Raw genomic sequence first — 72,089 nt, 5'->3', positions numbered from 1 at the left:
ATTTTGAAAACTGTTTTATTTTTAACTAAAAAAGGCGCTAGATGTAGCAATTTCTTTTAAAATGAGCCATTATACAGCTCGAAATGAGCCATTATGAGCCATTATCAATTCATTTTCAAATTTATTAAAATTATGATTATATCGTGGATTTGTCTTCCACATTTATAGATTTGCATCTGGCAGTCAAGAAATCTGACAATGAAAGGCTGCATTATATTAACTTTTGCTGCAAAACTTAACTGTTCCTATAATTTGAATTTGCTCAATTATATCCCATATCTTGCAAATATCTCATCCAATTCAAGGCTTAGTCAACATCCCCTTTTAATTTCTACTGCTACGCTTGGTACTCTTGTCTTTGTAATACGAGAAAAATCAATCCCTTTGTATCTTTTCAACATATTGTAAACAGTAACCTTTTCAATGTGATTATATTCACTTTATATACAAAACAGACAGAAAGACAAAGAATGTAATGAACTTAATCCGGTTGATCTCTAATATAGATGTTCTTTGCTTGGGGTTGCAGAGGTAGCTAGCAACCTAGTAAGAGTCTTATATAGATGTTCTTTGTTTGATGTGATATTACAAACAGGAAAAAGCCTATGCCTTTTTCTTAATTGGAATAGTAAGAGACGACCTGGTTACAACCTGCGATTATGACGATTATGATGGGCACCGATAGGCTGAAGTTTAGGGGGGGGGCTTACCTGGTCTAATCGACACTTCCAGTGCTGTATAACTGAAATCTCAAGACAAAATATCATAGGCAGCACGATAGCGCTGCCTAAGTAAGAGAGATGTGGGCGCAATATACGTTTTTTTTAGACCAGGGCACTTCTTATAGAAAGAAATGTCATAGGAACTTCAAAAGAGCTCATGAAGGGCAACTACCTCCCCCTCCTCCACGTCAATCACTTCTCCAAACACATCCAATCAAAATTTTATAGAAATGGTGGTCGTATAAACTTCAAAGATGATTGGTAATCAGAAGTTATAGTGTTCTTTTTAAGAGTGAAAGCGATCAGAAGGCAAATACCCCCCCTCCCACACACACACACACGTCGTATTTTCCGGAAACGCAACTGATAGAAACGCATTAAGATGGCCATTTGTTGTCGTAGAAACTTTGAAAAGGGCTTAGTCGGTTGGTAATTGAAAGGGCTTGTGCCTTCTTTAACAGTTAAAAGTGATTGGAGGGCAACCACCTCCCACGCTCATCATTTTCCCAAACACTTCCAGTCAAAATTTTGATATAGTTATTTTGTTTGACGTACTTTAAAAGTCCAGAAATTATGTCTTTGAGGATGAGAACCCCCTCACAGTCCTCACGGCAAGGGTTGAAAGGTATGCCCCGAGGGCATTTAAGGTTCTTATGGAAACAGTGGTCGTATAAACTTCGGAGGGGGCTCATTGGATTGGAAATCGGAAGTTGAAGAGCCATTTTTAAGAGTCAAATTTCTCGGAGGGTAGCTATACACCCCCGCCCCACGTCATATTTTCTCCAGTGCATCCGATAGAAATTTTCAGATAGCCATTTGTTTAAAAATAGTCCAAAGATGTCATAACACGGTCTTTGGGGTTGACATAACCCCCCAGAGTATAAGGAAGAGGGTTGTAAGTTATGGCCCGGGGGCATGTAAGGTTTTAATGAAGGGTTGGTCTTGTGAACTTTAGAGGAGGGTCATTTGATTGGAAATGTATAGTTCTAGTTCCATTTTAAGAGTCAAGCGTGAGGGAGAAAAAATAGCCCCTTTCTCCCTGGTATCCTATTTTCCCAAACACATTCGATCGAAATTTTGAGACACCCATTTTTTCGCCAATAGTCCAAAAAGAATAGAGCAATGTCTTCAGTAATCAAATATAAGAAATATTTAGGCGGACGTTGAGCTAAATCAAAACAATCGGTGAGCATGTAAACTTTCAAAAAGGTGACAAAGCAATATCTCAAGAACATATATATTATTATATTATATTACTATATTATTATTAAGTTAGGTCTTTAAGAGTAAGTTGTGGGGGATTTTGAACTAGCCAGAAGGCACTGTGTGTATACTTTTAGTACTACAACTACAGTTACTGTAGCTAATGACGCTAAGAGTATTAAGGTAAAACTTCCACGAAATGTTTAGAGGGTGTTCCAATTAAAAGAAAAAACTGTATACATGCAGGTTTTCTAAAAGGTTCTAAAAGGCAATATAATAGACAGCACCACTCTATAATAACTAGAAATATCATTGAAGCCTTTAAAGAAGCTATTTTGATTAGAAATTAAAAGTTCTAGGGTCCTTTCTAAGGGTAAAAAGAGATTGGGGGGCAATTCGCCCGTCTCTCAAGCCGATTTATTTCCCAAACACATCTAATTAAAATTTGAGACAACTGTTTTGTTCAGCATAGTAGAACAGTCCAGCACCTATGTCTTTAGAGATATTGGGCATGTCCAACCTCCACAATTATGATAAATCAAAACAATCTATGAGCATGTGAACTTTCAAAAAGGTGACAAAGCAATATCTCAAGAACAACTTATATTATTAAGTTAGATCTTTAAGAGTAAGTTGTGGGGGATTTTGAACTAGCCAGAAGGCATTATGTGTATACTTTTAGTGCTGCAACTACAATTACTGTAACTAATGACGCTAAGAATATTAAGGTTAAACTTCTAGGAAGTGTTTAGGAGGCGTTCCAAATAAACAAAAAACTGTATACATGCAGGTTTTCAAAAAGGTATATAAGCAATATCATAGGCAGTCCACTCTATTGATAGCTAGAAATATCATTGAAACATTTAAAGAAGCTAATTCGATTCAAAATCAAAAGTTCTAGGATCCTTTCTAAGAGTAAAAAGAGATTGGAGGGCAATCAGCCCGTCTCTCAAGCCGATGAGACAACTGTCTTGTTCAGCATAGTAGAAAGCTCCAGCAACTATGTCTTCGGGGATATTGGGCATGTCAAACCCCCACAATTATGCCAAACTAGGGATTCTCATAGAAAAAAAACCCTGAAAATATATAAATATTAATTTTTTTCATGAAAATGACTTTGTCAATAAAAAACGAACAGAAATTCATCCAAAAAACTTTTTCCACAAAACAAGCTTTTCAAAGAAAAGTAGAGAGCTCCATTAAGCCAAAAATGAGCAGAAAAGAAGTCAAGTAATCATCCAAGCGTAAAACTACCACAAATCACTGTCAATAAATACATGAAACTCAAAGGGAAGAGAAATTAGAATAAATAGCCGAGTCAAACTCAAAACAATCAAAATTAACATTATTGGGGCTGATAACCCCATACCTTCTCAAGACCAGAAAATAATTTGCGCTTAACTGAAAACAAAATATGTTTAAATGTTTTCACTTTTTTGACTTACTTTTTTTTTACTTTTACTTTTTTTTACTTTTTTTTTTACTTTTTTTTACTCTTTCTTTTTTTCATTTTTTTTATTTTAAGGAATAAATATCAGCATAGGTGTATTAAACTGACAATCCATGGTCATTTGTTTTTTTTTTGTTTTTTTTTTTTGTTTTTTTTTTAGTAAAGCCTAAGTTATGTTCTGGTCTTTAGAAGGCATGGGGGTTGTCAGCACAAATAATGTTAATTTCGGCTCGTTTTGAGTCTGACTCGGCTATTCATTATAATTTCTGTTCTTTTTGAGTTTTATTTAAGTTTTGATGGTGGTTTGTGGTAGTTTTACGCTTGGAAGATCATTTGACTTTATTTCTGCCCATTTTTGGCTTAATAAAAGTCTTTACTTTTCTTTGGAAACTTATTTTGAGAAAAGTTTTTTAAATAAATACAAATATATGACACCGTAATTCAGCCAGGGGGGGGGGGCGCCCCCCCCCCTTATGGGCGCCCATGTTATTGATCAATCTTTAACATTAAATATGCAGTTTTTTGTAAAAAAAAATTGCTTCTATTTAACAAATAATTTGTTTTAATAACAAAAGGTTTTCAACCTCGTTAATTTCCTTTAAAATGAGCCATTGAACAACTTTCTACGATGTTCCAGTGTCAAGATATCTGTGGAAAAAATGCCGTTTAGGCAGAAAAACGCTGTTGTAGCTGCCACTTTTATTGATTTTCAAGCTAATATATTCCCTTGCTGTTCAAGCCAAGGGACAGAAAGTCTCCTATATAGGGGTTTCAGACAAGGCGGTTATAATGGGGTACTTTATGTTTTGATATGACTCGTTTTTTAGGATTTATGGGTTATTACATTTCTTAACATTGGACGTGATTGTCTCTTACTAGGTTGCTAGCTACCGCTGCAACCCGGATCCAGCTAAGAAAAAGTCGAGGGCTTTTTCCTGTATGTGATACATGACACAATTTCATTACTTAAATACGGGATAAATATAGCCTCTAAAACATCACCATATCATTTATATGACACATATAACATCCATAGATATGTTGACTGATAAATAAAAAAAATGAATAAAAAAAATATTAAATTTTAAATAAAAGACACAATGGGAGAACTAGATTAAACAGTGTCGGATGACAACTAATCACAAGTAAGCAGCTCAAATAATTGACAAAAAGATTCAAAACAGTTATGGGTCAATACCCATTGCAAAGGTGAGAAAATTTAGCTTGTTTTATCACGGGCATCGGTTTACTTCACAAAAAATATTTGGCACTATCCCAGAGGAGAATGTCAATTTAAACAACAAACTCAGGTAATTATATAGAAAATCAATACACATATCAAGAGCCACCTCGCAGATACCATCAGTACCTGAATTTCATTTTAATCTTAATTATAATCATACTTCGCGTTACAACAGTGTCTCTATTTATATCGAACTAATGGCTGAAGTTGAGCTTTTCAATAAAACCTGCTCTAAGATTCGAAAAGGTTAGAAATTAAACTATAGGAAATCAGCCATCAGAGTAAAAAAAAATCCAAAGTATACAAATAAAAAAAATAAATAAAGAAAATTCGCGAACTATATATAAATTAAATTCACCCTTTAAAAAATCAACTACCATACACTTGAATGTGCCAAATGAATGGCAGTCCCGAGCAACACCTGGAACTGTATTCCATACTCTTGAAGAAGCATCAAGAGGGCCAAAAATAAGACCAAACGCAGGGTGTGGCGACGACTCTTATATTATCACTACATGGCAGGTAACACGGCAAAAGCTTTCAGATACAGAAATAAGAGGCTGAAATATAATTGGAAGAGTTCCATATAACAGTGCAAAAGTAAATGAAGCACATACAAGGACATAAACTGAACGGATATTTAAGAGGAGTTTAACAGCAGATGGATTTGCAAGCTTTACAACTAGTCTGACTTTCTCACGAAGAGACGTTAAACTCCGCCAATTTGACCGGAAAGTTGACATCCAAATGATTGGAAAATAAGAAATATATGATTGAATCAAGGTAGAGAAGAGACGACGTAAGATAGACCCAGGGAGTGTGTGCTTCAGCTTACATAAGATGCCAAGATTCCTGGCAATCTTAAACTTTCAGGCAGTAATGTCGAATTTATAAAACAGATTCTCATGAAGAAGGATTCCAAGGAATCAGATATCTTTCCAAGGATCCCAAGAAATCAGATATCTAAGCTGTCATATCTTAGAAGAGTACTACGTGACGTATGTATCATGCGAATACTCGGAAACGGTGACGAAATTGTTGAAAAAACAAAAACTTAGACATGGAAATATTAGGAGCCAAATAGTTCACATTAAACCATGAAAGAGCTCTCTCAATTAAAGCAAGAAGATTTTTCTCCAGTGAAACTTGATCAAATATGACCGTAGCTAACGTGCTGTCATCAGCGAAGGCAACTAGGCTGTCATCGGAGTTTGATTGGAACATGGGTCCACCAACAGGGCTGGGATGACACAAACTGCAATAAAACTTTGGAACACACATTTTTACTGTATAAAAAAGATCATTGATATAAATAAAAAAAAGTCATAGGCCGAGGATAGATCCTTAGGGGACTCCATTTTCAACCTTAAAGACATTTATAGGGTTCTCGCCAAAAAAAATATTTCTATGTGACATACACGAATAAAACCAAGAGTGAGCTATTCCACGCACTCCAATATGGCCAAGTTTTACTTGAAGAATATCATGTGTTATGGCGTCAAACGCCTTCTTTACGTCCTAAAAAGAGCAGCTGAGATTAAACCAGAGTCTAAGGCTGAGTGAATAAGACTAAGGAGTGAAGCGCATGCATGCTCAGTCGAGTGACTGGTTAGAAACCCAAATTGAAAATTATGAAGAAATTGTTTTACACCGAGGAAGCTTTTGAGTCTTGAAAACATGGCCTTGTCAAAAATCTTGCTGAATACTGACAGGAGAGAGATTGGCTATAGTTTGAAGGTTCGCTCCTTGAGCCACCTTTAAATAGGACTATTGCTCTTGCCCTTTTAAGTGAAGATGGAAAAATACCAAGATGAAAAGAATCTTGAACAAGCTCAGCTAAGGGCGGGACAATTGCTGGTAAAATGAACTTTATAACCTTAGTAGAAATATCATCTGGGCCTGAAGACGAAGTACCTTTTAGGTAGAGACAATCCTACAAATTTCGAACTAAATTACTGGCTCAATCTCCATTGGTTTTAGACAAGCCGGGCTTAAATAGGACTTGTAACCTGGATCAGAAGGTGCTGGAAAAATAGTTGCTACAGTGGTTTGCTCATCAGTAGAGAAATAAAACGCTGGTTGACTTGAATACCAGCTGGCCATTGATTAAAAGACTTTCTGGAAAAGCTCATTTGAGAGGGCCAGGCTTAAGAACTGAATTGATAAGTTTCTAGGTTTTTCTAAAATCTTTTCCACAATCAGAGAACTTCGTAAAATAAAAACCAGACTTATCACGGCGAATAAGTGATTTAAATACGTTCTTGTAACTCTTATATTTATCCAAGTGACCGACTAGAGAAGAAGCTTTTCACTTTTTCAAAGATAATCCTTTCTCCTCCAGCTTTTGAGTAAACCGGGAGTCATCCAAGGGTTTAAAGGCTTCGATTTTTTTGCCGACAGCGCATAGATATAGGGTTACAGGTTTGAAGTATTGCAGACTTCACTGAATCATAAAACAAATCAAAACGCATCTGATCAAGATCTGGTATACATTCAGACGCATCCCACACCTTTAAGACAAACGTAGTTTTCAAATTTGCAGGTTCTTTTCGGAGAAGTGATAAGAAAAACTTGTTTGGACTGCAGTTCTGGTAGACTCAGACTCAGGAAGGGCTATTCTCGAAAAAACAGGAAAGTGATCTGAAATGTCGCTTACCAAGACAGAGCTACTAAGAATTGATAAAGAAGAAAGATCTCTACGAATAAAATATGGAAATTTAATCAGACACATAAAGAGCACGACCTCCCCTTCCTAACTGAGCCTGGTTCAGTCTTTCAGAAAAATAACCAGGCAAGTCAAAAAGCGAATCATTACAACCATCCAAAAAAGGATCAGACAGACTAACCAATTCTGGCTGCAAATCATCCATCAGAATTTTAAGTTGGTCGAAGGAAGAGATTAGCCCTTGAGTATTTAGCTGAAGCACTGAGAGCCTCGCACTTTCCTTAGCACAACCAAGATCTGTTACATAATTACTATTTGAATTAGAAAAAGAAGTAATATCAATCAAATTATCATTAGTCCCAATCGTATTATTTATTAAGCCTTCAACATCAAGCTGATTTGTTTCTAGCGAAGACAATCGGTTTAATGAAACGGTGAAATAGCCTGAACCCTTATAATTAAATATGGATAACGATAATAACCATAAAACTTACTTCCTCCGCGCTCAAACAAGAAAATAATTATAAACAGAAAAAAAATTCTTTAACGAAAACAAACAAACAATGATCACAAAAAAGATAAAAAAAACGAAGTAGAGATGAAAAAAAAAATAAACAGGACGAGGACAAATAAACAAATAGACATATGAACATAGGCAAAATTTCGAAGATAGAAAAATACAAAACACTACACGCATTATGCAAGGCATCTTATCTTTCTTGCAGACAGTTCACTCGGAATCTTTACAAGTATGTTTCCACGGGTTCTTAGACGAATACCCCCCCCCTGGCGAATACCCCCGCGGGAAATACCCCCTGGAAAATACCCCCCCCCCGGAAAATACCCCCGGAAAATCCCCCCCCCCGGAAAATACCCCCCTCCCGTGGAAAATACTCCCCCGCGGAAAATACCCCTCGCGGAAAATACCCCCCGCGGAAAATACCCCCCCAAAAATACCCCCCTCCGGAAAATACCCCCGGAAAATAACCCCCCCCCTAAAAAAAACAAAAAAAACGTGGAAAATAAGGCTTTCCAAATTTGAGAATTTTATTTGAGTTTTATTTTTTTAATTTCTGTAGGGGGATGGAATTTTGGTACTTGTATTATACACGCCACTCACTCAAGTTTACGCTGTGTAAAATTCGAGTTTATGCAGTGTAAAATAAAAAAAAAAATTATATATTTGAAATCAGCATTAAAATATGATTCTTTTGATGTATCTATTGGTATCAAAATTCCGTTCTTTAGAGTTTCGGCTACTATTGAGCCGGGTCGCTCCTTATTTACAGTACGTTACCACGGACTGCTTGATGTTGTAAATATATAGCCCAAATTTGTTTCTAAGGTAACGAAGAAACCAGTTTGTTCTCGACTTTTTACACATCAAACACTACACGCATTATGCAGGGCATCTTATCTTTCTTGCAGACGGTTCACCCGGAAGCTTCACAAGTATGTTTCCACGGGTTCTAGACGAATACCCCCCCCCCCGGTGAATACCCCACCCTGAAAATACCCCCCGAAAATACCCTCCCCCGCGGAAAATACCCCATCGTGGAAAATACCCCCCAGAAAATACCCCCCGTAGAAAATACCCCCCCCCGTGGAAAATACCACCCCCCACGGAAAATACCCCCCACGAAAAATACCCCCGCGGGAAATACCCCCTCCTCCTGGAAAATACCCCCCCCCCCCAAAAAAAAAACAAAAAAACCTGGAAATCTATCTATTGGTATCAAAATTCCGTTCTTTAGAGTTTCGGCTACTATTGAGCCGAGTCGCTCCCTACTTACACTTCATTACCACGAACTGTTTGATGTTGCAAATATATAGCCCAAATTTGTTTCTAAGGTAACGAGGAAACCAGTTTGTTTTCGATTTTTACACATCAAACAGTTCGTGGTAACGAACTGTAAGTAAGGAGCGACCCGGTTCAATAGGAACCGAAACTCTAAAGAATGGAATTTTGATGCCAATAGATACATCAAACGAATCAGATTTTAATGCTGATTTCAAATATATAAGTTTCATTGTTTTAGTTCTACCCATCAAAAGTTACGTGCATGAGAAAATTTTTGTCGGATTTTCGAAAAAAGGGAAAAGACCGCCCCTTAAAATTTTAATGAAAATAACACCATCAGATTGAACGGGCTCATTTGAACGGAAATTAAAAGTTCTAGCGCCCTTTCTAAGTGATCAAAAAAAATTGAAGGACAGCTTGGCCCACTACCACGCCAATTTTTATCCCGAAGTCACCCAATCAAAATTTTCAGGTAGCCATTTTGTTCAGCATAGTCGAAAATTTAATAAATATGTCTTTGAGGATGACTTAAACCCCCACAGTTCCCAGGGGAAGGGCTGCAAGTTATGAACTTTGCCCATTTTTTACATATAGTATTGATCATTGGGAAGTATACAGACGTTTCCAGGAGGGACTAATAGACATTTTAATAAATATGTCTTTGAAGCTGACTTAATCCCCCACAGTCCCCGGGGGAATGGCTGCAAGTTATGAACTTTGCCCATTGTTTACATATGATATTGGTTATTGGGAAGTATACAGACGTTTTCAGGAGGGATTTTTTCTGGTGGGGGGGAGGGGGTTGTAGGAGGGGATTCCCGATGGAGCTATGAAATATCACAGTGAGTGTATTACATCCTGACTGCAGCAATACTAGTGACCAACATTATCTTGCATTTGAAATGGTGGCTTCGTAACAGATGCGAATATCCTAGTGTTGGGACGACATGCTTGACCCAACGAATCGGCTTGTTTAGTCCCAGATTGCATGGATTTCACTTTGGCAGAAACCGTAATGCTTCCGGGTCGGCACTGATGTTTGTTAAAAAAATACTTAAATGAAACATTACATTTACTTTATACTAGGATGTTTGTTTGTGTTTTTTTTTTTTGGGGTGTTTTTTTTAGTTCTTCTTTTATTTTACCACAGTTTCGTGATGCCTCGTTATTCTTATGCAATTTTTTAGTGGTCATGAATCCAGAAATAATTATTTTCTTAATTACACCTATCCCAATACTTACCCCCCGGGTAAAATACCCCCCCCCCCCCTCCCCATGGAAAAGAAGGTTTTTCAACTTTGAGAATTTTATTTGAGTTTTATTTTTTTAATTTCCGTAGGGGGAAGGAGTTTTAGTACTTGTGTGTTATGGGCAACTCACTCAAGTTTACGCTGTTTAAAATTCAAGAACAAAACCGGTTTCTTCGTTAGTTTTTTCAGCTTTGTGTGAGACAAGACAAAGAAAAGTGACAGAATATTTGGGAAATATATAATTTGGGATATATATTTGCATATAAGGGGGAGGGGGTAAAGTAGTTGTATGCTACTTTACCCGGGGGGGGGAGTCGAAAGAAGGAGTTACGTGGGAGGATCTTTCCTTGGGGGAAGGGACATTTCTATAAAGGCGGCGCAGGATTTCCCAGCATTCTTTAAAAAACGATCAGAAATTAAATTTTCAACTGAAAGTAAGGAGTAACAATAAAACTTAAAACGAACAGAAATTATTACGTATATGACGGGGTTCGTCCCCTAGTCAATACCTCGCTCTTCACGCTATTTTTTTTTTTTGTACTTTCAAAAGAGCTCTCTAGTCTAATTAAACAGGCTTTGTGATTCAGATATTTGTGATTCGAACAAAATTTGAAGTTTAGCGTAATATTTGAACTCATAATACACAAGTACCAAAATTCCATCCCCCTACGAAAATTAAAAAAATCAAATAAAATTCTAAAATTTTGAAAGCCTTATTTTCCACGGGGGGTATTTTTTTGGGGGACTCCGCGGCGTCGTCAAAAGCCCGAAGTGTGCTCAATAGCATCCTGAGCTGGAACTATAAAGTGACCCTTCAGCTGTTTTCGGAAGTCACTTGCATATACCAAGAACTGGAAATCAGCATTGCCATGCTGCGAAACAGAAATGTCGTCAGCACCACACATGATATCCCGGCAGAAAAGAACATGGAATTTTAATATCGAGTTTCCCTTTTCATCCCATTCGTGGATCAACTCATTCAACCACTCAAATCTCGATTCACAAAGCACAAAGTTATTCTAAGAGGCCTCAGCGGAATCCTGCCATCTTTTGTTGTAAAAGAGACTATTGACGATGTTAAAAAACTGATCAAGTTATATGCCTCAGATCTAACAAGCTTTCAGTCCAATATAAAGACTGAGCTTTAACTTTGGTGGACAAAGTTGCTGAAAGAGGCTCCTTGTCTTTTTCCAAAGACGGCACCACAGAGCCTGGCTGAGTGTATATCAGGAATATTTCACAACGTCCATATGTTACTCTGCTTTTTCTGTGTCATACCAACTTCTACAGCATGTGTTGAGAGGTCTTTTTCTTCACTGAAAAGGCTAAAAACCTATCTCCACCTCCGAATGGTTGAAGGCTTACTAAATGGCTTAGCACTGTTGAATGTCCATCGACATGTTTCTGTATTAGTGGATGAGATTCTGGAGAAGTTTTCCCTTAGCTCTGCTTGTAGGTTGCTATTTGCAATATAGGGCGAGTCTCTATTTCTTGATATGTGTGCTTTTGGTTTCTGTAGATGTTACGTAATATAATGTGCCTCTTATTTTCTGTTTTGAAGGATGTGTCCCCCTCCCGTGAAACAAATTCCTGTATACGTGCCTGGTTGTTGTTGTAGAAAAAATAAGCTCGAACTTACTCCTCTGAGTCACCAAGCTAATGTGCATAAAATTATCAATTATACACTTAATAAATACCAAATATTGGTACAATTATTTTATTCTTGAAATATCAATCTCTATCAGATAAAAGATTACAAATATCAATTATAAAAGAAAGTCTTTTTTACTGGTAAAATACCCTAGTGAAACAAGAAAAAAACTGCAACCAGTTGAAAAGGTTTTTTTAGTAAAGGAAACTCCCAGTGCCTTAAAAACTTTCTGACACGACTGAAACCCAAAACTAGAAGGTGGGTGTCTTCGAACCTAAAAATCCTGTTTTCCTAATTGTGATATTTCTCTCAATTGTGAAGCGGGACATTCTGAAAGGTTCAACTGTTTCATCGATATTTATAAGCTGAGAAAAGAGCTTGACTTAATATATGAAAGATGATATAATGCTTGACGTGACCTAGTCAGTACATGGCTAGTTCTCAAACAGAAAAACAGTGTTCGCAATTTTCTTACATGGGTGGACACAGGTGATGGGTGATGGAATGCCCCGCAAAACAAAAAACATATAAATTTGTAGCAACAATACATATTCTTTTAATTAGAAGAAAAGTTGAAGCAGAATTTATTAACTTTGAGGTTTTATTTACAGCGAGAATAACCTTCAAATAAATTGGATGGTGAATAGCCTCTTTTGCATAACTGCCAGCAATTTCATTAATCATTATGCGAGAAGGAACCCAAATCATTGTAAGTTGAAAAGCTTGGGAATACATTGTTTTTCAAAACTTTTGTTGTAAAAGTGCAATGATAGGAATGACTCTTCCTTGCCTCATTTTTTGATCAGGAAAACACTTTTAGAGTAAGAGAGGATAACAAATACACCTGAGGCATTGTCCTTCCAGTATCCTGTGCTTTATGGGGAGCAAGAAATTCTGAATGAATATACAGATTTCATCGGATACTTTCCGCACTGATGTATTTCCACAAAAATACCCAAAAAGGGAAGTTGAATAGAACAGTAAGTAAAACGGCCATCTTAACCCAAACCAAACGTCACTAGTGTCACTTCCTTTTTGTGGTTAGTCTTTTCTGGTAGTACCAAAGAGCATGGGTAGCTTAAGAGTGTTAACTGGTGCTATTGTTGAAAAAAAGTACTTTTCCATCTAGCGTTTAAATATCTTCAAGGTAATGATAAGGTAAAACTTTTGTAGTAATAATTTTTTTATTCAATGTTGGAAAAAATTACAATTACAAAGCTTGAAAAACACGTCAAAGACGTAAAACGTTGGATGGCATTGGCGATTTTTTGCCGACATTGGTGCCAGTTTCCGCTCTTAGGAGTTACCCTTATTCTTTTGGTAATACTTTCATTATAATTTTAAACAGGGTAGCAAGGCTTTAGGGTAATGATCAGAGGTGGCACCAAAAAAATTTAATCTCTTACTATCATGACAAAGATCACAGATATTTCCGATGATGTCATCATTAGTGCTTATTTCGAAGTTCTAATATTTTTCTTTTTCAGTATTCAATGCTACGATAACTGTCCACATACTTTCTTGAAGTATTTCGTCTTAACTTTTTCATCATTTCTATTATTTTGTTCAATGATGCTGTCTGTCAATAAATTATCAATGATACTATTAAAGTTCTTTGCTTTTCATTGAATTATCTTTAATTTCCTTGGTGATATTATCTGCCAATGCTCTTTTTATTTTGCTTTTGATTTCACTGTCTATTACCTCATTCTTTTGATGATATCGGTAGAAGAGTAGACCTTTTCCCCCCTTTTCTTTCATTTGAATGCTAATACCAGAAAGATGGCAATAGGATTTATCTATGTGTAATGTGTAACCAGAACCATTTGCAAGAAGATGTCCCTCGTCATCAACTATTAGTTTTATGTTTGTATTATCTTTGCGTGCTATCACCTCTGGAAATATTACTTTCGCATATCCAGCAAAAGTTACATATTAAATTTGAATTGTTTCGGTACTCCAAATAAATTTGATCTCTCACTGTTATGACAAGGCTCTAATACATTTCCAACAGTGTCAGCACCAGTACTTGTTTCATAGTTCGAATATTTGTCTTTGTCATCATTCAATGCTGCAATAACTCTATCATGTGCACACACTTTCTTGAAATATTTCGTCTTCACTTGAAAACAAAATAAGATGTAAGTGTTTATCCTTCTAGTGCTCAATTAATATTGATCAAAAATATACAATAGACTAAGTAGCGTCGATGATCGACGACAAAGAACCATGGAGGTCGCCACATAGGAAAAAAAATCATGTTTACCTATGATTACATAATTATATTCGTCAAATACCCATCAAAACCATAAAAATTCTTGTTCTTGCGTCACCTTTGACCTGTGGAGGGGAAGGGGATGTCTTTAGAAACATTGGAAACCACTTCATATGTCCCTAACTCTAAAAGAAACCGATTCGTCTCTCTCAGACTTTGGTAATAAGCCTATCAACTTTGGTAAAAAAAAAACTTTATTCACTTATTTCAGAATCTAGTACACCACTTGTGAGTAAGGTAGTAGTGTCAGTGTCTGATTGAATCTTGATAGATTCCTTTAACATGGTTACACCTACAAGGTCATCACACATATCATCATTGGTATTGTTCTGTTCAATGTTGGTCTCTGTTCGTAAACTACCAATGATACTATGAATGTTCACTAGTGTTTTGCTTTTCATTGAATTGTCTTTAAATTCCTTGGTGATATTATCAACTTATTCCTTTTTAGTTTGCCAGCGATTTCATTGTCTATTACCACATTATTATTACACTGGTAACAGCTCTAGTACGTGGACAGGATATGGTTTATGATATTGGTAGATGAGAATGCTTTTCTTCTATTTACCTTCCGTTGAATGATAATATCCAAAATATGGTGATATTGGGTTATCAATGGTTAATGTGTTACAACCAGTACTATCAAGAACTTTCCCCTCGTCATCAACTATTATTTTTATGTTTGCATGCTCTTTGAGTGGTTTTCTCTTCCTTGGGCAGATATTATATGCCTGACTTTTGATAAATCCCCTCTTAATATATCTCAAAATCTAAAAAGAATCTGGTTCAACTCTCTCTCTCAGACTTTGGTAAAAACCTTATCTACCTATTTCAGCCTCTAGTACATCACTCGTGAACCTGGTAGTAGTTTCTGTGTCTAAAAATTCCTGTTCTTGTATCTCTAACGCTTGAATAGATATTCTAAATGATGGAGTTGCTATCGTACCCTAAAAATATTGGAAACATAATAAAGTAATTATATGGAATATTTTTATTGAAATAATGTCACGTAAAGACTACATGTTATTAATATCATAATAACAAATCTTAATGTTCACTCTTAGACATCCACAAACGAGGATCCCATGATATAGAATAGTTTTTACCGTGTCTTATGTACTTATCACGCTTAAGTATATCCCTCTGTATCCACTGCGCGAAGAACCTAACCTTGTCTTCGGGATGGCGATAAGTTTCTTCAAATTTAGGACATATAAATTCTTCTAAATTAAAAAATGGAATTTTAGGGTTCCAGTTTTGAATTAAAACTTTATCTATCGGTACATTACCCTTTACGTACAGTGCTTCAACCCCAAAAAATTGCATATTTCTCTGACTTCTTCCTGAACAGTTCTCAGTTCTTTGTCACTTTTATTATATGGTGTAATCACTCGGTTATAGAATCCCAGTCTGTTAATAAGGCGTAATATAGTTTTCCACAAGCTTTTATCATACTCAAACATATTATAGTTCCCTTGCCAATGATAACAGTCAATTTCTTCTCGTTCCATAGACAATAATATAAATGCACATTCAAATAAAATACCACAAGATGATTTTTTCTAACCAATAAATTATGTGTCATACAGTCCTATCATCTTGGAAGCTATTAATGTAGTATTTAAGCAGAGAAGTACTTCATCAAACTTTTATACCTTTGCTCAAGGTTAAAAAGACTTGTTTCGCAATAGTAAAAGTAGCAGTTCATTGATCTCAACAGAATCCAAGTGCTTTAGGGTTAAATCATTGCACAACTAACGTTCAATGCCGGAGAAAGTGATTGTGCAAGAGTTCATTGACTCCAATAGTTACAAAGCTGGTTTTTTCTTATGGCTATGGGGAGGAGTCGTAAAATCATCCGAATTCATTACGGGGAGGAGTCATAAAACCCGTAGAAATCATTGCAGGGAGGAGTCATAAAACTCTCATTTTCTATAGCATGCAAATGAAGCGTGGAAATTGTTACACAACTTTGCTTGTAAAAAAAAAACATGTTTGTTAATATCATCATAAAAAATTGAAAGTTTCGAATTCGTTCCATAAAATGATTCGTCATGTTTTCTCTTGACATGACACGTGTTCCGTTTCCGGGTCATTTACACCTTTTAACATAACTTCAATCACAGGTTCAATATATGTATTGTCATTGGTGTTTGTTAGAAATAAAGTTCATTAGAAATAAAGTTCTTCGTGACATTTTTTTTAACATTGAGATGTTTTTTCTTTGTGACATTTTTTAACTCCGAAAAGTTTTTTTAACTTCGAGACGTTTTGTTTCTACTTCGAGACGTTTTTTGCTTCGAGATATTTTCTTTTACTTTGAGATTTTTTTATTTTTTCGTGACGTTTTTGTTTTAACTTCGAGATGATTTTTTTACTTCAAGACGTGTTTTCTACTTCGAGGTTTTTTTTTTTTATAGACATTTTTTTAACTTCAAGACGTTGTTTTTTCTATGTGACTTTTTGTTCAAAAAATGTCGTGTGACATTTTTTAACTTCGAGACGTCTTGTTTAACTTTGAGATGTTTTTTTTCCTTCGAGATGTCTTTTTTTTACTTTGAGACGTTTAACCTTGAGACTTTTTTTTTACTTCGAGATGTTTTTTAATTTCGAGACGTTTTTTTCTTTGTGACGTTTTATATAAATGGGGGGGGGGGCTATAGAACCCAGTCATTCATTACAATACCGTGTCTATTCATCTCTTGTTCACAACCATAAAAAAAAATTTAAGAGGAGATGGACCCTGTCATACTGAAAATACGTATTATATTAATAATTATGTTAAGGATTGGGTTTCTAAGTAAAAAAAAAAATCCAACTCCCCTCCCCCAAAAAAAATCAAAATGTTCAGAATAAAAAAGAATTAAGATTCGCCTCAAGGGTTAAGCTCGTAAACCACCCAAAGCCAGTTTTTATATTGCTCTTTACCGTCCCCTGAAGATCAAAGTTGAAAAAATTTCCCGGATTGAATTCATAAGGTCAAGAATGGCTATTAGGAAGGGCTGTTTTTTAAGCTAAAGATGATATATGATATTCAAACACATACAATTCAATGGCACAGCAAGTGCATGAAACCTATTGCTTAGAATGTATTTCAAAGAACATAATAATATCATTTACTTTCTGCTCCAGATGGCTAACGCATCGTTCTGCTTTTTCACGTGTAAGATCAGGAAACTTCAGTCCCCGTTTTGCATACAAGCTCAATGGGTATTGTCTATACCTATTTACCTTAGTTTTGCCCTAGGATGGATGATAGACGATTTATCCCTCACTGAGGCTTTGGCTCTCACTGAGTTTATTTGTCTTGGCTTTGGCTCTGCTTTCACGGCTCTCAGCCGTGGTTCTCAAGTTTTTATGTACTTCCACCAAATTCATTTTAACTCGTGAAACAAAAGTCCTCTTGGGAAGAGGGCTTCGCCCCCTCCTCCTTTGGATACGTTCTGGGACAAATCATCAGAAGTAGATTAAGCGTTCCCGTTAGACCAAAAAAAGGAACTATTTTTAGTGTGGATTTCCCCAAGGAAAAATTATCTTGCCCCCCCCCTGGAAGGTACTTAAAGTAATATTCGGTATGTACCTAAGATTTTGTAACTCACTTCAGGATGTGCAAATCACCCCTTTTGCGTAACTCCCTAAGTAATGTTATATGTATGTACATTGTAAATGTTTTGACGTTGGTATTTTTCAAAATCACGTAAATGTATTTGGATAATTGTAGCCAATACTTTAGTAAAGAATTTGAAAAGCAGTGGTGAGTAGTCTAAAATCTGAGCAGTCAATATATTATAATTGTACTTTAAGTTGGCGCACACACCCCTCAGGATAGACGCTGGATAGCTTTTATTTTAAATAGGACTAAAAATAAATTATAGTCATTAAAATTATTATAATAATTAGTACAATATATTAAAATAGTTATTTAGAAAATATAACTATGTTATATTTTCAAGCTATAACAAGTTCTATATTATAAATTATATTAAGTTCTATAGTCCTATATTAAGTTCTATATTATATTAAATAAAAAAAACAAGTTTTTTAAACTGAAAGTAAGGAGCGACATTAACCCTTAAAACGAACAGCAATTATTCTATATATGAAAGGGGCTGTCCCCTCCTCAGCGCCTCGCTCTTTACGCTAAAGTTTTAAAAAATAAAGTTGTGAAACAGAGTCAAACTATAGCGTAAAGAGCGAGGCGTTGAGGAGGGGACAGCTCCTTTCATATACGGAATAATTTCTGTTCGTTTTAAGGTTTAATGTCGCTCCTTACTTTCAGTTTAAAACTTGTTTTTTTATATTTAATTTCTGATCGTTTTTTAATTAATGCAGCTTTTATTTTGGCTCACCGTCATTGAATAAGTAAAAAAAATTTGCATAAAAATTTTATTTTTCTTTTGCTAAATGGCTGTCTGTAAATTTGCTTCTGACGTAATTTACAAATTAACTTACGTAACGAACTTCTATATTCGTACATTTTTCTTCTGGCAAAAAATACAAAGTTGCAAATTTTTGCAGATATGAGCTTGAAAGCTATGTAATAGGGTTTTCTGATACTCTGAAACTGACGGTGTGATTTTCATTAAAATTCTTTCAATTGTAGGGCATGTTTCCCCCCTCTTTAAAAAATCGGGTAAATTTTCCCAGGCTCGTAGCCTTTGATGAGTAATACTAAACTTAATAAAATTTATATATTTAGAATCAGCATTATAAGCCCATTCTTTTGATACATTTATTGACATCAAAATTTCGTTTTTAAAAGTTTCTGTTACTATTGAGCCGTATCGCTTGTTTTTTTTATTGTTTTTTTATTACGTATATGTTATTAAGTATATGAGGGGTTTCTCCCCTTAGTCAATACCACGCTCTTTACGTTAAAAGTTAAAAAATTTTTAATTCACAAACCACAAAGGCCGTTTAATTAGAATAGATAGCTCTTTTGAAAGCACTAAAAAAACTGTAGCGTAAAGAGCGAGGTATTGACTTGGGAGAGAGCCCCCTCATATACCTCATAATTTCTGTTCGTTTTAAGTTCTAATAATGCTTCTTACTTTCAGTTGAAAAAACTTGTTTTTTTTATATTTAATTTCTGATCGTTTTTTAAATAATGCTTGGAAATCCGGCGCCCCCTTCATAGAAATGTCCCTTAACCCAAAGAAACCTCCCCCACTGAAAGATTCTCCCGGGTAACCCCCTCCTCCATCCCCCCCACCAGAAAAAAAATCCTTCCTGAAAATGTCTGTATACTTCCCAATAACCAATACAATATGTAAACAATGGGCAAAGTTCATAACTTGCAGCCCTTCCCTTGGGAACTGTGGGGGATTAAGTTATTCTAAAAGACATATTTATTAGATTTTAGACTATGCTTAACAAGATGGCTGTCTCAAAATTTTAATTTGGTGACTTTGAGCAAAAAATGAGTGTGGGAGGGGGCCTAGTTGCCCTCCATTTTTGGTCACTTAAAAAGGGCACTAGAACTTTTAATTTCCGTTCTAATGAGCCCACCTACGATATTATAGGACCACTGGCTCAATATGATTACCCCTGGAAAAAAACAACAAAAAAAAACCAAATAAACACGCATCCGTGATCTTTCTTCTGGCAAAAAATGGAAAATTCCACATTTTTGTAGATAGGAGCTTGAAACCTCTACAGTAGGGTTCTCTGATACGCTGAATCTGATGGTGTGATTTTCATTAAGGTTCTATAACTTTTAGGGGGTCTTTTCCCTTTTTTTCGAAAATCAGCCAAATTTTCTCAGGCGCGTAACTTTTGATGGGTATAATTAAACTTGATGAAACTTATATTTTTGAAATCAGAATTAAAATTTGATTCTTTTAATGTATCTATTGGTATCAAAATTCCGTTTTTTAGAGTTTCGGTTACCACTGAGCCGGGTCGCTCCTTACTTACAGTTCGTTACCACGAACTGTTTGATTTTCAATTATATAACAAGTTATAAGCCAATAATTTGGATTTTTGGTTTATTAAACACCCCCCTTGGTAGTGAGCCCCCCTTTGTTTTCAAACACCCCCCTTGGTAGTGAGTCTCTTTGGTATGTCTTTATATAAATCGGGTGATCTTGCTTTTGCTAAATTAATTTTAAAAAAAACTTTCCGTAAAAAAAGTTTTTCAATGTAAAGGCAATTTTAAACTTAAGATCAGCAGATACAAATACCTGTTAAAATTCAAACCCAAAACGACTAGAAATTACTATTAAATAATAAATGAAACCCAAATCGAGCAGAAATTAAATAAACAATCATAGCAAAGAAACATACAGTAAGTAATAATATAAATGAATAAATGAATCTTAAAGCAAGTAATGCTTAAATTGAATATGCAAATCAAGCTTAAAACGAAAAAAATATTTTGCTATTGAAGTATAAATGAAACCCAAAACGAACAAAAATTAAATAAACAATCAATGCAAACAAACATACAATAGATACAAATATGAATGAATAAATAAATGTTAAAACGAGTGAAACTTAAATTAAATATGCAAATCAAGCTTTAACAAAAATAACTACAAACAAGAGTTTGGGTATCGCCTCTTTCTCTCACTGAAAAAGTCTAAAGCCTACTGCATCATTGGCGCTTTACTGAAAACTATATATGTCTTGAACAGTCTTGGAAATTATAAACAAAATAAAATTGAATATTAGATATATAATGATATTAATTGTTAAAAGATCCATCAGTTCAAGATTTTTTCACTGTAATTTTTATTTTCATTTTCAATGCTGTAAGAACTGGAAAAGAAAATATTTGTAATATAATTCGTTTTCAGTGAGGCGCCAGTGACGCAGTAGGCTTTAGGTTATTACAGTTAAAGAAGGGGCAGTATCCAAACTCTTGTTTGTAGTTGAACTATATTTGTCTTGAACAATCTTGGAAAGAACTAAATAATTAAACTGAGCATTTGATGTATAATGATATTAATTGCTGAAAGCTCATCAGTTCAAAATTCTACTGTAATTTTAATATTTATTTTCAATATTATGTACGAAAGAAAATATTTCTGATATCATTCGTTTTCGGTAAAGCGCCAATGACGCTTAAAAAAAAGCAGTATATACAGCTATCCTCCCATTTGCGCTGCAAATGTGAGGATATTAGGGGGTCGGATTTAATACTAGGATGTGTGTCATTTGAGTTCCCTCCAAAGTTTATACGGCCATATCTTTCATTAAAACCTTATATGCCCCCCCCCCAGCATAAGTTAAAACCCCTCCCCTGTGCTCTGGAGGGAGGGAGTATGTTGACCCCAAACCAAACTGGCATCTCAAAATTTTGATCGGATACATTTGAAAAAAAAACAATGTGTGTATGTGTGTGGGTGAGGGGGGGGGGAGATGCCCTTCGATCCCTTTTGGCTCATAATGAGGAAACAAAAACTTCAATAACCAATCAAATGAGCCACTTCTGAAGTTAATACGACCTCTCCTTACATAGAAACCTTATATATCTCGGGGCATAACTTAAAACACTTGGTCCCGGGCTCTAGGGGTTTGTGGCAACCTCGAAATTTTTATTATCTGATGTTTTAACCATTTTTAACAAAATGGCTATCTCAAATGTTTATTAAATGGGTTTTGGGAAATAAGAGCGGGGAGGGCTAATTGCGCTTGATCTCTTTTGACCTTATAAAGGTGAAGTAGAACTTTCAATTTTAAATCAAATGAGTCCTCATTGAAGTTTATGCGAGCATCCCTTCTAGAAGAACCATACATGCCTCCAGGGCATAACTTACAACGCCTGCCTTCGGGCCACGGGGTTTGTGTCGACAGCGGAGTTTTTGTTATCCGATGTTTGAACTGTTTTCAAAAAACAGCTATCTCAAAATTTTTATTCGATGGGTTTGGGTTATAAGGGCGTGGGGGGGGGGCTAACTGCCCTCCGATTACTTTTGACTTAAAAAGTGAATTAGAACTTTCAATTTCCGATCAAATGAGCACTCTCTGAAGTTTATACGAGTATCCCTTTCATAAGAATCATACATGCCGCCACGGCATAACTTAAAACGCCTGCCTCCGAGCCCTGGGGGTTTGTGTCGACACCGGAGTTTTTGTTATCAAATGTTTGAACTGTTTCTAAAAATGGTTATCTTAAAATTTTTGACTCTTTTGATAAATTTTTTTTACTCTTAAAAAGGGCACTAGAACTCTGGATTTCCAATTCAATGAGCCCCCTTTCAAGTTTATACGACAACCCCTTCTATAAGTGCCTCTGGGAAAAAAAATTAATGGAGTGTGGGGGGGGGGGGAGGCTAGCTGCCCTCCGATCACTTTTGACTCTTAAAAAGTGAATTACAACTTTCAATCAAATGAGCCGTCCATGAAGTTTATACGAGCATCCCTTCCAAAACAACCATGTATGCCCCCAGGGCATAACTTAACACGCCTACACCTAGGCCCCGGGGGGCTCTGTCGACACCAGAATTTTTGTTATCTGAACTTTGAACTATTTTTAACAAAATGTCTGTCTCAAAATCTTTATCTGATGCCTATAGGCTGTGGAGGGGGGGGCTAGTTTCCCTCTGATCTCTTTTGACTCTTAAAAAGTAAACGAGAACTTTCAATTTCCAATCAAATGAGCCCTCTCCTAAGAAATACGAGTGTCCTTTCCATAAGAACTATATATGCCCCCAGAGCATTACTTACAACTCCTGCCTCTGGTCCTTGGGGGTTACGTCGACACAGGAGTTTTTTTTTATCTGACCTTTGAACTATTTTTAATGAAATGGCTATATAAAAACTTTTAATGGACGGGCTAGGTGAAAAAAGTTGTGTGTATGTAGGGGGGGATAGATACCCTCAGATATCTTTTGAATCTTAAAAAGTGAACTAGAAATTTCAATTTCCAATCAAATGAGCCATCTCTGAAGTTTATACGAGTATCTCTTTCATAAGAACCATATATGTCCCCAGGACAACACTTACAACGCCCACCCCCCAGGCCATGGGGGGGGGTGTGTGTGTTGACACCGGAGTTTTTGTTATCTAGTTTTTGAACAATTTTTAAAAAATGGCTATCTTTAAATTTATAGCAGATGAGTTTGGGAAAAAACGCCGTGGGGGGGGAGCTAATTGCTCTTAAATCTCTTGACGCTTTTAAAGTAAACTAGAACTTTCAATTTCTAATCAAATGAGCCCTCTCTGAAGTTTATACGAGCATCCCTTTCATAAGAACCATATATGCCACCAGGGCATAACTTACAACGCTTGTCACCGGGTCCTGTGGGGTTGTGTCGACACCTGAGTTTTTGTTATCTGACTTTTGAACAATTTTTAACAAAATGGCTGTCTCAAAATTTTATCGGATACATTTCGGGAAAAAGAGGCGTGGGGGGGTGGTAGTTGTCCTCCAATCTCTTTTGACTCTCGAAAACTGAACTAGAACTTTCAATTTCCAATCAAATGAGCCCTCTCTGAAGTTTCTATGAGCATCCCTTCCATAGGAACCATATATTACCCTAGGGCATAAATTACGACGTCTGCCCTCAGAACCTGGGGGGATGTGTCGACCCCAGAGTTTTCGTTATATGGTCTTTGAACTATTATAAAAAAAGCTATCTCAAAGTTCTTATCGGATGGGTTTGAGGGAAAAAGAGTGTTTAGGGGTTGGGGGGGGCTGGGTGCCCTCCGATCTCTTTTGACTCTGAAAAAGTGAACTAGAACTTTTAATTTCCAATCAAATGAGCCCTCTTTGAAGTTTATACTAGCATTCCTTCCATAAGAACCATATATGCCCCCAGGGCATAAATTTCAACACCTGCCTTTTGGCCCTTTGGGGTTGTGTCAACACCGGAGCTTTTGTTATATAATCTTTGAACTATTTTTAACAAAATGTTTATCTCAAAAATTTTATCGGATACACTTAGGAAAAAAGGGCGTGGGGGGGGGGCTAGTTGCCCTCCGACCACTTTTGACTCTTAGAAAAGGCACTATAAATTTCGATTTCCAATCGAATGAGCCCCATTTGAAGTTTATACGACGACCCATTCCATATGAAGTGCCTCTGGGATAAAAAAAATAAATAAATAATAATAAAACATTGGAGCCGTATCGCCTTTACTATAGACAACGCTATAACGCTGCCTCTGATTCGCAGGGTATCCTCTATGGCCCGTCAGAATTATAGACTCCATGAAGATTATATCAGGTGGTTGGAAATATTTGGTATATTGTTATGGATCTCAAGATGATCAGACGGTAGCAGAGTAATCAAATAAGAACGAGTAATCAAATAAGCTTCGAAAAAAAGAACTAAGAACAATGTTAAAAAAGCTTTTGATGAACTGAATCTAATGCCTGATATCTACCTTGAAAATTTTAAGAAGACAAAAAAACTGATCAGTCCATTTCCATGGTTCTAAAAACTGTAGCCGCTCAGAGCACAAGTACTGTTAGTGAGACCAATGAAGTAATAGCACGATTAACGGTAACAGAAATAGATATTGCTCGCACTAAGGATAACTTGAGAAAAAACATTGAAACAGAGGTGTTAACTCGCTTAGCTACGATTGATAAAACGAAATTCTCGGTTGAAAACATCGTTTCGGAAGTCTGTCAGTCTATTATTGTGGAATATACCCCGAAATTTACTGAAACTGAAAAACAAGTGAAATTTATGAAGAATCACCTTGGATCTTTAGATGAGAGAATACTTCGGATTTGGCGGCGTATAGATGATATCGACGAAGACTCGAGATTAGATTTGCTCTTGTTCAATGGCGATAAACATAAACTCGAATTCAGACCTGGAAACTACTAAGTTAAATATCCTCCGAGGAAAGATGGAACTCGCCAGAATAACTGATGCTGACGTAAGCAAAGTGCACCGATTTGCCTTTGAAATTTCTGTCCGGCCTGATAAAATTGCCCCACCCTTTTCTATTTACGGTTAGATTCCAAGTGCCCAACAGCTCAAGGGGTACTATTAGAGATTTAATTTCTCCCCTTCCAATATAACTCTATTTTCTAAGGGAGGATTTGCTCCCCTTCTCTAAATATTTCCCAGTAAAATTTAACCGTTCGCTATTTTTTTGGTCCACAATTTATTGTTTTAGTAATTCTGCATTTTTGCATAGATTGAAGCAACAGGATGCTGTGGAATTATGATCTAGTTAACCAAAATATTCGAAGTTGAGACAACGTCTTCAGGTATTTTCAGTGCAAATGACGTGTACTGCTTAGGTACCTTTTTTTTCTTTTTGAAGAGAAGAGTATATTTTTGTGTTCTTCTAGGATCTTAAAGTCACATATCCATTTGAAATATAGCACATCCATCACATATCCATCTGAGCTTATGATTACAATTAACGAAGGGGTATTGGAGGACTTACTCCAGGAAAATGGTCTAAATTCTCGAAATTCTTATATCTTTCATCTTATTTTTTTGTCAAATTTGGAAGAGAGTATACTCTTTCGTACTCTTAGGATTTAAAAGTCAAATGCCAATTTACAAGATTCTTTATTATCTATAATTTTCATTTGAGGTTATGACCAAAATCAAGGAAGAGGAGGATTTTTTTCAGGAGTAGGGTCCAAAACCTCAAATTTCTTATATATGTCCCATGCCTCTCGTATTTTTCATCTACTCTTTCTGTTTCGTTTAATTTGGAACAAAAGAATATAATTTTTGTACTTCTAGGATTTAAAGTCAAACGTGAATTTATAAGGTACTTTATTATCTATAATTTTCATTTGAGCTTATGACCAAAATTAAGGAAGGGGGTGTCGGAGGGCTTTTTCCAAGAGAAGGGTCCGAAATATCTTAGATTTAAAATATTTCCCATGATTCTTATTTTTTCATCTTATTTTTTTTGTAAATGAAATTTCGAATGAAATAAAAAAAAGGCAAAGCGGATCCATGTCTCCAGGGTATGTCTTAGAACCGAACTTGTTATGGAACGTTTTGATTTCAAAATCATAGAAGCCCACGGTATCAGTCGGTAAATTCCAAGTTTGGATAACCAGCTCGATTTTGAGATGTATTTATAATTGCAACGCTATAGTGCAATTTTGTCAAATTTTCCTTGTAAATAAAAAATAAAAATAAAACATATTTTTAGATTTAAAAGAGAGTAAGGATTTACCGAAAATACTTTAAATTGTTTAAGTTCCAACTTTTCCATCTTCCATCTTTTCCATCTTCAATTCAAATAAATATTTTCCTGGTACGGAGAGAAGGAAAACAAGGTTCTTCTGTTATCTATTTCCTGCTTCAAAATTGGCGCTTCGCTGAAAACTATAGCTCGTATGTGCCTTGAACACTTTTGGAAAGAACTAATGAAATTAAACTGCAAATTTAATATGTAATACTAATGATTGCTGAAAAGTAATCAGTTCAAGATTTTATTTCACTGTACTTTTTATTTTTATCTCCAGTGTTGTAATAAGTACAAACAGAAATATTGCAATATAGATCATTTTCAGTGAAAAGCCAATGACGCAGTAGGCTTTAAAATTTTACAATTAGTGAAGGAGTCAGTAGCCAAACCCTGGTTTGTAGTTATTTTTTTTCGTTTTAAGCCTGATTTGCATATTCAATTTAAGTTTAACTCGTTGTAAGATTTATTTATTCATTTATATTAGTACCTATTGTACGTTCGTTTTCTATGATTGTTTAATTAATTTCTGTTCTTCATGGTTTAGTTTATTCTTTATAAGTAACCTCTGTTCACTTTGAGTTTGAATTATTATAGGTTTTTATTTCAGCTGATCTTATGTTTAACATGGCCTTTACTTTTTTTTGAAAAACTTCTTTCTTGGAAAGTTTATTTCTAATTATAATATATTTATATAATTATACTGCAATTATTACGCATTTAATGATATTATGGCTAGCACAGACAGCTATCTTTCTGAATCTTCTAGTTCTATCCTAAAGCTAAATCCTATATGTGAACAATGGCCACATTGCATAAAGTACAACCTTTTCTCGAAGGGCTGTGGTAGGCTTTACATTTCCATAGGCTTATTCAAGGCCATACCCAGGGGGGATAGGGGTTAGACCCCCCCCCCCCGAAATGTTTTTCTGACTCGTAAAAACGTAACAAAAATGAGTGTAAATTTTTTTTTGAGTTTTTTTCGTGCACCCCCCCACCCAAAAAAATCTTTGAGTAAACCTCCCCACCCGAAAAAATCTTTGAGTACCCCCCCCCCCCGGAAAAAAATCATGGGTACGGCCTCGGGCACATTTATTGGACCTATTGGCTAACCTGTACAAAGTGGCTATTCATAATTTTGCCCAGTGTTAAGGGAGCCCTTTGCCCTCCATGCAATGTTCAATACTCCCTGAAAGGTTCAATTTACTGCCTCTACCCGCTCTTGAAAAGTTGCTGATCCACCTTTTTGACAATCAACATGCATAGTGTGTTTTGATTTTGTTCAACACACTTGGCAAGTGTCTTTAATGTCCATTACACATGGGAAAAAGCCTTTGGCTTTTTATAAGCAGTACGAGTAAAGAACGGAATCCACTGTTATTACTATCAAAAGCACCCTTCAAAGTATTCTTCTATAACGTCATTTATGGCTGTAACCTACGATTATGATGTCATTTATCATCTTACATGCGAAGATGCAGTTTTTCGTCAAAAAATCTATTTTATTTTGAATATTGTGTTTGGTTAATTTAAAAAAAAACAACTAGATATAACAATGTCCTTTAATATAATCCCTTAAACAGCTCTGTATGATGTTCCAGTGCGCGGCAAGAAGCGGAGCAAAAAGCGGACCAAAAGGTCAGATAGTGGTCCCCATGCAGAAAGTGTTTTCATGTGGTTCAAATCAGGGTACTGTAACTTTCATGCATACGGTTTTTGGTCAGGGTGATTCCAAAAGTGTACTTTTTATTTTGATCTTTTTTGGTTTTACAGTAATTAAATTTTGGGTATAAAAGTCAAGGTTCGTCCTATACTAGGTTGTAGCTACCACTGCAACCATGATGTATCATGCATTTTTGAAACCTAATAATTCAGTCATGAAATTAAGCCAACAAAAAGAACGAAAAGTTGAATCCAACTGACTGGTTCTTTTCTGTGAAACTTTGAGCGAATACAAAGAGCGAAAAAGATTTTGTCAAAATATTTAGAAAAACAATCACTCTGTTTCTCTGTGGAAACACTTTAACATTGCGGAGCTACGAAAATACAATACAAAAATTTCTGTCACAACCCTAGTGCCAAAAACGTTCACCTTGTCGCTGATTAGATCCAAATCACTATGCCCGATGTTTATATATGTAGCATCTGACAGGGAATTCTTTGCATTTGACGTGAAAGTAGTTAATCTAAAGACACATAGCAACCTTGAAACAAGGGAACCAGTTCATTTTACTTAAGCAAATCAAATTTAACCATAACTTAATTTCATACAGGGATATTCTTTTTTCGAGAGTGCTTCCCCCTTTTTCAAAACTGAAGCAAATTTTCTCAGGCTCTTAGCTTTTAATGGGTAATATTAAACTTAATGAATTTTATATGTTTGGATATAGAATTAAAAGTCAAATTTGTTTATGTGATAATTGTCATCAAAACTCCTTTTTAGAGTTTCGGTTCATTACCGCAAACTATCTGATTTTGGGTTCCCAGACAGGCTACGGTAGTAGACCTGTTTAAAGTTAGCCTAGGATAAAAAGCCAAAGGCTTTTTTCCATGTGTAATAGACATTACAGACACTCGCCAACTGTTTTGAACAGAATCAAAACAAACTATATGCATGCTGATTGTCAAAAAGGTGGATCAGTAACTTTTCAGGAGCGGATAAGGACATAAGTTGAACCTTTCAGGACATATTGAACAGTGCCAGGAGGGCAAAGGGCTCCCTTAGTACTGGACAAATAAAAAAAAATAATAGCTTTGTGAGTTATTCTGTTATTTTCGTACCAATGTAAATAGAAATGAAAAAAGAGACAAAATTTACCGAATTTACCGACTGATATCGTGGGTTTCGATAATTTTAAAATCAAAACGTTCCATAACTAGTTCTGTTCTAAGACTTACCCTGGAGACATGGATCCGCTTTGCCTTTTTTTTTTTATTTCATTCGAAATTTCATTTGCAAAAAAAAATAAGATGACTTTGGCTAACTAAAAAAAAACCTTTAAACTTATATACAGGAAAATTCTTGTTTAACAAATAAGAATTTTTTTTCTACAAAACAATTGCTGCAAAGCAAATTTATGTTTAAATTTTTTGAATCAATAGCAACAGCCGTGAAAGAAACCATTGAAAATAGACATGACCATAAAGACAACTGAAATAGATCGAGGTAGATGGTGCAATCGACGAACTTTGTGTATCGTAGCATTTTTTTTTTTTTTTTTTATTATGGCTAACATAGACAGCTATCTTTCTGAATCTTCTCCTTCTATCCTAAAGCTAAATCGTATTTGTGAACAATGGCCACATTGCATAAAGTACAACCTTTTCTCGAAGGGCTGTGGTAGGCTTTACATTTCCATAGGCTTAGTCAAGGCCGTACTCAGGGGGAGGGGGTTTAGAACCTCTCCCCCCATCGAAATGTTTGTCTGGCTCGTAAAAACGTAACAAAAATGGTTATAAAATTTTTTTGACATGACCATAAAGACAACTGAAATAGATCTTTGGTCCAATCGACGAATTTTGGGTATCGCAGCATTCATTTTTTTTTTTTTATTATGGCTAACACAGACAGCTATCTTTCTGAATCTTCTCCTTCTATCCTAAAGCTAAATCCTAAAGTATCGCAGCATTTTTTTCGTGTTAGATTTTTTACTTAAGTTTAATAAATATACAAGTATGCGCATGGGCCCACCTACGTCTTGGTACTTTTTCCTAGTGCTTATTAGTCACAAATGTAGAAGCTAAGCTTAAAATCTAAATGAAAATATTACTTGTAGTTTTGTCTCTCTTTTCATTTCTACTTACATTGGGCCGAATATAACAGAATAACTCACAAAGTTATTATTTATTTTTACATAGTTATATTCTCTTTTCAAGGGAATAGCCCCACCTTTTAAAATCTTGATTGGGTCTTATTTTTAATTGTAGGCCAGTAGAAGAAGAAGACTAAAATGGAATCACATATAACCACCCTGTTTCTCTGCGATAATATTACAAAATCATATAGAACCACGAAAATATAATCAACATTTTCTGACACTATCGTAGCACAAAAGTCATTTAACTGGCTGCTAACAAAACTAAACTGACAAGGTTTGATCCAAAATGCGTAGTATAGCAATAGTGTAACAAGCCCATCAATTCCACTCTAGCGTTCTGCTAATATCTTTCTTTGTCTCTAAATTCAATGCACAATTCATCATAATCATCAACTTCATCTTGTTCTCCAAAAAGTGGACGGACGCTGTCCCGTGATTTCCTTTCTAGTCAACTTCCTCCGTGTATCAAAGGTCGGCTAAAGTTATCCAATGAGATGCTCCTCTTATCTGGATCTTTATATAACCTCTGACGGTACTTCCTTGTAATAAATGCTGACAAAAATGTAGCCATGACCAGGACGAATATAACCCCTAATGTTCTCACTACTGGGGCAAAAGAGGGCTTGTATATTCCCACAGTTTCAGTCCCATCTAGAGTGCTGGCTTGTGTGCAACTCAACACGATGAGTATCCCTGAAACAAAAATTGTTTTTTATAGCTTTATTTTATGTGAGCAATTTCACCGCCAATTTGTTTTAAGATAGATCAGTGAAAAACATTATGATGTATAAAAAATATTAAAACTTTACCCGAAAGAGTGCATAAAGAGGGTTACAAACTTGGAGGACAGGGGGCAACTGACTCCCCTATTTTTTTTCAAAATACCTATTTAAATGTTTTCATTAAAAACAAAAAACAAATATTAGTCCCCTACCCCTTGCCCTTATTTTACAAAAAACTTTTTTGTATCTTCATTTTTTTAAAATGTAAAAAGCGATCCCATCTTTGCATCTTCATTTCTAAAAATCCCTTTCTTCTCCCTACATTTTGTGAATTAACGGTCCGGAGGATATTATGATGAGGAATGTAGAAGCTTAAAGCAGGAGGTAGAAACAGAATTAGAAATTGTTAGGCAGTGCCAGGATGAAGAATTGCGGTTAGAAGCGTTGAATTTTTATAGAGTTAAGAATAGGGAATATAATAAATTGCTGAAGAGGAAAAGTCGGGAATGGGATAGTTTAGAAAGGAAAAAAATGATGGAGGATCTTACACTAGGGAATGTTAAAGAATTTTGGAGTAGATTGAGAAAGGAAAGAGCTAATATTTCAGGTCGAACGCCTTCACCAGAGTCGTGGCCTGGTTATTTTGAGAATTTAGAAGGAGACTGTGAAGGGCTAGAAGAGGATAGTCAGTCGTCATGTTCAGGTGAAAATATTTTGCTACCGCCTGAGAATGATTATGAATTAGTAGGGGAAGTAACAGGAGAGGAGGTTAGAGAAGTAGTTAGTAAGATGAAAGGAGGTTCAGCACCAGGTTCGGATGGGATACCAGCCTGGGTGTTTAAGAAATTTGTGTCGGTGTTTTTGTCGATATTAGTTATAGCATTTATTAGTATTGTATCTACAGGTAAGTGGCCAGAATTGTGGAAGACTTCAGTTGTTATACCGCTTTTTAAGAAGGGGGACCCTAGCTGGAATGATAAATATAGGCCCATAGCTCTAGCACCAGTTTTTATTAAAGTGTTAGAACAAATGATAGGAGGCTAGATAGGTGGTTAGATAAAAATAAGATTATAAATGAAGAGCAAGGAGGATTTAGGAAAGATTATAGTACAGCAGATAGGGCATTTGTGCTTAGAGCTTTAGTCGATAAGTATGGAAGAGGGAATAGCCATCTATATGCAGCTTTTTAATACCGAAGAAAAGCTTTTGATAATGTTGAGAGGGTGCTTTTGGTAGAAAATCTGAGAAGTATTGGTTTACCTATAGTATTTTTGTGAGGTTAGTTATTAGCATGTATTGCGGAACTAAGGCGGTAGTAAAGGTAATAGATCAGGGTTTTTCTAGAGTATATAGAAACCGTAAAGGGGTAAAACAAGGTAGTGCTCTTTCCCCCCGTTTGTTTTGTATTTTTATAAATGATTTAGTTCAGTTTTTGGAAAGAAGGTGGGCTCCGACAGTGGGTCTTGGTTCAAAATTATTTTCAGTTTTGCTTTTCGCTGATGATTGCGTACTTGTAGCTAAGTCTGTCCATGAATTACAGATTTTGTTAGATCTTGTTGCAGATTATTTAGATCTGAAGAAGCTCCAACTTAATCTTAAGAAGACAGAAATAGTTATTCTTGGTAAAAGAAAGGATGAAGAATGTAATGGTAAGTTTATGTTTAATGGAGACGAAATAAAGATAGTTGAAAATTCAAAATATTTAGGTTTTGTATTTCAAAATAATGGTATTTGGTGTGGACATATTAAAGAGTCAGTAAAAAGGAGGAAAACGGCTATATCGACGGTTTTTAGGAATGGTACAGTTATGGGTATGAAAAGTCTGGAAATGCATAAGAGAATATTTTTAACGAAGATTATGCCAGTTATTCATTATGGTGGGGAATTATGGGGGATGGACGCGGCAGAACAGCTGGAGACCCTTCAGGTAACTTATTACAAAAGGCTTTTCGGCCTCCATAGGACTACGCATACCCAGTTTTTGAAAGGGGAGCTAGGGCTTTTTTCGCTCCGTAAACATAGGTTGGTTCAGGTAGTTAGATTTTGGATGAAGATAGTGCAGGTACCACGAGGTAAACTTATTAGAGAGGCCTATGAAGAGCTACTTGCTTCAGGGTGTGAGAGGTCATAGCTGTGAAGGGTTAAATCCTTATTAGACAGATTAGGATTGTCATATATATGGAATGATGGTAGAGGTCCCCGCCATTAGTCAGATGGATATAATAGGAATAGTTAAACAAAGATTAGAAGATCAGGAGATACAGACATGGGGGAATGAAATTGAGAGATCCGAGACATTAAGCGTTTATAAGAATGTTAAAAAGGTGTTTGGCCAGGAGATTTACTTTAAATTTAATTTGCCAAGTAAGTATTTGTCATATTGGTTGCAGTTGCGGGCCAACTGTTTGCCTTTAAGATGGAAGAGTAAAGTATTTGAGAGAGGTAAGGGGTTCCCGGCGTCTAGGTACACGTGTCCCATTTGTAATATTGAAGAGGAAAATCTGGACCATTTTCTGTGCCGGTAACAGGGGCTTACTGATTTGAGGGAGGGTATCCTGGCGAAAAGTAACTTGTTACTTTGGGGTATATTGTCTCAGACGGTACTTGGTCTCATGTGTAGATTATATATATTTGTTGATCAGGCACTAAACATAAAAAAGGAACTATTGTGAAGAAGATTTGTTATGGTTTGGAATAAAAATGCTGAAGGGAGTTTTACTTTTGTTTTCCTGCTATATGTGATGTATAGTGTATATGGCCCTGTATAAAGGCTTTTGAATACACGATTATTATTATTATTATTATTATTATTATGTGTATGACATTGCGTGTAATTATGCGAGTAAGTTTTTTAGTATTGTGTATGCGTTTGTGCTGCAATTGTTATGTTATTTTATTTTTATTTGCTATGGGATATGTTTAGTTATTGTTATATATGTTATTATCATGTGTTTTGACTTTATATGCAATTGTGTTTGTTTTTGCCATGGCCCAAAGAGGCTTTTGTTTTGCAATAAATATCTATCTATCTATCTATCTATAGCTCGTGGGGATGAACATGAACACATGAATGAAATTAATACCATTGCTACTAGAAATTAGCAAAGCGACAAGAGGGAAAAATCTTAGAGAAAAAATTACATATAGAAAAGCACAAAATATAAATAAACAAATAAATCAAAACCTGGATCAAAATAAAGGGAAATGCCCCACCCTAGGACTATCCAATGATTATTTAACTTCTGTCATCAGGGCTTTCCTTTCTTCGTCTATTGTAATTTTTTTAATTATTTTTAAAATAAATCGGAGATGCTTTCATAATATTCTTAATAAATAAATATACTAGTGTTTTTACTAGCTGTCAATTTATAATGAAGACTTAAATCAAAAATAATCATTGACAAATGGATGATGAAATCAGTGGCAGAACCAGGGGAGGGGCGAGGGGCGCGCGCCCACCTAACGTAGTCTAAAGTGGTGTTATTTACTTAATTAACGCAAGCTTGCGTTAATTAAACTTGCTCATAACTCAAGTTCATCGGATCAACCTATTTTGCCCCCCCCTAAAAAAAATCCTGGATCCGCCCCTGAATGAATTGCAGTACAGCCTTCACTTCTCGTAATTGCCTCAAATTTAAAAATTTTCAAAATCAAAAAATGATAGTGTCTGTATCCAGATCTGTTTTAAATCTCAGTTCTTTATTTTTGAAAATTTTAAGGGGTTTTATTAATGACCACAAACTGTTCAAATAAGCTATATGACAATAATACAAATTATATTCAGTCTACGAGTGGTAAATAATCCCAAAAATTCGGAATGGAACTATGTTCTCCGAATAATGCATACAACCAATATTCTGCGCCAAATTGACACGTTGTTAATTAATATGAACTCAAAAAGTTAGGTTTCCGTCAATGGTAATTCTTACTGAAATACACAAGGCAAAACTATAAATTTCATGATTAGGGGATACCAATTGAAGGGGGGAATGTCCCAATGGATGTTTTTCTCCTCCTATAGATTTGGAAAAAAACTCTTTTTGATAATTTTATAAAAACAATACCTTTTTGGTATTTTTAATAGTAACACCGGAAAAAAATGCCCTCCCCCTAACCTAGACGTTGTAAAAATAGACCCACACCCTACATTTTTTAATTGCTCTGCATGTTTGTGATTCCCATACAATGGGTCTACCACTAAAGTTTGCTTTATTAATAGGCCTAACCCTTTTTGGATGACCAAATGTCACGAGTTTTGTTTTAGCATAACTTGGAACTAGTTCAGGGGTTTAAACTAACAGTTCCTACTCTTTAGAATTATTGTTTGGAAAAGTCCAGACTGACTGCTTCCTCTTAACTTCTTAACACACCAACACAATATCTTCATGTTATACAGTCTGGCCTTAGCTTCCAGGTCCTTGATAATTGTACCTATGGCCCACGGGTGCCGGCAGGAAATTTTCCAGGGGCGAGGGGGGGGGCAAACGCCAAAATATCAGGGGTGGTCGGGGGACAGGGAATATATTTCAGGAATTTTTTTTCGTAGGAATAAAAACTCTCAAATAAAAAGAGCAATTAAATTGCATGCAAAATGAAACAAAATACGGTAAATCTTAAACGACAAGGATCCCTGGCAACGGGATCAATTTATTTAACTAATAATATATTTAATTATTCTGTATTAAATCTTAAAAGAAAATCAAACTCAAACCAAAATTACAGAAATATTTATTGCTTCCGTAGATTATAACAGATGTAGACTTGTGTTTATGCAATTTCCTACGCCTTAGAATAGTTTACAGAAGGAGTAGAGATACTCAAAAATCATTCTGCCTGCATAGATACCACGTTTTTATTTTATAACTGTCACTTAAATAACAGGAAAATTCTCCCTCCCTCGAACTTAAATCCTTTATATATTCAGACATTAAAAAATAGAATAGAGAAAGAAAAAAAAACTTAAACTTACTATCCAGCTGCCAAATTAACCCTCTTTCTTTTTAGTGTCCTATTCGACTCAATAAAATGAACGGGTTCAAAAAAATTTCGTCTCACAAGAGAATCTTATTAAATAATTTATGATAAAAAAAAAAATCGAATTAAGAAGTGATTTGGATGAATATTCAACAAAACTAAAAATGGAATTCTCATGAGAATTGCTACACTGGCAGAATTGGCTTTTTATTCTGCCTCTAAATATATAAAATTCTTTCAGTTTATTGTTACCCACCCAAAGCCAAAACTCTGAGGCAATTTGCCTGATTTTTGTAAAAAGGGGAACCACCGCCCAAAAAGCAGGCGATCTTAATAAAAATCCCTTTATTAGATACATCATATCAGAGAACCTTACCATAGAGGTTTCAAGCTCCAATTTTCAAAATATTGAATTTCGGATTTCTTTTTTTTTCAGAAGAAACATCATCGATGCATGTTTATTTGTTTTCTTTTTAACGGGGATGATTGTATCAAACCGAAGGCCCAAAATAATTGGGAGGGAGCTCATTCAAACGTGAATTTAAAGCTCTTTTAAGTGACCACACAGATTGGACCAGGGGAAAGTCTTGTTTTCTTGCTATTTTAGGGCACATAATTACGATTTTCTCCCGAAGAGGACTAATTTGCTATCAATTTAAAATACTGAGAAACTAATTGATTTAAAAGTATCAATAACTATATTTTAGGCTTCCCAGTTACAAAAGAAGTAATGCCACATGGTGTGGTGGCAGTACTGAATTCAACCAAGTTGATTCGCTTTATTTGTAATGAAAATAGGCTACGTTTGGTGATCTGTAATTGTGTATCAGCTATAATGAGGGGTTGAGTCATTGTTTAGGTGAGGTTAGGGTAGATTCCTAAAAACGTACACTTTAATGGACAAACTGCTTACTCTTCATGAGACTTCAGATAAATGTTGAAAGAGGTAGGAGGAGTAGGAATTAATTAAATTGTTTCTCTCTTCAGCTAAAATGTTACATTCCTATATCTATCAGCATAGAGGTGGAAAATGCAAGGTAACAAATTTGAAACCTATTCGAACAAATTACTCTTTATATGAAGGGGGCTTTCTTCTCCTTAGCTCTTTACTCTTTACTGCAAATTTTGGCTTTTTTAAAATTTTTAAAGAAATTTTGTAATTGGAAAAGTAAGATTTTTCAAAGCACTAAAAAACTTTTGTTTAATGAGCAAGGTGTTGAGAAGGGGGCAGTTCCCCTTATATACAGAGTAATTTATATTTGTTTTAAGTTTTAAACTTGCTCCTTACTTTAGTTGAAAAACCGATTCTATTTGTTTAGTTACATTTCATAAAACTGTGAAGTTTTATGAATACAATACTTTTGGTAACACAGAAAAAACGGTCAAGATCTCAATTATCTCGGTTTCAATTTTGAGTGGTAATCAAACAGTTCGTGGTAACGAACTGTAAGTAAGGAGCGACACGGCTCAATAGCAACCGAAACTCTCAAAAAAAGATTTTTATACTAATAGATATATCAAAGAATTGGCTTATTATGCTCATTCCAAATATATAAGTTTATGTATAAATATTTAAGTTTGGTTTTACCCATCCAAAGCTACGAGCCTGAGAAAATTTGTCTGATTTTCAAAAAAAGGGAGAAAAACCCCCTTGAATTCTTAGAATTTTAATTAAAATCACACCATCGGATTCAGCATATCGAAGAACGGTTATGAAGCTCATATCAGCAAAAATGTGGAATTTTGTAATTTTTGCCGAAAGAAAGATCACGGATGGGTCTTTGTTTGTTTCTGTGTTTTTTTTTTCCCATGGAAGATCGATCCAGTGGGTCTAAAACATCTATAGAGGGCTAATTCTAACGGAAATGAAAAGTTCTAGTAGACTTTTTTAAGTGTACTAGAAATTTTTTGTATGTCTTGCTTTTCCTTTATCGATTCAATTTTAGTCGTGGAGATATTAAGGGTAATTGTCCGGGGTAATTTTCGCCAGGATTAAATTGCCCAGAGGCTATTTCTAGGGGAAGGGGGATTTTCAGGTGGAGGAGGAGCCAGGTATCCTGGTATTATATAACAATGATTAGAAATTAAATAAAAAAAAATGGATTTTTTCAACTGAAAGTAAGGAGCAACATTAAAACCTAAAACGAACAGAAATCATTATGTGTATCAGGAGAGTTGCCTCCTCCTCAGCAGTTCGCTCTTTACGCTATAGTTTAAATTTTGTCCCAATTCTTTAAAAACAACTCCTGAAACCCAAGGGTTGTTTGATTAGAACGATAAGTAACTTTTTTTAAATGGCCGAAAAACTGTAGCGTGAAGAGCGAGGTGTTGAGAAGGGGGCAACCCCCTAATATACGTAAAAGTTTCTGTTCGTTTTAAGTTCAATGTTGCTCCTTACTTTCAGCTGAAAAACCAGTTGTTTTTATTTATTTAATTAACCTTAGAGACAAACGTTTTTCTAAAGGCAATGGAAAAAAAATGCCAATTAAAGTAAAAGTATATAAAAATGAAAGAAAGAACCGTAATTATTTACAAAAAAACACACAAAGTCATTGCCTATTTACAAAAACTAAGATATAAATTACCAGCAATCAGTTCTGCGGAGCAATGCTGAAGCGTTGGATGGATATCAAATAGTTCGTGGTAACGAACTGTAAGTAAGGAGCGACCCGGCTCAATGGTAACCGAAACTCTAGAAAACGGGTTTTTGATATCAATAGATATATCAAAAGAATCAGATTTCAATGCTGATTTCAAATATATAACTTTCATAAAGTTTAGTGTGACCCATCAAAAGTTACGCGCCTGAGAAAATTTGGCTGATTTTCAAAGAAAGGGGGAAAGACCCCCTAAAAGTTATAGACCCTTAATGAAAATCACACCATCATATTCAGCGTATCAGAGAACCCTACTGTAGAGGTTTCAAGCTCCTATCTACAAAAATGTGGAATTTTACATTTTTTGCCAGAAGAAAGATCACGGATGCGTGTTTATTTGTTTGTTTGTTTGTTTGTTTGTTTTTGTTTTGTTTTTTTCCCCAAGGATGATCGTATCGACCCAGTGGTCCTAGAATATCATGGGAGGGCTCATTGGAACGGAAATTAAAAGTTCTAGTGCCCTTTTTAAGTGACCAAAAAAAATGGAGGGCAACTAGGCCCCCTCCCACGCTTATTTTTTTCCCAAAGTCACCCGATCAAAATTTTGAGATAGCCATTTTGTTCAGCATGGTCTAAAATATGATAAATATGTCTTTTAGGATGACTTAATCCCCGAGGTTCCCAGAGGGAGGGCTAAAAGTTATGAACTTTACCCAATGTTAACATATAGTATTGGTTATTGGGAAGTATACAGAAGTTTTCAGGAGGTTTTTTTCTGGTAGTGGGAGGGATGGGTGGGTCGGTGGTTATGTTGAAGGATCTGTTGATGAAGGAAGTTTTCATGGGGGAAGGGAAATTGCCATGAATGGGGCGCCGGACTTGCCAGCATTATTTATTGGTTATTGGGAAGTATACAACCATTTTAAGGAAGGATTTTGTCTGTAGGGGGGGGGGGCTAGTGGAGGGGGTTACTCTTGGGAATCTTTCAGTAGAGGATTTTTATTGGGGGCAAGAGAAATTTCTATGAAGGGGGCACCGGATTTCCAAGCATTATTTAAAAAACGATCAGAAATTAAATAATAAATAAAAGTTTTTTCAACTGAAATGTTAGAAGGAATACTTAAACTTAAAACGAACAGAAATTATAACGTATGTGAGGGGATTCTACCCCATGTCAATACCTTGCTCTTTACACTACAGTTTTTTTTAGTGCTTTCAAAAGAGCTATCTATTCGGCCTCTGTTATTCAGGGGTTTGTGAATCAAATTTTTTTTTAACTTTTAACGTAAAGAGCGTGGTATTGACTAAGGGGAGAACCCCCTCATATACGTAATAACATATACGTAATAAAAAAAACAATAAAAAAAAACAAGCGATACGGCTCAATAGTAATCGAAACTTTTAAAAACGGAATTTTGATGTCAATAAATGTATCAAAAGAATGTGTTTATAATGCTGATTCTAAATATATAAATTTTAGTAAGTTTAGTATTACTCATCAAAGGCTACGAGCCTGAGAAAATTTACTCGATTTTTTAAAGAGGGGGGAAACATCCCCTACAAGTGAAAGATTTTTAATGAAAATCCCACCGTCAGATTCAGCGTATCAGAAAACCCTATTACATAGGTTTCAAGCTCATATCTGCAAAAATTTTCAAGTTTGTATTTTTTCACAGAAGAAAAATATACAAATATAGAAATTAGTTACATAAGTTAATTTGTAAAGACATCCATTTAGCAAAAGAAAAGTAAAATTTTTATGCAAATAAAAGTTGCATTAACTAAAAAACGATCAGAAATTAAATAAAAAAAACAAGTTTTTTAAACAGAAAGTAAGGAGCGACATTAAAACTTAAAACGAACAGAAATTATTCCGTATATGAAAGGGGCTGTCCCCTCCTCAACGCCTCGCTCTTTACGCTAAAGTTTGACTCTGTCTCAAAACTTTATTTTTTAAAACAATAAAAAACTTTAGCGTAAAGAGCGAAGCGTTGAGGAGGGGACAGCCCCTTTCATATACGGAATAATTTCTGTTCGTTTTAAGTTTTAGTGTCGCTCCTTACTTTCAGTTTAAAAAACTTGTTTTTTTATTTAATCTTTTAACAATATCGACAGTTTTGAACTTGGTTATCAAATACCAAAATATTTAATGCCTTTAGACTCAATTGCTTATAAAAAGTAACGCATTATCTAACTATTTTGCTCAAAGTCAAACATTAAAACTAAAATTAAGAAAATCAAATACAATTTTTTAATTCAATACTTTTAGAATACCAAACGCAAATAAATTTGACACCTTTATGCTTCAAAAGTGTGAAAAATTAAATTTTTTTCAAAGTGACAACTAGATAAATACAATCACCCTTGGAAAGCAATAAATGATAATAAAACACAAAAAAATCTATCCGTTTAGGGGGAAAATATAAAAAATTCCCAGCATTCCGTTAAGGGGAAACATTTCTGATTATAGTGGCTTCATGTATCAGCTCAAGGGCACTTGTGCAATGCAAGCAAAATTGGGCGGTATATTTTTACCGAAATTGCCCCCCCCCTTGAGTTTGTCCGGAACGATGCAGACTTTGTCTTCTGACAACGTGCCTCTGGATATGAAAACCCCCCTTAACTACCTCTCCGATCACTGTTGCTGCAACATTTTGTGGTGGGTGGAGCCCACCTCAAGAATATCAGTATCTAGGTTGATCTAGATATAATCAGACTCCAGGCTTAGGGTCGGTCAGGCTTAGGGTCGGTCCGAACTTCCTTCTAAGATCTCGACCATCACACCTCACCGGACATTCTGTGACGACGTCACAAAGACTGACAGATTAAATCTTCTGGACCAAAGGGAACTTCGAATAGCCACCTGGAATATTCCGACTTAGAATGCACCTACATAAAAGAACCTACTTTCTGAAGAGCTTTACGATAATGAAGTGGCGAATATTGGTCTCACAGAAATCCGTCTTACCGGAAACAGAGAAGAGCAAATAGGCAACAATTACTCGTTGCTCTGGTCAGGAGGTAGCATGAGAAGAAACGGCGTTGGCCTCGTACTAAATAACCTCGCAAAAAAGGCATTACTCTTGCTCGAAGCCGCATCAGACAGATTAATGAAGGCCTGCTTTGGACACAAGCGTGGTAAGAAAATCATTATCGTATCCTATGCCCCAAACCAACGATTCCGGCAACACAGCCAAGGAAGAGGTCTACTTTGCTCTAACCAGATGTCACATGACTGTGTCTCCCAAAATATACCTGTTCTTCTTGGTAATTTCATCGTCACAGTGCATGTTGATATGGGTGTTTGGTGTGGCACAATTGTTCCTGTATCCCCCAACCTCGTTAATGATAATGACCTTCGCCTACTTGAACTATGCCGTTCCCACAACCTTGTCATCGCAAATACCTGCTTTCAACGCAATACTATCCACCAGTACACGTGGTATAGTAATGACGGTTGCACAAAGAAGATGACGGACCATGTAATTCTTTCTAAATGCTGAAGATCATCGTTGAAAAACTGCAGGACTATTGGGAAACTCTATATGCCAGATACTCGCGGAAAACAGATATTGGGAAACTCTATATGCCAGATACTCGCCTGAAGTATAGCACTGAGGTATCAAATCGTTTCGAGTTCCTTAGCATGCTTAGCCGCAGTGAAGGTGCCTGGAAGTATTTTAAATCTCAGACGAGCAAAGAAGCACAGCTAGTGCTTGGCAAGAGACGTTTTCCAAAGAAACCACGGCTAACTAATGAAAAGCTGCAGGCTATAGAGCAGAGATGGAGGGCAAGACTCCTTGGGGATATGACCGAATGGAGTGCATGGACAAACTCATTCTCTGGGACCGAACTCAGTTCGTTACAAGGAAAACTGATGAAATTGAACTAGCAACATAAAGGAAAGACATGGGTATTCTGTTCAGACATTTCTGATATCTAACAGAATATAAAACTCCCATTTTGTGACCTTTCCTATCCAGGGTTGGTTCACTTTTTTCAGATGATGGTTCCTATCTTGAGCTGCGGAAGGACCATTTCTGCTCGTTCCTAAATAGTGACAACCCGTCTGTCCCTCCAAACGATAGTCTCAGCTATTCTAGTAGTCAAAGACCCGAAGCATATATTCCTCAAGAAGAGCCCTTCAGCCCCTCAGAAATCGAAAATGCGGTTAAAAGGCTAAAGAATAACAAAGCTACTAGTATATGTGGCTTAAGCTCCGAACTGCTGAAATATGGAGGCTTCACAATGGTTTTGCTCCTCCACACTCTGTTCTCCATAATCTGGCAAACTGATAGAGTCCCCGAAGATTGGTGGAAGGGTGTCATTATCCGGTTATGGAAGTGGAAAGGCTCTACAAGTGACTGCTCAAATTACTGTGGAATAACTCTGCTGTCAGTCCCCGGAAAAGTTTCCTCAATGGTCCTGCTGGATTGAAGTCGGAATATTATTCGTAGGATTCGACGACCGGAGTAAGGTGCTTTTATGTCTGACCGTTCAACCACCAAACAGATTTTTAAGATTCCACAGATAATACAAAAGGCTACGGAGCTCCGACGTAAAGCTCGTTTTGCCTTCGTTGACTTCCGTTTTATGTTTGACTCAGTAAACCGAGAAGCTCCTCGGCGGATTCTAGAATCGAATTGCCTCCCTGAAAATACTGCAGCCTCACCAAAGCTCTACACCGTGATACAGAGAGCTGTGTTTAAGTCAACGGCCGGCACAGATCGTTTTTCCAAATCACTACAGGAGTGCGTCAAGGATGCGCAGTGACCTCAGAGCTCTTCAATGCCATTATAGACCACGTTATGACAAAGACAACTTCATGTCTCAGCTTTGGGCTCAAGTTTAGAGATCACGTCGTCTTTGATGCTGATTTTAATGATTACCTGGTCATCCTAGTAGACTTCATGGATCAGTTGCTGGAAGCACTTTGGATTTTATGAGAAGAGGCCGCAAATGTGGGACTGCAGATAAACTGGGATAAAACCGAAAATTATGGCTATAGACCCGTCTTCTCCTGCTGTCAATTCTCCAGTTAGTCTAGACAGAACAACTAGCATGGAAGTAGCCCAAAGGATCACCCAGCTGGATTCTATAATTTCCTCAGATGTATTGCTTCTCCCCAAGCTGCAAGCGAAAAACGACGCATCTAAAGCGTCTTCTGCCATGGGTAGGCTGAACCATTACCGTTGGCAAAAACCGAACATCAATTTTTCACCTAAACTGCAGATTTTCAACGCCCTTGTCGGTTTTTAATGCCTTACGTAGCTGAGACTTGGCATGCATCAACCACAACACTAAAGGTCATCGATGTATTCCAGACGAAGAGCCTGAGAAGGATCTACACTCTAAGGTCGCCTGATTTTATGAGTAATAAGAAGCTGCTGCAGCTCACCAAGCAGTCTCGGTTTTCTCCCCAAGCGGCTGAACGTTCCTTAAGATGGTTCGGACACCTACTTCAAATGCCCCTGCACTTACTAAAAGAACGACCTTTGACTTTGACCCTATAGAAGCCGGTTGGAAGCGACCCCGCCGTCGACCGAAGAAATGATGTTACGACAACCTATCCGAGTTTCTGGTGATGGCAACTATCAGACTGAGTGAAGCACAAACGGTCGCACTAAACTGAAAGAGATGGAGGAGGTAGACGTCACTCTCTACGCCGAGCAGCGTCCGGCAGGAGACATAAGTCAAGTAAGTAAGTCAAGTACAAATACTGTATTTCTCCTATAATATTGCATCATGAACCCTATTGCCTGCCTATGTACCCCCTCTTTCCTATCCGACTAAATAAATTCAATGTCATCTAATTTTATTTTTTCTAACCCTGGGAGACGAGTTTCTATAACTCTTAATAAATCTAAAGTAAATTGTCAGAATTTGTCACTCAAACTGTCAATACGATAGTTATCTTTCAACATAATAAAACTTCATTTGGCGATTTTCAGGTTTTGTAAGTCCTTGAAGTTGTTATTGCCTCAAGAAAATCAATGTGCTATATCAGCACTAGTCAGAGACTAATAATTTCTTCTGAAGTCTATAGAACTCGCTTAAGCTGGATTAGAACTAGACAGTAAGAAGTCCTCGGGACAACCAGTTCAAAGTAGGCTTTGTGCAATCCTGGACTCATCTTGGTCACTCCATTTTCCAGACTTGCCGATATCCTCCTATCAATCCTCCTGTCAACAAGAGTTGCCGTCCTGCACAAGCAATGTCGAGGCTATTATTGGTGACTCATTAAGGATTCTTGTCTGAAAATATTTCACTACAATGAGGAGTCAACCTGCAATAAACGACATAGCTAGGAAGAGGTTATTCAGCTTAAATAGCCCATCAAAACAAACAGAACCAAGACAAATTATCTGTTAATCAAAATTCTGTCCAATGATGTGTCTGTCACTAACTAGGCTGTAACAGCAGCGAGGGGCCAAGTGTGTCAATGAGGGGGGGGGCATAAGGCCAAGAATTTAGTCCCGAGGAAGGGTGGGCTTTTGCACACTTTTGTGTAGTTTTTACTTTTTATAGGCATTCTACTGATATAAAAAATGATACATATATACACTTTTAAGTAGCAAATTCGCAGTATTTCAGTACTTCTTTCAGGGTTGTACGGGGAGTTTTATTTTGAGGAGGATAAAAACTTCAAAAATCATTGTAAATAAGGTATCGGTTTGGAAAACTGAAGAAATTTTAGGACATGTTAAAAAAGTCAAAATACATTTTTTTGGGGAGCAGCAGGTAGTGACTCCATCCCCCCCCCTCCCGGGTTGTAAGAGCGATAAAAAAGAGACAAGGTTAATTCCTGAGGTATCAAGTTTCCTGAGGCTAAGTCTCTAGGATTAGGTAACTCACTTTAGAATGTGCAAATCACCCCTTTTGTGTAACTCCCTAAGTAAAGTTATATACCTGTATAGCGTAAACGTTTTAACGTTGGGATTTGTCAAAATCATGTAAATGTACAACTAAAAAGTGGATAAACATGATTTGATGACACGAAAACAGAATTAAAAAAAAACATGAGCAATTTTTATAGAATAATATTCTGCTTAAGTTTGTGCACACACCCCTCAGGAGGACGCTGGATAGGTTTTATTTTAAATAGGACTAACTATAAATTATAGTCATCCAAATTATTATAATAGCTAGTGTAGTTACATATTTTCTAGTTACATTACGAAATATAACTATATTAGTATAATTGTATTAAATTAGCATGAGTATGATTATATTGATATAATGAATACAATATTATTACAGTTAGTGGAATTTGGGTTCTTATGGAAAAAGAATTTATGCTGGAGTTTTTAAAATTCTACAGAAGTATATCCCAGCAACGCTTTGGGGGCCAAAACCTTACCCTTTTCTATTTACGGTTAGATTCTAAGTGTCCAACAGCTCAAGAGGTACCATTTAAAATTTGCAATTTCTCCCCTATCAATATCACTCTGTTGTCTAAGGGGGGATTTGCTCTCCTTCTCTTAATATTTCCCAGTAAAATTTAACGGTTCACTTTTTTTGGTCCAACATTTTTTTTTTTTAGTAATTCTGTATTTTTGCATAGACTGAAGCAACAGGGTGTTGTGAATTAATCGTAACCAAAATGTTCGAAGTTGAGACAAACATGTTCAGGCATTTTCAGTGCAAATGACTTGTACACTGCTTAGGTACCTTTTTTTCTTTTTTGTTTTTTTAACAGAATAATATAATTTCGTGTTTTGTGAAGAGTTCATCTTCGTGTTTTCGTACTTTTAGGATTTGAAGTCAAATATCAATTTACAAGATTCTCTATTGGGCTACCTACTTATAGTTTTCATTTGAGCTTATGGCCAAAATTAAGGAAGGGGGCATGGGAGTAATTTTTCCAGGATTAGAGTCCAGTTTCTGAAATTTTTGATATATACTTCTAATATATTTCTAATATAATATATACTTGTCATTTTTTCAACTATTCTTTTGTTTTGTTTAATTTGGAACACAAGAGTATAATTTTTATGCTGCTAGCATTTTAAGTCAAATATCAATGTACAAGATACTTTATTATCTATGTTTTCATTTGAGCTTATAACCAAAATTAAGGAAGGGGATGTTGGAGGGCTTTTTCCAGAAGAAGGGTCCAAAATCTCCGATTTATAATATATTTCCCATGTTTCTTCTTTTTTCATCTTTTTTTTTGCAAAAAAATTTCAAATGAAATAAAAAAGGCAAAGCGGAGCTTTCTCTCCAGGGTACGTCTTAGAAACGTACTTTTCATGGAATATTTTCATTTTAATATCACAGGAGCCCAAGAGACCAATCGGTAAATTCAAAATTTGGATAATCAGCAAGGTTTTGAGATATATTTTAGAATTGCAATGCTATAGTGCAATTTTTCGAACTTTCCTTGTAAACGAATTAGAAAACGAATTAGAATATATTTGTAAATTTAAAAGTGAGTAAAGATTTATCGAAAATACTTTAAATTGTTTAAGTTCCAACTTTTTCATCTTCTATTCAGATAAAATGTTTTCCTGGTACAGAGAGAAGAAAAACAAAGTTTTTTTGTCATCCGTTTCCTACTTCAAGACTTTCAACTATTCTCCAACAGACATAGTAATGACCTTACCTTGTTTTGGATCTTCAAAGTTTAAACAGAATTCATAATCTGTCGAGGGTTTTAATCCATTTACTGTGAATGACTTTCGAATGGAGCTTACAGAAACACTTGTTCCATTTCCAGAGAATAAACGAGGTCGGTAAACTAGCTGATAGCTTGGAAAGACATTCCTGGCCGTTCCGTTCCAAACCAAGGTCACATATGTTGATGATACTAATGTTGAAAAGAGCATTACGTCTATTCTATTAACGTTAAGGGATACAGAGACATTGGAAGAGCCTAAAGCATTTTCTGCTAGACATGTGTAGCTCCCAGAATCACTTGCTTTTAAATGTGTAAACATAAGTGTTCCAGGATTTTTCAGTCGAATTCTCACATAATTTGATGAACTGTTTATTATACTGCCATCTGGTAGAACCCAGTGTAGGGCAGGAGGGGGGATACCTAACCCGCGGCACTCCAGCGTCAGTGTGTCTCCAATTTTTCTTGCAATTGTTTTGTTAAGCATATAATCAATAGCATATGGCTTACAGTCCTTTTCCATCTTGTTCAGTTGTAAATCTTTCAATGCCACGCCCCTTAAAGAAACTGGATCACTGCAAGTCAACTGCTTAACACCGTCAATTCTTGGCTGTTGTCCAAATTGCTGTCGTAGCCAGCGGGCGTTGCAATCACATATAAATGGATTGCCCCCGAGCAATAGCTTAGTGGTGTTTGCCAGGCTGTCGAACACAGATCGGGAAATTCCTAGGAGTTTATTGTCTGATAGATCAAGTCTCTTTAGATTAGTAACATTTCTTATTCCATCTCGATCGAAGAATGCCAATTTTTGATTCTTTGTTATTTCCAGGATGGAAAGATTGGGTAAATTATAAAAAGCTAAAGTGTCAATAATCGATAGCTCTGGCATATCATTTAGTCCTATAAAAGAAAGATTTAATTCACAAAATGAAAATGATGTTAGTTTTGAAATTGGATTTTGGTCCAAATACAGGATATTTAAGCTCGGAACAACTTCAAGTGCAGCATTTGGAACTTGCAGTAATAAATTATCATCCAGATAAAGCTCTTCCAAGTAATACAATCCGCTTAAGCCCTCGGGATCAATTGTGCTGATACGATTCCCATTCAAATACAAAACTTTTAAATTTTGTAAGCTTTTTAGGGCTTGTTTTCCAATATGGTGAATTCTATTATGAGCTAAATTAAGAATCTCAAGATGGTTCAGCCCATTAAACCATTCTGGGTATAAAGAGCCTATAGTGTTTAGTTCCAAGTCTAAATGTCTCAAATTTTCCAAATCACTAAAACAATGATCCTCGAAATAATTAATTTTATTTCCTGATAAGTTCAAGTCAACTAATCTTATAAGACCATCCAAAGAATGCCGAAATAATGTAGATAACTCATTTTTAGCTAAATTTAACTCCTCCACACCACCACAATCATGAAACAAAGGACCACGTCGTAACGTTTTTATCCTATTTTCTGATAAATCTAGAACTCGAACTGTCTCTAAAAGTACCAATTTATCTCCAAGATCCTTAATAAGGTTGTTGGTAAGGATGAACTCTTCAGTATAGGTAGGAGCCATTGGGCTTGTTAAAAGCTGTCTTGAAGAGCAGTCTGTTGTATGAACGCTAGAGTTGATGCCAAGTCTGAGGGTGCAGCAGCACTGAGGAGGGCAGTTTGCTCTCCAAACGTCTCCCTTGCACTTTGGTTGAGCATGTGCAGTTATTGTCTGCCACGCTGTTGCCAAGAATACTAAAATGATTCTCCAAATCATCCTAAAAAGATAGCTACACTAAAATAATTCACTTTCCTTATTCTGGTACACACAGATACATCATCCCGTCATATAATCTTTCTTAAAATATATACCCAATAGAAAAAGATTACTTTCCTTTAGTTATGTCGTAAAAAAAACGTCTTTTAATTTTACATCTTTGGTTTACATCAGTTGCATAATGTCGTCAACCAATGACATTATTAATCAAGTGTATGTCAGAATGGGAAGCAAAATAACCAGGCCTTTTAAAAATTTAATCGGTTCTTCTCTTTTCCTGCATGAAAATTTAAGCCAGTAAAAAGAACGAAAACTGTTTGAGTCACAAGACTTTTTACAAGTAGTCCCTTTATTTCTCTTTGTATATATTCTAGGGTAAAAAGTGTTTATTGGACGAGCCAGAAAAATGAAATTTTCAGGAATCAACCCAAATATCGATTCCTCAAAATTTCTTAAGTATAGAAGCCCAATGCCCTCAATAACTGAAAACTTAATTCTGCATTATTTCATTATTCCAAGCCTTTTAGTTTTAGAGGGATCTAATTTTGAATTCTAGTTGAATATTATTCTTAAAGAAAGATCTAAGAATTTCCAATTAGACAGTGATTTATTCCTTCAGAATAAATTGAACCGATTTGGCTGTTTTCCAATTTTAGAAACATTAGTTACAGGGCCATTATGCAGGCAAGCATTTTAAAATTAAAAAATTTGAATTTTTCTCACTTAGTACGAGTGAACGAGTTTAGGGAACAGACATAAGAATTTATTTGGAGGATGGGCCTAATTAGGAGGATATGCCCGAAGAAGAATACTATAGGCAAATCATTTGAAAATTTGTAAGAAATTATGGATTAAAATTAAAAAAATTTGATATTTTCAGGAAGCTCATGCTTTAAGGCCCCCTTGTCAAATGCTTACCAAACAGGAAACTAAAATATTACAGGCTTTTTTGGATATTCACGTAATGAGATCAATATTGAGAAGATAAAAAAGAATTAAGCTAAAAAACAAATGGCTAGGCAAGTACAGAACTATAGACTTCTGTTTTTCTCTTTTTATTTCTATAGACCATATAAAGCACATGCTGTCACCCAAGGTCAGCAAAAACTTGCTGTGTGTTTTCATGTTCTTCAGATTCTTTAGGAAAGCGGGTAAACTTTACAAGCTGAATTTAAGCATTTAATATAGTACGTTTTCAATAGTAGGACCAATCATTTTGATCTTAGTACCGACATTTGTTTGGTCTTGAAAATCATCTGGAAACCAGCTAAAGGCTACTAAAAAAACCTTATATATATATATATATATATATATATATATATATATATATATATATATATATATATATATATATATATATATATATATATATATATATATATATATATATATATATATATATATATATATATATATATATATATATATATATATTTATATATGTCTCTGTGTGTATATATAGAGAGAGAAAGAGAAAAAAGAAATTCTTGCTGCCTGCTTGTTACTTGACGACTTTACTCGTAATCACATTGGACCAAGCTGTAAAAGGAGTAGGTTTCTGAAATCTTCTTAGCCTTAATATTGCATACTGAAAATTCTCATACCTATATATTTGAAGTGTAAACTTTACAGGCTGGCTGCTACAGTGCTTTTTTTTTTTTTACAAAACTAGGGTTAACGAGAATACAATATTACAGACACTTTATAAAAAAAAAACACCCACTCAAGATACAGATGGCATTAGTAAATCAGCGATTACGCCAAGATTTGATTGTTTTTAGTGTTTTTTTTGTGGAGGGGGCGGGGGAGGAGGGTGGTAACAAATATATGTCCAATGGTAATTATATGACGAAAAGTGAAACTTGGTGGGTATTCCACTCTATTCCCCTTTACCTCACTGTGGCTATACAATTGTGAAACACGGAGGGAATAAAATACATAAGGTTGGCATACATGCAGAGAGGAAGGAAGGAGATAGGTAATAATTTTATTGTGCACAGACAGATGTCAATAGAGTTAGTTGATAAAAATTCTTCCAATAAGTCAACATTTTTTGTCGTGATTTCTTAAACATTTACACTTAATATTATTTTGTTGTTTGCGCTATTATTATCAAGTTTAGTTTTTTCGTATTTTAGGAGATGATCGTCAACACTTTATAAAAGAATCGATTTGATATTTAAAAAGAAAAATGACACAAAAAGACGGAAATAATTTTAATAAAAGCAGAAAAAATTACTTCATATATTGCTTCCTAGGAAGAACTGCTTCATATATTGATAGAACAACAAACATGTACTTGAATTAGGGTCTATTATCCACATATAACAGCTATTATCCGACACAATGATCATTCAAAAGATTATGATAGAACAGGAATTTTACCGGGGGCGCGGGTCAATGTCATCATTAGAGGGGGGAAGAGTGGATTTCCCTTCTTTAAGATGGAAATGAAAAAAAATTTGCGAAGACATGAAGATCGGCGAATCATAATGGAAAACGCTGAATGAATCGGAACTAGTAAGGCCCTTTTGTAGTATCAGATACCATTCTCTGTTTGCACATATCAAAGAATCGATTGAAACTTTTGAAGTAGCTTATATTAGAAATGAAACAGCAACCGAAACAATTTATTAGGGCTGGATTTTAAAAAATACATACATATAGGCCTATTTTGAACCACAAAAACCATTTTTTTTCCACTAAAGTTGAATAAGTGAAATATTTAGGACCTCTCTGTACTAGCAAATGGCACCAAGTATCAGAAAACAAGGCCGTATCCAGGGGGTTATTTCCAGGATTGAACTTCCCCCCCCTCCAAAAAAAAATATGTGAGACTCACAAAAAAGTAACAAAACAGTAACAAAATACATTTAAGCCAATTTTTGATGCATTTTCTAAAGTTTTTGAGGCCCCCTCCATAAGAAATAGCCCACTTCAAACAAAAATCCTGGATACGCGTTTGATCAGAGTTATCTGTTTTTCCCGTTCGAAATTTCTCGTAAAATTACAAGGGATTAAATGACAAAGAGCTATGTCACAACAAAAATATTAGATTTATTCGAAATATCACAAAGTTTTGTCTCTTCTAGATTTCTGGTTTTTCAATGGCAAGTAATTCTCTCTTGGCTCACACATAATTGCCCCCATATCGCAGCACAGACATATTTCGTTCTTTATTAAAAGAACGACTAAAAGAAACTGATGCTCTGTAAATAAATTTATAATCTGTCTGTCACGCATGAGTTGAGGCGAGGAGATGTAACTGCTTATCCAGGGGATGGAGAGCTGTTTATCATTACTTGTGGAAACCAAATATTTTCTTCTGAGAATATATCCAGAGGTTAAATACTTTTCAAAGTGGTACTGGACCCCCCTCTCTACTCCCCTAGTTTCCCCAATATTGTCACAATTTGTGCCTTCTCCTCTGATCAAAAAATCTATTTTGTACAACTGTGTCCAGGGGCTAACGTCTGGAGTGCTTATCCTCCCTCCTCCAGCCAAAATCCTAAGTTTTTCCAAATTTCTGGGAAATTCCTGTTCAAGTGTCCAATGGAGTTCATTTTTTATTAATATTACCCCTCCCCCGAACAAATTTGTGTGTACGTGCTTTACCATATCGTACACCACGTTTCAACTAACCGAATTTAATATATTCTTCTCCATTTCATGTTTCAGGTTTATAGTGATTAATTGTGTTAACCGTAAGCCATTAACACTTTTTCTTCTAAGTATGTAACCTTCTTCTAATAAATCTTCTATGTAATCTAATCCTTATACCTCAGTTGGCCTCCTGACTCAGTTGACTTTCAATTTTCCTGACATTTATTAGCGTTTCCAATTAATTTATTATGGCTGTTTTTATCAAAGGGATATCCTTGGGAAGTTTTAATAGGTAATATTTGATGGTGCTGGAGAGGTTTTTGCAGTTTTCCCAAAGAGAAATCTAATTCAACATTCACGCTATCCCTTCCATAGTAGTTTGTAAACCATTTTAAAGCTTCTCTAAAGGTACTTTTGGTCTTTTTATAGTCTATTGGGAAGCTATAAATAGGCTACTAAATAAGTTTTACCTGAGCAAAAACTAGAGTCTTCTCTTTGGTACCTAGGTCAGGCCTCTTTGGGTATAAGGTTGGGGAAGTAGCATGTTAATTTTGGTACCCAGGGATTTTGAATAGCAATTGGTAACTAGGTTGCAGCTATTGATGCAACCCCGCTAATGCTCGTACCACTTATGTTCGTTTTGATTTGAATTAACACCGATCATCCAATATTATACGCTGCTTAAGAGCTTGTTTATTGAGAAGGTTCGTAAGTTTATAAACAGTCACATTAGCTTCTCAAAAGATTGCCAAAGAGCCAAAATTGCCCAACAGACTTGAACAAGGATTTTTTTTTCAAGTTGTGTTTTAATGAAAATACCAGAAAACTGTACTTTTTGAAGTCTAAGGCGAGGGCAAATGTTAAACTCCCCTTCCATTTTGCACCCCTGTTTGAAGATTTATATAAACTGGGAAGCTAATTAAAAATTTCAGCACTCGGAAAACGATTTTCTAGACCGGTTTGCTAAAACCTATGGTTTGCAAACTCTAGAACGGTTTGCTAAAACCATGGGGCTGTGGAAATACAAGTCAATAGACATGTGGAAGAAATTAGAAAATATATCTCTGTTAATGTATCACCTCCACATTCCCCCTCCCCGAAGAACCAAAAATACAAAGTCGTAAGAATTAAATATTTATTTTCCCAGAAAGTATCAGTATCTGCTGTACTTTATATTCGGGAATAATCTATTATTTCATCTATTTTACCTGTTTGTTTTCAAGGGGTACAGGAATAAGTAATCTAAAAAAGCAACGACCTGTTACCGAAGGCCCAATTTTAGAGATAATTATTTTTCCCCACACAAAGCCGACATTTTTGCCCTATAGTTTCTTAGAAATTCCCGATACAACATTTTCGGCGTTGCTTTCCATACGACAACTAAACAGTTTAAAAGTTTGACTTTGCCCCTGCTATTTTGAAGTGAAAAATTGTAAGAATCGTCACATTTCTAGTTTCTATTTTGGCTATTACATTTTGCCTATATTTATCTTTTGTAGCCTTAATGTATATAAGAGTACAATTCAGGAAAATCTAAATACTAGCACTTATCTCTTCTTTTTCTGTAAATGAAGAATGACGTATTGCCAAAGATTGTCCTTATCAGCCCACCACCTAGGGCAAATAAAAAATAGTAGGTCGTCGCCAAATGGGGCTGGTGAGGTCGTAAGGGAAAATTTAAGGGAAATTGAAATTTCCTGGGAAAAGGGAGACTTTGAATAGATTGGATAGAGGAGGATCGTGCGTAGCTGTGTTGGCCTTATGGGTTTGGTGCTGCAAAGAGTTTGTTAGTAGTTGTAAAATCAAAAATGAGTAACATTTTTAAAAATGGTTGCAATAATAGTTGATCCAAGTGAGAAATTAGAGTAATAAAAAACTACCCTATCAAGAAAAGAGCTAATGACCCACAGTACCTTCAGGGAGCCAGTGAGTCTTAAGGTTTCCCATCCTTATTTATATCACTATTGGGCATATATGGTGCAAGATTTAAAATTCACAAGGTGTGTGGATTAAAGGGAAGCGTTTTCTGAAGATGATTTGAAATAAATTTTCTAATGAATCTTTCCTCTCACAGTAGGAAAATTCTTAGCTCCTTCCTACCCCTTCCTTCTTTAAAGATTTTATACATTCCGATCAACTAGCACAATCTGGGATTGACAGAAAGATCCAAAGAGTATTTGATACTTATTAGAAAGGGGACTGGCGCTATTGTTGAAAGCAAAAAAAAAATAATAACAAACGCCATCTAGCCTTTTGTGACTTTGCTTGACCCAAAAATGCTTCGTTATGCTTTAAAATGTGGGAGGTAACGAAAGCAGAATTGCGATTCCATTAGGTCTTCCAGCTTAAAGTTAACTAGCCTATAAGACCTTCCCAAGCTAATCTAGGCCTCCTTTTTGCAGATTAAAGTTTGTTTTTAAACGGTTCTTGAAAATAAAAAGTGCTGATTAATCATCCCTTGTCGAGAAATTTTAGCTTTAGTCCCATTGCATTGGAGATTAATAATGTATAATATCCAATTAAGTGAGAATTTTTTCTTTTTAATGAAACCACCAGACACCGCACTGTAAGTTGAGTAAGTAGTTTTTAATTCCTATATTCCCATATTAAATTGTACCAACTCTTATAAATGTCCAGTTTTCTTTGAGAATGATCTGAATAGTAAAAGTGTTTCGAACACTACAACAATTCTATTGCATTATATTGTATCCTGATGGAAGTCGTAATAAAAGATTTAAGAGAAATTGACACTTCTTAGGAGGGTGTAAAGATGGTGGGTTTGATCAGATTGGGATGGAGGAGGAGCGTGCGTAGCTTTGTTAGCCGGAAGTGGCTTGGTGCTACAGTGAGTTGTTAATAGTAGTAGCAGTATTAGTAGTAGCATTGCATTAAGAAGTAATGACTGGTAAGGAAATGTCGACCCTGTATTATGTTGAATAGTATTGAAGAGGCTTCAGATTTTCCCCTATTAATTTCCATCTCCCAGTAAATTAATACGCATGGGAGAAAGACTTAATACGCATAAATGATGAAATTAAGGAGAGAATTTCTCACGAGGATGTCCCTCCCGATTGTAAATTACTTCTGTTGCCTATCAATGGTGTTCATTTTCTTTTCCCGGATGTACATATTAGCAAAAAACCTATTAAAGTGATCCGTGTTCCAAAGTATGTCCAATAGAAATTTTGAAGGTTGAGGAAAATTTCTACTTTCTATGCTGATGTCATACACGGAACCGCTATTAAAGTAAGCCTGACTTCAAGAAGTAATTTCGATAAGGAGATCCGTATTATTTAACATAAAGGGAAGAAAACAGTTTCAGAGGTAACCGGATCGCGAAAATCGTTCCAGTTAATCCACAATGTCGGACACACGGTGTTAAACATCCCAAATATTTTCCCAAATAGTAAAGGTTTCATGTTTTTAATTTTACTTTGGTTACTCTATCTTTTGTTTTTCCTTCCCTTTTCTCCCATTGATGATCGTGTAGAAAGCCAGGAAAGAGCTTATTCAAATATAGTTTGTTTTGATCTATTATTGATCTAGTGCTTGTTTTCTGACTAGCATAAATTCTAGTTTAATTTATTTTGCTACTTGTGACAAAAGTAATATAAGAGTTAGCTAAGATATCGGATCGCCATCTAGTGCCAGTTTGGCACTAAAGTTTTAATTTTCAGTTGCATTAAGAAAACTGTATCTTTATTCAATAAAAGGCTAAAAACATTCAGATATTAACACAACATTTTTTTTCTTACGTAAACTAGAAAGGCAAGGTGTGAATGTTAGGTTTCAACACCGCAACGGTCTTATTACTTTTTTGTTTCACCTTCAACGTTATTTTGTCAAAATGGTAACAAAATAACGTACAACAACGCCTAAGAAAACTAATGTCCCGGTAAGGCTAAAGTTTGTTCTTCATTGCTTACGTTGAGCCTTTTTTAAAAATAAAAGAAGGAGACACATCATTGCTAGCAATGCAAAAATGACGTTCCTTTTTCTCCAAGATAGGGGGCTGAAACCCTCCAGCTTAGGGGACAAGTGATTCCAATGGTGCACTTCCCGTTTCTATCCACCGTCCTTTCAGAGGTATTTTAAGCTCTATGTCAAAATTCTCGAAAGCTTGTTTTCGCAATGAATTTTTACTATTCAGTTCTTGAGAACCTAAATGTACCATTCTATAAAGTTTCCGAACAAATATCAATAAATCTTAGAAATTTAATTATCAAAAAATATAATAATAGCAAAGTACTAAGTATCACAGGATTAGTATTTTGGTGGGTAGTTTTGCTTAGCAGGATATGGGGCTGCACCAGCCTGGTAGCCACTTGGCTTGTATTCAGGGTATTTGGCTACCCCTTCGTATTGCACATCTGAAACAAATCCAGTATAATCATCAGCCTTGTAAGTTACAATCTGTGTGCGACCATCTGGGAGCAAAACTTTGTACTGCCCGGAAGTGATCTTACCATCACTACTCTCTTGCTGAGCAAAGTTGTTATAGCTGTAATCATCTTGTACTGCATAGTTAAAGTTATAGGGCATACCTGGTTCATAGGCAGGTTGTTTGTATCCACCTCCTTGAGCGGGGTAGGCAGGTTTTGCTGGGTAGTCTTGGCTAAATGCAACAGCGCAAAGAACTGAAATGATGAAAACCTGAAAGAGATGAACCATAGTTGATAATCCTGTTATTGCTACACAAGATGCTAATAACCTGCTTATTAGTACCATTGAAATAGCAGTGCTAAATCCAGTGAAATCAAATAAACAAATTGAAAAAAAAAAAAACTATTCACGATAAAGAAATAAATATATAGACAGCATATACCACCGGAATTCGACGCAGAACATTTGCTAAGCATAACTGAGCATATACCTGTGACCAATTACCTGTGCCAAGAGTCTTTGACCAATTTAACTAATAGAAAAAAGACGTTAAAAAAGTTATCATAGCTTTGAAGCTTTAATCAAAGAAACTTCAGAAACTAGTCGAAACCCTTACTCGTAAACCATCCAGCGTGCTGGTTGATCCAATGCACTAGGACACAGTTTCAAAGCATTTTATTGGCATGACATGTCATAACATAACTTTCAAAGCATTTTATTGTTTTGACAACAAGTAGGTTGCTTCAATTAACCCAAAGAGAGGGGGGGGGGACTATTCTAAACGATACTTGTCTTGATTTTGGCTTAATATTATTCGGCTTTACTTGCATTTGTATAAATACAGCACCCCCTTGCTTGGGGCACAGTTTTATTTTGTGTAGTTTTACTTACAATTTTCAGAATCTGGAAAAAAAATATCTTAGCCACGGATCTTTTGGGAAGAAAAAACATTATCAAAATGTATATCCTACTACCACCTTCCACTCCCCAGATCATATATTCCCCGCTAGGACACAGTGGCTGCTATTAATAGTACTTGTATCCCGCTAATAGTTGTCGGAAAAGTTTCAGAAGATGATGTACTTATGAGAACATGAAGATAAGTATAGTAATTTAAATAGTATACTAGCAATAGCGATGATACTAAAAACTACATCAATGTAATCATTCAAATTATAATAATTTCAAATTTGTTTTTAGGTCCTTATATTTGGAGGTTATCTTAGAACTTCTCATTTGCGTGCATCCATTCAACCGTGTTTTAGGATTTTGCTTCCAATATATTCAATTGACTCTCATTTATTAAGACAAAACAGTTTAAATTGAAATAGTGGAAACAATACAATGATCATTTTCCAATGAAAAGGACAAAAAAGAGTGACTCTAACCGAGAAATTATGAACCCAGTATTTAAGAAGGGGATATATTCACTGCCAATTCTCTCGATACCGATCAAGGGGATCAAGGAAACAGCCACGGGTGAGATGGGGCTAAGGCGGCTATATCGACATGAAAAAGAGAGATGATCTCCTATAATTCCGTGGTAAAGACATGCTTTAATTTCGTTGGTTTCGGTCTGTGGAAGCTCCACCATTTCGACACCTAGTTGGCTTCCCCGTATTGCTGTTTGAAATTCTGAGCTAGTAAAAAGATAAAAAAGTTAAGGTCAACGTGGTTGGCTCTTTTGTTGAGCAAAAAGTTTTTGTGCTACAAGATTTTTAAAGCAGCCATTGTGCAGTCTCTGTGCGTAGATAGATTTTACTTCTAGGGAATTAGCTACAAATTTAGTTTTTGTCTATTCAAAGAGTATATTTTAATAGGATTTTAAAACAATCCTCCCTTCAATTTTTCTCATAGACATACCAATCCACCCCGTCCTCCAGTATTTCAAAAGCTATTTTACGATTTTTTTCTCAATTTTTAATGCAAGCAACCATTTTCCAGGTAATTAAATTTTAACTTCTTTGAGTTAAACGGTTGAGTCGAATCAACAACAACTGATTAGTAACAGCAATTTTGTAGGAATTTGCTTAACAGTATCAGTTACCAGGTGGAATAGAGCAAGATTTTTACTTTGTTTGCTTATGTTCTTGAGAATGGAGATATCGTTTATCCGCTTGAGTATGGCTTTGAGTCTTTTATGATAATTTTTTTCTCATTTTCAAATATTCTTGCAGCTGTTATTTTAAATAAGCACAAAAACTTTTAATTTGAGCCCTTTTCAGACTATAACCGCTACTTTGATACGATCATCATAGGAAAAAACTAACAAACAAATGAAAAGACACGCATCCGTCATGGGAATACAATGGGGGACGGGGGGAAGCAATGAGGGACATGGAAAATCAGTAATAATCAAGCTATTAGTAAATTTTTGTTGACACGCGAGACAGTACTTAAACGAGTTAAATTTACTTAATAAAGAAGTAAATTTCTAAATAGAACTTTTTATGTATAAACATATAATTTATAAACATTTGAAAGCCTATTAGCATAAGTCTAAACTTAAAATAATAAACAAATGAAGAATTAATAAAAGAACCGAGATAAGTAAATAACGCAACACCCCTCCCTCTAGAAGAAATGGTAAGTTGATAATAGAATGCTAAGAAATCTTATTGGTAAGTCCCTCCAAAAGAATGAAATGGTTGTTCCTGTGTGACGATACCACTCCAGTGAATTTGGGCAAACGTATCTGAACTTAAGAATCTTGAGTTGTGTTTTCAGGCACCGGGTTTGAAGCGTGTTTTGAGCGAGTTCAGCAAAAATCGTTTTCAGATTCTCCCTGTCGTACCCAGCAAAAATTAAAAGTGTTTTCATCTTACGGGTTCCAAGCGTGTTGGACACGGGATCCTCAAAATTGTAACACTCTCGGAAAAGACATTCGCCCGTGTTGAACATGGCACTCAAAAAGAGAATCTGCTCAACCCGTGGCAAACTCCGTTTTGGATGTGGGTGGCCTGAAAACAGGGCTTTGAAAGAATTTACTGCACGATTGCTCAACATGTCTACCGTGTCATTGTCCAAAGAGTCCATGAGAATTTCATTCAAAGAATATACTGGAAACCGCTAAATAAGATACGGTAGCACCCCCCCTCCAAAAATTAATTCATGTTTACTTCCCTGATGAGCTTTTATCAGTTAAGTTTAGTTCTTCTTTATTATACCAAAAACGATAGAAATATCCAAAAATACTAACAAGAAGTTCAAGTGTTGACTAGCGCACCTATTAAAAACCATTGTAAGGCTATCTATATCATGAGGAAAAGGATAGTCATGTGTGTAGCTAGGGTGAATGTATCATTCATACAGGAGCAATTGTATAGCTAGGGGGCAAGGGAGGCGGTTGTCTCCGGGTGCAGCTTCTGAGGGAGTCCCAAACTGAGATATTTCTTATAAACCATTTTTTGTTCACTTATATTATGGTAGTTAAGGTTAGGGGGCTACGTGCTGAATACCCTAGCTATACCTCGCCATAGGAATACAAATCCCGCCTAATTAAATCAAAACGATTCAAAATAAAAAATATTTGGTTTAATAGACGTAATATTGACAGCTTTCTTACCAATTTAAGGGTATAAATCTTTGTTTTATATAGCTTCCGAAATACTAAAAATTTGGAAAGAAAATTAAACCAGTCGGATTATGAAAGTATAATTTAAACCGGTTAAGTATTTAAGGTAGGTTTAATATTAGTAAGTTAAATGGAACAAATAAAAGATACACATTTCCAAGGAAGCACAGCTGAATATATGAACCCATAACCTCCACAAGCAAGAAGAGAGTGCAGTAGGTTTGCAAACAAAATAAAAGTTTAAACTACTTAAAGTACCCAAAGCATGAAAAAATTCCCCCACGCCCAAACCCATCTAAAGTCTCTTCATATTGGAAAACTGCGATTTTCTAAGGCGATACGATTTTCTATCAGCAAAACTAGTTGGTTAAATTTGACAACCCTTTTCCACCCTAAAATTCAAACATTAACAATCTCTTGATTCCCAAAGACAGCCACATTTTCATAGGAAAGATATCTTCCTAAACAATTTGGTGCTTTATGTTTTTAGCTTATTTTCTGCTTATTTTTCACCCGCTTTTCCTTTTTAATTTAGCACCCGCGATTACCACAGCATAAATGCATATTCAGATCTTTTTCTTTCAAAATTGAAATCTTTTTTTTTCTAAATTTCTAATATATATTTAGCTGCGTGAGTTTTCACTTAACCAGACCAAACAGTCAGATTTCCATTTCAATGTCCTTGGTACTTCAATAGAAGCGAAGGAAGGGGTGCACTAGGTATCAGTACACGATTGAGGCTATTGAGGATTAAACACTCCTCAATAGCTCCTCAACTCCTCAATACTCCTCAACTCCTCAATAGGAGTAAACACTAGAAAATTCCGAAAAATAACTTAAGAAAATCCTAAAATACTTACTTATTTTATTCATGAAAGTGCTTCACTTTACTTTATCCCCCTTTCCGTAATATACAAAAATATAGCCAAAACTATGCATTTGGCCATGCGTCAACCCGTCTTGTTTCAACCCGTAAATACCGATAAATAGAATCAACGTATAGAATCAACAAAATCAAGAAACCAAAAAAGGTATGGGAAATAAATAATTTTTGCTATATATTTGTACATTAGAGGGGTTTTGGGGTAAAGTAAAGTGAAGCACTTTTAAGAATTATATAAGTACTGTAGGATTTTTTTTAAAACTCTTGCAAGAATTAAAGTGTTTCTTTCTCAATAACCCCAATTTTGCATTGGGCAGTAGGGTAGTGAAGAAACTGCCGCAAAGATGCTATTAAAGGATAACTTTAAGTTGTTTATTTTACTCCTTATTATTTTAAGAAATCAAAAAAGTCAAGGAGCAAACAAAACAGATTATGGATTTTTTCTATGACGGTAGAATATTACAGATAAAACAAAGAAAATATTCTTACCTTTGATATCATGTTTCGATTGTTTCTGTCCAGTTCCTTTACTGTGTGTATATATCTCTCTCTAACCTCGCTAGATATGAACTGACAATAAACTATAAACAGATTTTAGCTTATATATGGATCAGTGGAAATAGCTCGTCAATGTGTTAAACTTTCAATGTCGTACAGATATTCTTTAATGCGGAACACACGAATTATTGAGAAGAAAAAATTGGTTTACGCCCATGAGTTGAAAAATTGTATTTTTTTAAAGGACGAACCCATATATTTGAAGTATTTGATTTAATGTTAAAAAATCAGCGTAATTAGCCATACTTTGATCAGGACAATTTATAGCAATATGTTTATAGTAAGTTCCGATAACCCAGTGAACAAGGCCGTATCAAGGGAGAGGGGGTTACCGGCTTGAACCCTTCTCCAAAATTTTTGTCCTACTTATAATAAAATGTAACAAAAATGCAAATAATCTAATTTTTGATAAGTTGCTTAAAGTTTTTTCGTACGACCCCCCACCCACCCCAATCGAAAATCCTTAATATATCATTTCCAGCGGGATAGTCACATGAGTCTCATAATGTTGCAGTATACCTGAAACCCCCCTCCCCCAAGCAAAAATCAAAGGAAAGGGAAACCATCAAAGCATTTCCTGCAGGGGTTGGTTCAGTGCGAATTAACTAAAAAAACAAGTTTTTCTTAACTGAAAGTAAGGAGCGACATTAAAACTTAAAACGAACAGAAATTATTCCATATATGAAAGGGGATGTCCCCCCTTCAACGCCTCGCTCTTTACGCTAAAGTTTTTTTTTGTTTTTAAAAATAGAGTTGTGAGAAAGAGTCAAACTTTCGCGTAAAGAGCGCGGCGGTGGCGGGGGGACAGCCCCTTTCATATACGGAATAATTTCTGTTTGTTTTAAGTTTTAATGTCGCTCCTTACTTTCAGTTAAAAAAAACTTGTTTTTTTTTTAGTTAATATCTGAACGTTTTTGAATTAATGCAGCTTTGATTTTGGCTCACTGTACATGAATAATTAGAACGAAATTCGCATATTAATTTTCCTTTTTTTGGCTAATAGGCTTTCTCGAAATTTTGTTTTGACGAATTAACTTACGTAACGAATTTCTATATTCGTATGTTTTTTTTACGTATGATAGGGAATTTGCCCCTTTTCCAATGCTTCACTTTTGACAACAAAGTTCGTAGTTTGCTCGAATCGCAGATTCCTGAACCACTCAGGTTATTTCGTTGCAATAGATAGCTCTTTTAAAAGTACTATAAAAAACTTTACCGTAAAGGGTCATGTATCGACTAGGGGTCGAACCCCCTAATATACGCAATAATTTCGGTTCGTTTTAAATTTTAATATTGCTCATTACTTTCAGATGAAAAAAACTTGTTTTTTAATTAGTTCCTGATCGTTTTTTCAATAATGCTAGGAAAACTGATGTCCCCTTGATAGAAGTGTCCCTTCCCCCAAGGAAATATTCTCCATGGAAATATCCTTCCTCGTAACCCCTACTCCCCCATAACGCCTGTATACTTCCCAATAACCAATACTATATGTAAACAATGGGCAAAATTTATACCTTGCAGCCCTTTCCCCGGGAACAGTGGGGGATTAAGTCATCCTCAAAGACATATTAAGGAGATATTCGACTATTCTGAACAAAATGGAAATGTAGAAATTTTGATTGGGTGACTTAGGGGAAAAAATTAGAGTCGGAGGGGGCCAAGTTGCCCTCCAATTTTTTGGTCACTTAAAAAGGGCACTAGAACTTTTAATTCCGTTCGAATGAGCCCTCCCATGATATTCTAGGACAACTGGGTCGATACGATCATCCCTGGGGAAAAAAAAATAATAAAACAAACACGCATGCGTAATCTTTATTCTGGTAAAAACTACAAAAGTCCACATTTTTGCAGATAGGAGCTTGAAACCTCTACAGTAGGGTTCTAGGATACGCTGAATCTGATGGTGTGATTTTCATTAAAGTTTTGTGATTTTAGGGGTTGTTTACCCCTTTTTTTTGAAAATAAGGCAAATTTTCTCAGGCGCGTAACTTTTGATGGGTAAGACTAAACTTGATGAAATTTATATATTTGAAATCAGCATAAAAATCTAATTCTTCTGTTGTATCTATTGGCATCAAAATTCTGTTTTTTAGAGTTTCGGTTACTATTGAGCTTTGTCGCTCCTTACTTACAGTTCGTTACCCCGAACTGTTTGAAAACAAATCGACAGAAAGTGCAATGTTTTTTTCAGTGGCGGACAAGGCTTCTTAAAAATTTTAAAAGATGGTTTCGTAAACCACACTGACCTGCCTTTGGGGCAAATGTTTTTGGCTTTTTGTTTTTTTGTTATTTTTTTTTTGTTATATAATAAAGATACAAAAAAGAGTATTTTTCAAAATCTGTGGGTTGGGCATTTCTTATTCTTTGCGATGAAAATGCCAAAAAGGTAATTTTCAAAACCAAATTGGTCGATTGAATCTAGACAGAAATTGCACTCTTGTCTTGGAAATTGGTGCCTATTTTCTTCGTGGACAGTATAATATTTTTTTTTTGTCTTGTGGAAGGCGGGTGGAGGAGGATAAAAGGAAATTATGGAAGTCATGAAATTGTTTTGCTAAGTAAGGCCATTGATACTATACATATTGCAAAGGCGTGGAGGTTATTATTTCCAAAAGAAGAATTATGTGGAAGTAACTTACTTTCTAACTCGATTGGTATGCCAAATTGGGTGTAAGGATACTCTTTGGAAAAGGGGGGTTGGACCACAAAAAATCTCCGAGCCTTAGCTTCCAGACTTCTGTAACCTAATCTAACGCATAAAATGTGTTAGCGCCTGTTTTGTTAACCAAAATTGAGTAAGTAGAAAAAGTAGAAAGGTAAAGTAGAACATGGATCTCTATTTTAGAAAAGAAAGAAGAAGAGGATAACGAATAGTAAGATTTAGATTTATAGAAGAAATAGAGCTTAATTGGAGAGAAAGGAAAATGTATGGGAAATCATCCTTCCATGAAATATTAGATAAGAAAAGATACATACTGGAAATTACGTTTTCCAGAGAAAATTCGTAATAAATGTGATATGTGTCATAAAAAATATTTTAAACATTGACGTCAACGTTGTAATAAACCTTAGTGTAAGCTTGGGACGTCAACGTTGTCAACATCAATGTGGGCCTTTAGTTTAAGGTTGAGGAAGAACGTCCTTTGATGACTTAGTGCGAAGTAGGCTACTGTAATTTATTGTGTAAAGTGTCAAAAAAAAATACTTGTCAACGACAAGTTGAGCTATTTATTTATATTTTTAGTCATTTTTTGGTATTAATCCTTATCAATGCCAGATTTAAAGCTTTGCCGCTTCTGGGCCCGAGCGTTTTTGCCGCTTCGTTTTTGCGAAATTTTCGGGGAAATCCCGTAAAATTCGGGGGTAGTGGAAGCATGGAAGAGAATGCAAGTGATGAGCCAAAGGTGCTGAAAGAGAGAGGTGATGCGGACTCTCAACTACCATTCTTGGGGAAAGTCTCACAGTTTATAAGTTGCCACGAAATACCTGTTTTGTTTTAATATCACTTTTCTGTGAATAGGCAGTATGGTGGCGGAGTGCACCTGGCATTCTTAGTCTAGTCGCTTAGTCAAAGGTTCGTGCAAATTTGGAAAAAAGTGTGAAAGTTGGTTCACAGGGACAGTTTGATGTTTTCTTTCGAATGAGTCTGGTAAAAAAGCGATCCGACCACCTTAAGAGGAAGAAACAGGGCTTTTCCTCTTTGCTTTGCTTTGCTTTTCCCCCTTTTTTTCCACCAAAAGGGGGAAAAGCAAAAAAAATCTTTTTCCCTATTTTAGCTTGATATTCAGTGTGTATACTCGGTATTAGACAGAAATTGAAGCAAAGTGATGGAAAAGGTGCTTGAAAAGTCCCACCCTCAAAGGGAGGGGTGGAGTGCGGAGGGGGTGGGGTTTAAATTCACCTAATAGGGGGGAAACGGGAAATATGTGTTTTTGCCTATTTCAAATTGGTATTCGGTTTGTTTATTCAATCTTATATAGGCACAGATTTAATGTCATTGCAAAAGTGCAGAGGATGTCCTGAGAGGAGGGAAACAAGGGTAAATATTTCCCCTGGTGGAAATGCTAAAGAAGGGAAATTTCTGATGTGGTGTCTCTAAGTTTGTTCTCACCATTTCAGGAGGCATTCTCAAGATCGAGTGGTACAGTATTACATCCTAAATCCTGGATAGGGGAAAAAGGAGAAACTGGGGGGGGGGGGAGGGGAAAATGCCAAACTGAGTTTATTTTAAATTTTGGCTGCGACAGTTATGATGACTCTACTGGGAGTAGGTGGCAAACACTGGGCAAAGGAAACCGGGGATGACAGCTGTGACGCGCAAAACTGCGACTGCCTCCCCAGTCGTTCCCCTCCTTTAAGAGTCAATTGCACTAGAATACCTTTCGTTTAAAGATATGACTTTAATCAATGAAGGAAGAAATAAAAAGAGGTAAAAATAAGAAAAAAAAAGAAAAGTGGTACGCAGTTGGTGCCCTGATTCAGCAGCTTATTCGTTGCTGGCGTCAGATCTGTAAATCGCTCCATTAAAGGCACACAGATCAGTGAACAGTAGTGAACCCTTCATGCACTTGCATGGTGGCTTGCAGGCTTTCTTGCAGCAACATTTTACCGGTTCTTTGCACGCCTTGGAAGCCTCAGGTAGCTTCGTCCAGGCAGGATGTTACTCATCATTTACGAGCTTCCATCCAAATTCAGAGGGGGAAGGAGGATTCTGAATGGAGTCGGCTGCTCTTCCCCAATTTGGTCAGCCTGAAAGTGTGCACGTCTGGTGTGCTGAAGAAGGGTGTCGGATGTTGGTAAGATGCGGTGAATCTGCCGTCCCTTGGCAAAAAGTACTTTTCTCGCTTCCTCAACACCCTGGACTTCGCTTGTCCGCTCATAGCATAAAACTGCGAATCTCTCCAGTAGCTCTTGCGTTCACAGTCTCGTAGTAGTCGACCCAGACGACAAATCTAAGAACGCGTCGGTTACATCGGGATAACTTCTCCAGGCATCAAAAGTTTTCTTCTTTCCAACGCCAGAAAAGGAAGATACTGTATCGCAGCCCGTAAACGCGTGGAAACTAGGCAAAGCTTTTAAATTTTGGGGGCCAAGCGTATGATGAATTTCGTGAGCTGGGATGATTCTGCGCTGCTAATTCACACCAAAGGCCACCCAGAGCTCAATAAGTGAAACTTATGAGCAAGCGGCCACAGCTAGCACGAGCGCATCTGTATCTAGGGTTCCTATCATAACTTTTAGATGACCAGACAGGTAGCAGTGACGAACGTGGAGAATAATTTGCGTATCTACCTCTTCATGATCGCAAGGGACCAAATCATCTCGAGCAGCTGACACCGAAAGCACATCATCTGAATCCTTTGTACTATAAACTTCTTTTCCAAAAAAATTCATGCTTGCCAAGCGGTCTGCTAACAGGAGGAACAGTTGCTCTTTGTTTTCTTCGGTATGGAGGAAAGCATCCCAGTTCCGAGGAATAGCAGTTGATTCTCTTAGGCTGACTCGCTGTCCTAAACCTCTCCTTTTTCTTTCTCCTTTCTTCAAGCTGCTTTTGATGTACCTGTCCCATATAGTGTCGATACGACTGACCGTCTCTAGTTGGCTATGAATGTACGGTAGATAAACTGCGTCCGCACAATCTTTGAAAAATTTGTAGGAGCTGGGTCCAAGCATATGAACCAAGGCTGATCCATAGAATACTTATGCCATGACTCGAGGAATAGTAGTTGGCATGTCCATCAATGCTTCTAAACAAGTTTTAAGGTCAGAGTTCGCAGTTTTCGTAAAAGATCCGCTGTCGGACAGTGCAGGGGGAGTGGGCTGGCTCTCGTGCTTAAAAAACTCGTCCACGTCACCGTCACGAGACTGGCAGACAATGTATATACCAAACAAAGAACAACTGTTTTTCAGACTAAAATTATCTTGTTTCGCCTTTGACAGTTTCTTGGCTATCACACTTGTGAATAGTGGTAGGTTATTTTTCTTAATAACAGCTGTGACTGGCGTGGAGCATGTTGTCAGTCGCTCTTCGGTAAACTTCTTATATTGGTCGAGTCCAATTTTGCATGCGTTCCTGGTGTTGTGTACTACGTTACTGGGCATGACCTTCCTCGTTTCAAGGGTAAGAATGTTGTTTTCTGATTCAAAAAATGGATTGCCTCTTCCTTCAATGGCTTGAAGAAAGCCCTGAACACGGCACATGAATCGCATCTGTAATTTTGGTGTGACCTCATGAGCTTCAAGTTTTCTTCAGAAGAAAGGTTTGTGAAACTTTCTTCATACTCCTCAACGGCCCTTTGAACATCGGGACCTGATGTGATCCATCGAATCATGGCATCTGGATTTTTGGTGAGTCCAATCAAATCGGCTGTTCCTTTCATTTTCTCGTTCATCTGTTCATAAGCCTGACCCATTGCCATGGAAGAAAAAGTATGTTTCGTTTTTCGAACTGTGAAGTTTTCTTTCATAAACTCACAAAATACATCTGGGTTCTGGGTACCTAGGGCAATCATGTCTCGAAAGTACACCGACAGCCATCTGGCGTAGTTCGTGTGATCCAGAACGAACATCCACGGCAGAATATTTCGCAGGGCATTGACATAAAGCATAAAATCTGCCTCTTGAATGGATCGAACGAAGATCAACAAAAGCAGTTCAATATAAAGTACAGTTGACCAGTAACTGAACTGAGCGCTGAATTCTTTTCTTGATTCACACCATTCATCGAAAGATAGCACCTCATTGTCGCTCCCTTCATTCTCAGCAGCATACTCATCATATGCTCGACGCCTAAGGACATGAAGGACTGAAGCAGTTACTTGGTGAGCGTAACAGAACCTAGTAACATGCGACCCTTTAAGAATAGCATCTGCCCTTCCTGTTGTTGTGACATCAGCTTGGACGAGAAGCTCGTTTCATTCAGATCCTTTCATCCAGTCTCTTAGCGCTTTCAGGATATTCATTTCTATGTGCAGGCCACCGAAAACGACGATAGACGAATCTTTCGGATGTATTTCTGGAACGTTCCACTCTATCAGTTTGGCCAGCGCATAGAACGGCTGATCAGCTGTCAAAACTGAAGTCTGACCTGGGTTTAGATACGCAACAACTGCCTTAACCAAATTCATAGTGTGAAGCATCATCGCTACTGAATACGCTTGATCCTTAAAAATAGGTAACAGTGCAATCGTGCTTTTTGACTTGTCCACCGTCGGTTACCTATTGGAGTGGAATGCAGCCCACGAGACCAGCATCGAAGCACTTCTGTTCTGTTTCTCCGCTACTTCTTCAACATGATTCAACCAATCTTCTTCTACGTTCACAGGCTGCTCTCCAGTGATGGATGGTTCGTCTATCGGTGCGATACAAGGGACTAACGGAATTTTTAATGGAATTTTTAAGGATACTGGAGATTTTTTAAAGAAAAAGATAAAAATCGAAGCCCTTTGTGACCATTTTCACCACCCCCCCGTAAATTACTAGGGCATTCCGAGAACTTTCCATTGCTACTTTTCATTACTAGAACTTTTTTTTTCTTTCTAATACCCGAGAATAGAAACTGAATGTCGAGTTAAAAATGGCAAAAAAAAAACATTTCCCGTTTCCCCCTGATAGTTGAATTTCACCCCCCCCCCAGGGTGGAGAAACAATCCAGCACTTTTCCCATGACTTCCGTTTAGTTTCTATTTAATAACGAATATACTCACCAAATATCAAGCTGAAATAGGCAAAAAGACACTTTTTCGCATTTTGCCCCCCTTTAGGGTGATCGGATCAATTGTGTCCCAGTCTCATTCGAAAGAGCACATCAAACTGCATATGTGGACCGAGTTTCATACTTTTTTCCAAATTTGCACGAACCATCCTGTTTTGTGAACTAAGCGACTAGACTATCAGACGATAAATCACGTCTTCAATTTTTGTTAGCGATAAATCACCAGTTTTGCTAATAAAACGTCATCCAGTGATAATTTATACAGCTCCCTCACATTTTACGCCCCAAGGCCTGGGCCTAGTGAGCCTATTGGTAAATCCGAGCCTGTAATAGGGATTTCTTTTTGCAGACGTAAAGTGCTTTGGACTAAACTTTTTGATAAAAAGAATACATTTTAACAGCGGGGTTAACAAATTTCACTTGTGAAATAATAATAACAAAATAACAAAAACATTATAATGACATAAATAACAACTATAATAACAAAAACATTATGTGTGGTATTTTATTTATTCTGACTTAGGATTATCTGATATGAGTAGAGGTGACCCTAAAGCTCGTGACATGACCACGTGGTCATGTCAGCATTTTTAATGCTGACGGGGCTCCTAATATGGGCATAGAGTCCCTAGGGGAGATGGATTTCTGAGAAATTGATTGCGTAATCAAAGTGTGTCAATGACCTAAATTTCCAAGGTCGATGTTGTTGTTGTTGTTGTTTTGGCCATGTGCATAGAGTCATTAGGGAGAACACGTGGTTAATTAAAGCGATTGGGAATTTGGAACACCTATGCTGTCAGTCATGAATCAAATTGTTTCAAGGCAAAGTTTGATAATGTCTGACAGGTACTGTCAATCATTAATCAAAATGCTTCCATGCACAGTTTGATAATGTCTGACAGGTACTGTCAAAATTTTTTAAAGACTAGATGCAAGTTATTAATGTCTTTGCCTCAGAAACAAACCTTTTGGTCGAACTCCAAAAGATATTAATAACCAAACGCCATGGAAACAGTTCCCCAAGAAACATCTTAGCGATGAATTGTTTTAGCGCGGGAATCAGGTTTCTTATTAATTTGAAATGCGTTAGCGCAGAGATGCCAAAAACAAAAGGAACACGCTGAAATTACGTTTAGGGATTATTTGGGCGAAACCGTTTTATCCATTTTATGGGATTATTTCGGCGAAACAGTTAGAGACATTTTAAAAGAAGATTTTAGGAAAGGTTTTAGAAGAGAATTTGAGGGTCAAACTCTGTGGTCGTTATAATACACAAGTTCCATTTGAACAGTGTTGTGAGGTCCTCTACCCCAGCCCCTAAGGGTTTCAATCCCTCTACCCCAACCCCGAAGGAAACCCCCGGGCCGCCAAGGGGTCCCCAGTGCTACAAGGGCCCGCGCCCCCCCAACGCCCGCCTCAGCCCCTCAAAGGCCCTCCTCTGGTGCTCCAAGGGCCCCCGGCCCCCCAACGGGCCCCCGGCCCCAAAGGGCCCCCCGGTCCTCAAAGGCCCCCCGGGCCCGAGAAGCGCCGTGGGCCAGGAAAGCGCCGCAAGATGCGCCACAAGGGGATGCGCCGCGGGTCGGGGGAAGCGCCGCAGGGGATGCGCCACAGGGATGCGCCGCAGGGATGCGCCGCAGGGATGCGCCGCAGGGATGCGCCGCTTTTTTGTTTGAGTTCTAGTTTACTTTAATTTTGGTTAAGAGTTTGATGTTTTACCTTTGAGTTTCAGTTAGAGTTCTTGTTTAGTTTTAGTTAAGAGTTTAGAGTTTTTAGCTTAGAGTTTTTGTTGAAGTTCTAGTTTAGTTTAGTTTTAGTTAATGAGTTTAGAGTTTTAGCTTAGAGTCTTAGCTTAGAGTTTTTGTTAAAGTTCTAGTTTAGTTTAATTTTAGTCAAGAGTTTGATGTTTTACCTTTGAGTTTCAGATAGAGTTCTAGTTTAGTTTAGTTTTAGTTCAGAATTTAGAGTTTTTAGCTTAGAGTCTTAGCTTATAGTTTTTGTTGAAATTCTATTTTAGTTTAGTTTTAGTTAATAGTTTAGAGTTTTAGCTTAGAGTATTAGATTAGAGTTTTTGTTAGAGTTCTAGTTTATTTTAATTTTATTTTAGATTTTAGAGTTTTAGCTTAGTCTTAGATTAGAGTTTTTTCGTTAGAGTTCTAGTTTAGTTTAATTTTAGCTAAGAGTTTGATTGTTTTACCTATGATTTTCAGTTAGAGTTCTAGTTTAGTTTTAGTTAAGAGTTTGATGTTTTAATGTAGAGTCTTAGCTTAGAGTTTTAATTTGAGTTATAATTTAGTTTATTTTTAGTTAATATTTTAGAATTTTATATCGGAGTTTTTTTTTGTTAGAGTTATACTTTAGTTTAATTTTATCTTAGATTTCAATTTTTTTAACCATGAGTTTCCTTTAAATTTATAGCTTATTTTTATTTATGAGTTTATATTATTTATCTTAGAGTTTATTTAAGGTTTCTAGTTTACTTTAGTTTTATTTAATAGTTTATAT

General features: G+C 36.2%; 2 protein-coding genes across 2 annotated transcripts; both read right to left on the bottom strand.

Annotated features, from left to right (window-relative positions):
- Positions 1-27,701: 27,701 nt before the first annotated feature.
- Positions 27,702-48,875, bottom strand: LOC148942613 (leucine-rich repeat neuronal protein 1-like). The gene is made up of 2 exons (XM_089102792.1): positions 47,096-48,875; positions 27,702-30,890 (listed from the first exon to the last, which is right to left on the bottom strand). The coding sequence occupies exons 1-2, from the start codon at positions 48,870-48,872 to the stop codon at positions 30,646-30,648; spliced, it is 2,022 nt and encodes a 673-aa protein (XP_088958918.1). The 5' UTR covers positions 48,873-48,875; the 3' UTR covers positions 27,702-30,645.
- Positions 48,876-56,676: 7,801 nt separating this feature from the next.
- LOC148942612 (cuticle protein 7-like) lies at positions 56,677-61,939 on the bottom strand. Its single transcript, XM_089102045.1, has 2 exons — positions 61,805-61,939; positions 56,677-57,128 (listed from the first exon to the last, which is right to left on the bottom strand). The coding sequence occupies exons 1-2, from the start codon at positions 61,814-61,816 to the stop codon at positions 56,739-56,741; spliced, it is 402 nt and encodes a 133-aa protein (XP_088958171.1). The 5' UTR covers positions 61,817-61,939; the 3' UTR covers positions 56,677-56,738.
- Positions 61,940-72,089: the final 10,150 nt, after the last annotated feature.

The sequence above is a fragment of the Artemia sp. Qi Xiang Cuo genome, chromosome 16 (genome assembly GCF_049724085.1).
Source record: "Artemia sp. Qi Xiang Cuo chromosome 16, ASM4972408v1, whole genome shotgun sequence".
Taxonomy (NCBI): Eukaryota; Metazoa; Arthropoda; class Branchiopoda; order Anostraca; family Artemiidae; genus Artemia; species Artemia sp. Qi Xiang Cuo.
Note: the sequence above shows the minus strand (reverse complement) of the source record. Positions and strands in the feature narration are given on the sequence as shown.

Coding starts and splice junctions, on each gene's coding strand:
- LOC148942613 (XM_089102792.1), bottom strand. CDS start 48,872: ATGATTTGGAGAATCATTTTAGTATTCTTGGCAACAGCGTGGCAGACA. Junction 30,891..47,095: donor CTTTGAAGATCCAAAACAAG/GTAAGGTCATTA, acceptor TTTTTGTTTCAG/GGATACTCATCGTGTTGAGT.